The 72,089-nt window shown below is 34.7% G+C and overlaps 4 protein-coding genes across 7 annotated transcripts; 2 read left to right on the top strand and 2 right to left on the bottom strand.

Annotated features, from left to right (window-relative positions):
- Positions 1 to 6,630: 6,630 nt before the first annotated feature.
- LOC141691797 (uncharacterized) lies at positions 6,631 to 8,731 on the bottom strand. The gene is made up of 2 exons (XM_074496552.1): positions 8,677 to 8,731; positions 6,631 to 7,949 (listed from the first exon to the last, which is right to left on the bottom strand). Exons 1-2 carry the CDS (start codon positions 8,729 to 8,731, stop codon positions 6,631 to 6,633), a joined length of 1,374 nt encoding a protein of 457 aa, XP_074352653.1.
- A 1,333-nt stretch (positions 8,732 to 10,064) lies between these two features.
- On the top strand, positions 10,065 to 14,330 carry LOC141689789 (myosin-binding protein 7). 2 transcript variants are annotated; one of them, XM_074494178.1, is made up of 4 exons: positions 10,065 to 10,256; positions 10,352 to 11,922; positions 12,956 to 13,002; positions 13,669 to 14,330. In XM_074494178.1, exons 2-4 carry the CDS (start codon positions 10,510 to 10,512, stop codon positions 13,769 to 13,771), a joined length of 1,563 nt encoding a protein of 520 aa, XP_074350279.1. In that variant the 5' UTR covers positions 10,065 to 10,256; positions 10,352 to 10,509; the 3' UTR covers positions 13,772 to 14,330. The 2 variants fall into 2 exon arrangements, with proteins under 2 accessions (XP_074350279.1, XP_074350280.1); XM_074494179.1 differs by having other exon boundaries at positions 10,468 to 11,922.
- Positions 14,331 to 15,767: 1,437 nt separating this feature from the next.
- On the top strand, positions 15,768 to 23,286 carry LOC141692583 (uncharacterized). 2 transcript variants are annotated; one of them, XM_074497474.1, is made up of 8 exons: positions 15,768 to 16,039; positions 16,120 to 16,320; positions 16,409 to 16,502; positions 16,869 to 16,939; positions 19,712 to 19,777; positions 19,894 to 19,994; positions 21,119 to 21,224; positions 22,938 to 23,286. In XM_074497474.1, exons 1-8 carry the CDS (start codon positions 15,922 to 15,924, stop codon positions 23,030 to 23,032), a joined length of 852 nt encoding a protein of 283 aa, XP_074353575.1. In that variant the 5' UTR covers positions 15,768 to 15,921; the 3' UTR covers positions 23,033 to 23,286. The 2 variants fall into 2 exon arrangements, with proteins under 2 accessions (XP_074353575.1, XP_074353574.1); XM_074497473.1 differs by having other exon boundaries at positions 15,770 to 16,039; positions 16,406 to 16,502.
- A 4,076-nt stretch (positions 23,287 to 27,362) lies between these two features.
- LOC141693908 (ubiquitin C-terminal hydrolase 13-like) lies at positions 27,363 to 46,030 on the bottom strand. 2 transcript variants are annotated; one of them, XM_074499096.1, is made up of 32 exons: positions 45,879 to 46,030; positions 45,459 to 45,543; positions 45,173 to 45,320; positions 44,917 to 45,074; positions 42,939 to 43,204; positions 42,639 to 42,857; positions 42,454 to 42,562; positions 42,220 to 42,335; positions 41,946 to 42,044; positions 41,031 to 41,140; positions 40,825 to 40,899; positions 39,536 to 39,614; positions 39,231 to 39,377; positions 39,083 to 39,163; positions 38,865 to 38,984; positions 36,740 to 36,862; positions 35,368 to 35,442; positions 35,188 to 35,270; positions 34,230 to 34,338; positions 33,928 to 33,996; positions 33,733 to 33,843; positions 31,175 to 31,230; positions 30,886 to 31,063; positions 30,503 to 30,604; positions 30,349 to 30,420; positions 30,022 to 30,087; positions 29,142 to 29,207; positions 28,864 to 28,950; positions 28,623 to 28,739; positions 28,394 to 28,468; positions 28,216 to 28,299; positions 27,363 to 27,872 (listed from the first exon to the last, which is right to left on the bottom strand). In XM_074499096.1, the coding sequence occupies exons 1-32, from the start codon at positions 45,906 to 45,908 to the stop codon at positions 27,831 to 27,833; spliced, it is 3,357 nt and encodes a 1,118-aa protein (XP_074355197.1). In that variant the 5' UTR covers positions 45,909 to 46,030; the 3' UTR covers positions 27,363 to 27,830. The 2 variants fall into 2 exon arrangements, with proteins under 2 accessions (XP_074355197.1, XP_074355196.1); XM_074499095.1 differs by having other exon boundaries at positions 35,188 to 35,276.
- Between the last annotated feature and the right edge of the window lie 26,059 nt (positions 46,031 to 72,089).

Consider the following 72,089-nt stretch of genomic DNA (forward strand, 5'->3'; position numbering starts at 1 on the left):
TGAATTTTGTTTCACATTTTTTATTCCGCATTTATTCGATTATTCGGTACTGTTTGTATTCAACCCCCTTCTACAAACACATTGGGACATAACAATTGGTATCAGAGCCTTCTGATTAACGAACAAATCAAGATCCTAGACTTTTGTGATTTTTCAACTCCTTGAATTTTTACTCATTCAAAAATTCATAATGACTTCACAAAAAGTTGGAACCGTTAAAATTCCACAATTTGATAAAGAGAATTATATTATGTGGAAGAAGAAGATGCTCTTATTTTTACAAGTGGCAAATCCCAAATATTCAAACTTGTTAAAGAAGGGGATAAGAACTCCGATGGTTATTGAACCGGAGGTGATAGTAGATGATGTTGTGATCACCAAAGCCAGAACCTATCCTAAAGATCCTGAGGATTTTTCTCCTGCTGAAAAAGATGAAGCCTCCTTGGATGCCAGCCTTCAATTAATATTAATTGATTCCCTTGATCCCTTGATGAATAGACATGTGATGAACTGTAAAAATTCCAAACATATGTGGGAAACTATTGAGGTGATCAATGAAGGCACAGAGGAAGTTAGGGAGAACAAGTTGGAGATCCTAACCTCTGAGTATGAATATTTTAAATCAAATCCAGGAGAAGGAATTACTGAAGTGTTTGAGAGGTACAATGCGTTGATCAACAACCTGAACATAAATGGGAAATATTATTCAATCAGGGAAGTCAACAAAAAGTTTCTTTTAACACTGCCAACTCATCTTGAACATAGAATCACTGCCATTAGAGAAGCTAGAGATCTGAGTGAGATTTCTTTGGATAGACTTTATGGTGTGTTGAAAACCTATGAGTTGGAGCAGATTCAGTAAAAGGAAGTCTACGGGAAGGATAGAATGGTCAGCACATCTACTGCACTTATAGCTGAAGGTCAACAATAACAGCAATCTCAACAATTGGAGAGAATGGTACAGTGTTCCAAGGCTGAGGAAAATATGTTAGTAGCAGAATATGATCCTCCTACTACAAATCAATCAAGTGATGATTTTTATTCCTTGGAAGAGCTGGAGCAATTGGAAGACGAGTCAATGGCCCAAATTGTCAAGAGATTCTCCCATGTCAGATTCAAGAGGAATCCCAAGCTTAAGTACAAGTCCAACTATAACAAATTCCAGAAAGGTGGATCTTCATCCTCTAACACCAGCAGTGGTGGATACAAAACAGGGATGGTTGATCGGAGCACCATTAGATGCTATAACTGCTATGAGTTGGGACACTTTGCCACAGAATGTAGGAAGCCAAAGCAAGTAAGAAAGAACTCTGAAAGGGCTTATCTGGCAAAGGGAAGAAGCTGGGATGATACTGACAGTGAAGATGAAGATGAAGGAAATCTTGCTCTTATGGCTATTGATGGAAAAGCTTCATCGTCAAGAATAGAGGTAAAACTTTCTGATGCTGAAATGGTTTATCATCTAAGAGGTAACTTAGATTGTGCACGTCGTGATAATGAACTGTTAAGTTTACAGATCACAGGCCTTGAGAAAGAGGTCAATGAATTAAGACTTGTGCACATTAATCAAGATAAATTAAAAGAACAAGTATCTTTTCAAGAGAATAGAGTTGACTGTTATAGAAAACTCGAAACTATTCTCAAAGACAAGATCACCGGTCTTGAGACTAAGGTTAGAGCCTACTTCAATTCTTGTTCGAAGGTTAAAGAGTTCTACAGTAAGCAATCTGTTAATCAAACATCTGGAATAGGTTATGATTACAATGTTGCTATTGGAGAATTAGGCATAAACTCCCCTCCTCGTGTCTGTGCTAAAGGGAGGGAAGTACCACATGTGCTTAAGGGTGTTGATGAACCCCTCTATAAACCATCAATTGCTGAACCATTTGATGCGACCTCTTCTGTTATTCAAGAAGAAATACGTGCTGAAGATCTTGCTAATGAGAAGGTTGTTTCCAAGTCGAGTGTGTCGAAAGTTCCAGTCAAAGTTGTGAAAGCAACTGAGACTAACTCAGACACACATGAGTTGGATAACAAAAATGTCATGTCTACCATGCATAAATTGTCTGCTATTAATATCTCTCATAAAGCATGTGGTGTTTCTAATTGTATGTCTTGTGCTTTTAATATGATGTATGCTTATTTTAATGGTAAGCATGTTTCCAATGATAAGACTACTCCTCGTCAGCATGTGAATAACAAGAAGCATGATAGGTCTAAGACTGCTAGTCCTTCTAAGGCTAGAAAGGAGACATTTGTGTCTAAGCTTAAACAGAAATTTGTTAAAGCTGTTTATAAGGTCAAATGTTCAGTCATTGAGAAAGTTGAGACCATTAAAGTTAAAAATGTTGTTTTTCCTGACAAAGGACAATTCTACAAGTATGTCGGGCCCAACCAAGTTTGGGTTCCGAAGAAGGTCTAATCCATTTGTAGTGCAGGGCATTAAACAGGTATAACCGGTAGTGTGGATTCTTGACAGTGGATCATCAAGACATATGACCGGAGATAGAGCCCTGCTATCAAATGTGGTTGAGAAAGCTGGCCCTATGGTTACCTTTGGAGATAACAACAAAGGTGTATCCGAGGGATATGGTTGTTTGCAAGCTGGATATGTTATCAGTGAAATTTTGTATATTGTGCTAGGTTATTATCATGAAGCAATACCTAACAATAGCACCAGTGACGAGACTTGAGAATATTACGACATATCAGGCACCTGATGCACATTACACTTGGAATTGGACTCTAGTAAGATGTGTACAAGTGTACTCCTGGTTGGTGAGTCAAAAGAGGAAGTCAATGCACCTCAGTTCATGGACTTTGCAGTTGCAGATCTATTGGATTATGCAATCTCTTCTTCATAATCTCACTTCAGGTTGGTATGAACTAGTGTACTACTCAAGCAATCATCAAGGACATGGTATGGCACTCTAACTGAAGTTATTGTTTAATATGAACTATTAGAGTCGTCATATTTTTAACTCTCTTATCACTAGGCACAATCATATTGTTTTATATGTGCAGTGGTATATTGATAATGCTATCATTGAACTCAAACTTCTTTCTACATTAGTGATTTCTTATTTCATGTAAAATCTTTTGAAATCACTATTGTAAATCATTTTCTCTCTATATTTCCATATGTTCTGTGATACAGTTTCAGTCTCCAATAACTTTCTTTCATTGACAGTCATGAGGTTGAAAACCCACAACATCTATCCCAGACTGTAAAGACAAACACAGAAACAGAACTAACCAACACTCTCTTACCACTAAATGTAGTATGAATGAGTGTGAGGGAGATAGTGCCTTAGTGCACCACATAAGGAAGGTTCTGTAGTCAATCCAGTAGCTCTGTCTCCTACATAGATGAGTAGTATTTAAACCGAGACAACTGCTAACCCCCATACATCTTCTCAAAAAGATGTAATGGTTGAAAAGGCACAAAAACAATTACTAGATTCATTCTCTCAACAGGGTGCGTCTATTGAAATTTGCCTGTCGGCAAGGGTATCCGATGTAGTGTCACCACTTCAAACATAAACAATTCTTGATGCACAAAGAAAGGTTACACACACAAAGGATGAGTTGACGGAAACAAGAGTTTCGACCATTTTAAGGTCAGATTCGATTGTTCAAGGTTCGTTAATGGACCAATTGCCTTTATAGGTGTTAGGAGAGGATATTGATCCATAAGCCATATGTCAGTGGTCAGTGTCTACCTCCCCAGGCTTAAATCCCCTGGATGCATCTGCAGATAGTGGATCTGACTTAGGTGCAGATCGACAACTTGTTGATAATGATTCAGATATTACCTGATGAGTCACAAGGAAATGTCTTCACAGGCATTAGAAGGGAACTTTGATCTTTATGCTAAATTCTTTGGATCATTGTTTACCTTCCCAGAATTCAAATCTGGAACCCTAAAAGGGAAACTAGCAACTTGTAGATTATGACTCAGATTCATCTGACGAGTTTAACAAGGATGGGGATTTGCGAACTCCCATTGCACCACCTATGACCTCCTTAAGGATGGCTAAGGTGATTTTCCTTGCAGGTACAGCTAGATTATGGAGCTATGAGAGAAGAGTGATACACTTGTGAGAATGAGTATAAACACGAGTGGAGAGAAGAGTGAAACACATGTGAGGTACACTAAACAGAATCACACACCCACAGTGAGGAAGAAAGAGAAACTACTTGTTATTTCTTTTCCAACCAAGTGAAATATGAGAACTTCTTCAGACGACAGCATACATTCCTTCACTAAGGGGGAGATAAAAGCTTAAGTAATAGTTTGGAGGATTCCTCAACTAAGGGGGAGAAATAGCAGGGAGTAAGAAAAAGATCCTACATGTACACTACACCACACCATTGTTGTTTGTAACTACGGATCCTATTGTACGGGAGAGGTGGTAAACACAAGGTGATTTTCCAAGTAAGGGAAGAAGCTGTTAGGGGAGTACCATTGGTTTTTATCTGCGGATCCTATTGTACGGGAGAGGTGGTAAACGAAGGTGATCTTCTTTAATCAGTTGATTCTCATAGGGGGAGAAGCAAGAGAGATATGTGCTTCTCAACAGGAAATGTGGTTGTACAAAAAGAAGATGAAACTACTTGAAGATATGTTCAGTCTAGAGGAACATCTACTTGGAATATGGAAAATGTTAAATCTAGTCCAGAACTTCTCTAATATTTACTTTGCATTTCTTTTTATATCTTTTTTCTTATTTGTTAGTTGAGTTATCCTCTAGGTATTTGTGTGTTATTGTCTAACAAACAAATAGGGGGAGATTGTAAGTCATATGTCATAGCCTATTTGTATATTCGAGGATTCAACTCAACTCAAATAAGAATGTAATAAGTAAATAGTGGATCTACCATCAAAGAGATCTCGCAAAGTAATATCTGTCAAATGATTCAGAGACAAGGTTCATCTACAGACTTGAGGAATTAATTCACTGGAAGAAGTTCAAGAAATTGATCATGCCTCAGTGATATAAATCAAGATTGTGGATTTAATCAAGTGACAGAGATCTCGTCAGAGTATCAATTAATTACAAGGATTTAATCTGAAGAAAATCAAAGTATCAAAGTCAAGACATGAAGAAACGTCACGGAAGTTAGTCACTCATGAACCAGACAGTACATCGAGTGTCAACATTGAAGTGGTGGAATTGTTTCATAATTTCAGTGATTTTCAGAAGATATTCAGAAGATTGGTTGCTGCTCAGGATTAGTATTAATTCTCTATTAATTAATTAAGTCATATAATTTAATTAAGAAAATAAATTATATCTGCAAAGATTAATTTATTGATTAATTGAATTAATTGATTAATTAATTCAGAATTAATATTAAGGACTTTCAGGATTTTAATTGGTTTAAAATCTATTTAAATTCAAACAAGATAAACTGATTGTATTAGTATGACAATCGGTATGACAATAAATAGTCATACCGAAAGTCATGCTAATTCATTTAATTGTCTTGTTAGAATTATTATTAGATTAAAAATCTGTTATTAATTCAGCAAGACAATCTGATTGTACTAATATGACAATCGGTATGACAATCAATAGTCATACCAAATGTCATGCCAGTACAGTTGATTGTCCTACCGAAAGTCTTGCTGAGCTAAAAGGAATTGTCATGCCAGTTCTTTTGTGTTCGGCTGTTTTGTTTTAAAAAGAAGCAGAAGATCAATTCAACAAACAAAAAAACAGAAAAGAAGTCAAGAACATACAGAGAGAAAAAGCAGCCAAATATTTCATCTTATCTGCTAATTCAAGATCACAATTTCTAGTTTGTAATGTTAAATCCAATCAACTAGAAATCATTCTCTTGTTCTTGTGTAACAATCTAGCGGATCAAAATCCCTAGAACTTAATCTCAAATTGCATTTATCATTTGAATCTTTTTATTACAAAAATAGAAAAAGTTAATGTCGAATTTATTCTAGATTTGTGATAATTAATTTGAGATTAATTCCTTGTAATCGATACAGTTGTTGTAACACCTTTCAAGTTTAATAATATTTTTATTTAACTTGAATTTTGTTTCACATTTTTTATTCCACATTTATTCAATTATTCGGTACTGTTTGTATTCAACCCCCCTTCTACAAACACATTGGGACCTAACAAACATACAAACTATTTTTTGAATCATTATGTCTTACATATTGTTATCTTTATTATTTTTACATGATAATGAAAAACTCATTCATAAAAACATGCCTAGGACAAAAAAAAATAACCTTCACATTTATAAACTACACCTTAGAAATAAAAATTCATAAACTTTACAATTTTTAAGAAATGGGTAACAAATTCAATTACAATTAGTTTCTCTTAAAAATATAAATATAATTTTACCCACCTTAATTATAAAAAACATATCAAATTATTTCAAAATTTATGATAAATATTCTTTTGAATCATTATGTCTTTCATATTGTTATCTTTGTTGTTTTGTACATGAGAATGAAAAAATCATCCTAAAACATGCCTAATTGACAAAAAAAATAATAATTTATATGAACAGTTTTAACAAATATAAAGTAGAAACAAATGAAAACTTAAAATTTAAAATTTGAAAGTTACATAAATAATCTTCTCATAACCACATCTAACTACCTAAATTCAACCAGCTAATTGCATTTGTCACAAGTTGGACATCACACTTCATCTGGCGAGAGAGTCTGCCTTGTCTCTCCAAAATACTCTTTTTCATATGGGGTATCTTATACTTGTTGGAGCCTTGTACTCTTAGAATTTCCATCATACACCTTTGCAGGGTACAAAAAATTTTGTTTAATGTTCTAGGAGGGTAAGCCTGAAATGATCTTTCAACAGGCGTGATAAGCTCATCAATGGTTTTTGGACACTCCTTATAGCGTAGTGATTGAATGGCATTGAAAAAGCCAAGGTCTAATATATTTAGATCAGGAGAGTTTGATGGCTGGCACATTAAACGAATATCAAATCCAAATCTTGAGACAACTTCACAAAATTCTCTATCAGTAGGATCAAGATGTGTTCTTGCATTATCTTGTTGAATGTACACAGTGATATTATTTCCATCTGGCCATTTTGCTCGAATATCCGGTAAAACTTTCTCGATCAAGTATGATCTTATTACGTCCCTTCCGATTGAAGTTATTACTTTTGTTTCAAGAGTTCCTGCCACTCGATTGACACTGCTCCTTTTAGCTGGCTCTTTTGTAACAAAAGGATATATGCCAATCTTACCGGAAAAAATTTCATTTCCTCCTGCGTCATATCGTGGCCTTGCTACTGCAGCAAAAAACATCACTTTTACAACAAAATTTTTACTTTTACATGTGCGATGAGGCTCCTCTTCATCTACAACAAGATAATAATTTTCAGATTTCTTGGTCAAATAAAACCACTTCTCATCAATATGAATGATATTCTCCATATTCACAAATTGAGGATTATTTGGAAAACTATTTTTATCCAACATTGATAAACAAAATTCAACTCGACTTCTCTTGTTTTTATCGGTCAAAAATGGCTTGATAGAATTAGAATGTCTTCTTATTTTTCCACCACGTTTGAGGCACCTAAACAATGTTAATTTTGCAACCTTGATCGCATAGGCCGTAGAACGAAGAGTTGTCCGTTTAGACAGAGGAATACTTTTAAGTTGTTGAAGATCTATTTGTACTCTTTTGCGACCACAATTTTTTGTTTTAAGATGCGAAACATTAACCACTCCATTGGAAGTCTCCTTTGCCCTTTTCCAGATACGTTGAACCGTACGCATGGTAACTGAAAATTCATTTGCAACGGCCTTTGTTGTACCCCATTTTAACTTTCCATTTACACTTTTCTTTAATAAGGCAATGTATATGGCACGACGGTCATCAATGGATAAATTTTTTGTTTTTGATCTGACCATTGTGCCTGACTCATTTTCATCACCTGCAAAAGTACATATACATATATATTTATTTACAAAGAAAATGATTTTTAAAATAACAAATAAAATCTAATAATTACAATAATATTTAATTTTAATTTCTCTACTTTAACACCAACAATACATTTTAAATATCTATAAAATTTAAAAATTATATGAACTTGACACATTAAATCAATGGACTTTGCCAACTAAAATTTATAAGTTTGAATTAAAGCAAAAATATTAACAACAATTAAATTCATAAACAATTTGATGAACTTAAGTTGTAAATTTTACCTTGTGTGTGAGGAGGAGAAGGATGCTCTGAAGGTGGAGGCTCATTCAAATCAAAACGAGGGGATTGGTTTAAATCAAAAATATATGATCTTGCATTTCTTGGAGTTAATTAAGTTGATTCATTTGTTCTTTCATGAGTATGAGATGTATACTCTTCTTGAAAAATATTATCTCCACCTACAATAGATTCAACAAAACATAAATATAAGAACACATAACCAGATATATTTATTTTAAAATACATATAAAATTAAAAATAAAGATCATACACATATATGTAAATATACAAAAATACATATTTGGAATCTAAAAAAGATTAAAAAAATATATCTATCTTGATTAAGATTAATACACTTAAGTTCATAACAATAAAGAAATCAATAAGATAAAATCAAGTGAAAAGTAACGTGAAAAAATATACGTATAAAAGAGAAAAGAAGGAAAATTTACCTTCTGGTATAGTTTCATCATAATCCACTGGTAAATTCAAATCAATGTTGATCATCTATACCATGAAAGTATTTTATATTGTCACTTGAAAATGTATACATCCTGTCTTGAACATATATAGAAGGGTAATTGGAGGGAGTTTTGAAATTAAAAATTTTAAGTTGAAGACTCAAATTTAGAATGAAATTTTTTGGAGGGAATCCAACATTCCCAGCATCTACGGAGGTTAAAAATAGTGAAGAGAAGTGTAGTAAATAGAGTCAGGTGAAAAAATAATGAAAGAAGAAAAAGTGGAAGAGTCAGGTGTTTAAAAGTTCTAAAAATATTTAATGTATGTAAATAAGAGTCATTATAGTTAACAATTTTAAAGATAAAATGAACGTGTTGGTTAATGATTCTTAATATATGTGTAAAATACAAAAACGACTCTTAAACTGGGACGGGGGAGAAAAAAATCTGATAACTCAACAAACAAACATTTTAATGCAAGTGGTATTAAAGAACACGGATTTGGGCCAAATGTATTTATTTGACAAAGAAAATGTTACATTACATGTCACCTACTAAACACATGAGTGGACAATTATTTATTTTGCTACTAATCAGATATATTTTTTTAATCTTTTTTAGATTCCAAATATGTATTTTTGTATATTTACACTTAAGTTCATAACAATAAAGAAATCAATAAGATAAAATCAAGTGAAAAGTAACGTGAAAAAATATACGTATAAAAGAGAAAAGAAGGAAAATTTACCTTCTGGTATAGTTTCATCATAATCCACTGGTAAATTCAAATCAATGTTGATCATCTATACCATGAAAGTATTTTATATTGTCACTTGAAAATGTATACATCCTGTCTTGAACATATATAGAAGGGTAATTGGAGGGAGTTTTGAAATTAAAAATTTTAAGTTGAAGACTCAAATTTAGAATGAAATTTTTTGGAGGAAATCCAACATTCCCAGCATCTACGGAGGTTAAAAATAGTGAAGAGAAGTGTAGTAAATAGAGTCAGGTGAAAAAATAATGAAAGAAGAAAAAGTGGAAGAGTCAGGTGTTTAAAAGTTCTAAAAATATTTAATGTATGTAAATAAGAGTCATTATAGTTAACAATTTTAAAGATAAAATGAACGTGTTGGTTAATGATTCTTAATATATGTGTAAAATACAAAAACGACTCTTAAACTGGGACGGGGGAGAAAAAAATCTGATAACTCAACAAACAAACATTTTAATGCAAGTGGTATTAAAGAACACGGATTTGGGCCAAATGTATTTATTTGACAAAGAAAATGTTACATTACATGTCACCTACTAAACACATGAGTGGACAATTATTTATTTTGCTACTAATCGTTCGCCCCCTCCCCCCTCCCCCTCCCCCTCCCCCTCCCCAAAACAAACAGCGCCTAAATCAACACCCCCCATTTTCTTGCAATCTTCTCCGACATTTTTTCCGATATCATTTTCAAACAAAATTGTATCTATACACAAATTCCAATTAAAACAAAACCAAAATTTAGGGTTTCGAATTCAATTATGAATATCTTTGATTTTCGAAAAGCTTTTTTCAGGTAATTCATTATTTACACATATGTATAATTTTGTTTGATATATTCATTGTTGAATATTTTTTGATTTTATTATTATTTTTTGTTATTATTCGTAGGCTTGTTTTTATCATTTGTTGATTAGTTGAGATTGTTGAAGCGGTTAGTTATATTAATTCAAGCGTGTACAGATTTGATAGAGGGGATTATACTGGTCTTAGTTTTTTTTTTTTAGGTTTTTCGATTGAGTTGATATTTTGTGGGTGTGAATTTGGTTATGGATTTGTCGATTGCGATTGCGTCTCCTTCGACCAGCAAGGTCCAGTGTTGTGATTGTGGGTGTGATTGTTCTACGATTACTCATCGGTCTGTTTCGGGGAATTGGCTTCGGACAGTGAAGCGCAAGTATGAGGAATTCGAGGTTGAGAAAGAGGTGTTTGAGATACCTGGTTTGGATATTGATATTTCTCAAGTTGCCAAAGTTGAACTAGGGAACGAATGTTTTATGCTTCGTGAGTTGGTTTCGAATCAGCAAGACTCGATTAATGATCTTTCCATAGAGTTGGAGAAGGAGAGGAACGCGTCGTCGTCTTCGGCTAATGAGGCCATGTCGATGATTTTGAGGTTACAGAGAGAGAAGGCGGAGGTTCAGATGGAACTTCGTCAGTTTAAGCGTTATGCGGAGGAGAAGATTGCACATGATGGAGAAGAGATCTCGGCGTTGGAGGACTTGTTGTATAGGAAAGATGAAGTTATTGAATCGCTTACGAGTGAGATACAAGCTTATAAGAATAGGTTGATGACTCTTGGTATTACAGAAGGTGAGATTGAGGGAGAAACAGGTGTTGCTGGTCGAGATAATAGTAATGGAAGTTGGGATGCCCAGTACGACATTCCCACTTATGATTACCCTCCTATTAAGTGCAATAGTAATGAGAATCAGGTCTCGTATGAAGTCAAAGATGATGTATCTGATGTGGATAAGCATGCATTTGGTGACACACCAGAGTCTCGTGATGAATTGAAGGATTTGGAATATCGGATAAATCAATTGGAACAAAATCCGACACAGAATCAGCCTGATGTGGAAGTTTTTGGTACAAAGAATGTGCTTGAAAAGGTTATAGTTGGTCATTCTCCTAGGCCGTATAAGCATGTGAGGAGATCCTCTAATGATAGTTCAAGTTCAATTCCTGCAATGGTTAAGGAAACAAGTTCAGATATTACCTATGATCTTGGCAGTGCTAAGAAGAAGGAATGTGTGCATGTACATGTAGAGGAATATCCTGATTTGAGAAATTTTGATATCGCATCTGAAGTTGAAGATGACATGAGTGATAGAATATATACTGTTGATTCTGTACAACAAGGTGTACCATATAATAGTGTCACAGACCAAAAAGTTTCTGTTGGAGTATCTGAAAATTATGTGAACAAGCAAAAGGAGCCACTATATGCTGGAGATCTGGGGGATCCAGATATCAAGAGGTTGTATACAAGACTTCAGGCACTCGAGGCTGACAGAGAATCCATGCGGCAGGCGCTGATATCTATGGGTACAGAGAAGGCACAGTTGGTATTATTGAAGGAGATTGCTCAACAACTCTGTCAAGATATGTCACCTGCAAGAACACTGCCTGTGAGAAAGACATCTGTTATTGGTAGCTTCTCTATTTTTTCATTATTCAAGGTAAATGTAATTAAGATCTACCATGTTATCATTTTTTAACGTTCTCATTGTCCTTTGCTGCTCCCTTTTGAAGTACGTCTATATATATTTAAATGTTATTTTGTTTCCGTTATTTTTATTGGTGATCTTTCATTAGGACAAGTGATGCTCCCCATAGTACTGTATATTTATTTTTAGAAATGAAATTACTTTATTGGTACTTCATATTCATACATGGGTAAAGGACACTCGTTTAAGGCCAAATATGCTCTTAATGAGAATTTTTATTTAACAATCATTTAGTTTGCATCATTTTCATCATTGTTATCACGAAGACGACTAGTCGACGAGAAGGTACTCAGGCGCCGAGAGTCTCAAAGCCCGACTTATCGTCGACTAGTTGACGTGAAGGTCGCCCAAAAGTCTCGTAACCCGACTTGGGGTCTTCATAACAATAATTGTGGTGTACCGTGCATATTTTGAACTTACTATTCTATTACTTTTGATTTAAATTATAAAACTAACATGTTCAATTATATTATATATTAAATCAAGTAATTATATGTATAATGAACATTTTGTCGACTTTTTACGACTAATCGGGCGACTTATCGACTAGTCTTCACGAAGGTACTCGGGCATCGAGGGTCGACTTGGCGCCGTGATAACCTTGATTTTCATGCTTAATGTTTAGTATTTATCGGCACAATCAATTACAAAATTTTAAATACTTTGACCAAGCCTCGACCCTCGACCTCTTGTTGTCAAGAGAAGAGGGGAATGTAAAATTGAGATGAATTTTTCTTTATAAAAATACATCATTTATTTTTGTTTGAAAATTAAAACATACTCCATCTTTTAGTGGTCATTGTCTTAGAGATGTACATATGGAATAGGATTAGGATATTTTTTAGACAACATTGTCCATCTTTTATATTTGACACATTTATTAATTATCTTTATGTTTCCATTACAAAGATCATTCTTAAACTTTCTTCATTGTTTTTTTTGTTAGTAATCTTTTCCCTTACTATTATTTCTCTTTTGTGTTCAGTGGATTGTGTCTTTTGTTTTCTGGAGAAAGAAAGCACGTCAACCTAGGTAAATGAATTATATTCTTAACTGTTTCCCTTTTTTCTGCTTGTTACTTCAATGACCTGTTTGTATGGTTTTTGCTTAAGGCATTCCAGATTGGAGTCAAAGAGGATATGGCGCATTAGGTTTTCCTTTTGGATTGGTTCTGCAGTTGCAACAATAATAAAATATTTCTTTAATATAGCGCTTTTAGATTTCTCATTTGACTCCCTCTAAAATAATCTTAGGGTTCAATATGAGATCGTTCGCATGCCATATACTCATTTGATTTTGGAAAATTTTGTTATGGAACGAAAAAACGAGGAAAATCATAAAGTGTCTTCCCAGATGTGGAAAATAAATATAAAATGATTTGTACATAACTATTCTAAATTTGAAAAAGGACATTAGAAATTGGGATAATTTTGTCATGGAAAGAAAAATCTAGGAAAATCACGGAAGTGTCTTTTGAGATCATGGAAGCAAATATGAAATGATTTATCCATAACAAACATTAATTTAATGACAGTAGTTTTGGAAGAGTGTGTAGTACAAATTATACTGGACCAGTGTAACTAAATTTCTCCCTCCCGTCTAACTTGGCAGAGCTACTTTGTGCACTTGTGCTAGATAGGTTCTGATCTGTTATTGTTCGATGTTATGCTATAGTAATATTGTTTGATTTCTTTTCAGGTATATGTTTGGGATGTCAGCAAAAAATATTGGACTACTAGCCCTATTAGACAAGGGACCCCGTGCAAAGCCGTGGAGATACATTTCAAGTACAAAAGTTTGATATTATGATTATGATGATTTTGCCGTCTTCAGGTTCAAGATTGTGTTACGGTTTTCATTAACAAGTTTAATACTGCGTATCACATTATGCAGTGTTCTTATATTTCATTTGTTGAGATTGAAGTGTTTACTGCTTGACCACCAAAGACATGGATACAATTTATTCCATAGGCTTATATTCTTCTGTCTTCATTTTATATCGAGTATTCTGGTCTTCAGAACTTAGTCTTGTATATTACTACACGAACGGTGAGGTGTAGTGGTGTACTGACCAGCCTCCGTTCATAGTCTTGTATAGTAGATTCAATTGATGGTTTGCCAGTTAGACAAGTTGCTCCTATTTTTCCAAGCAGTTTGATTTGTTGCAAGCAAGGGACCCAAACAGTGCTGCTGCTGCCGCTACTTCTTGCTAGATTTGAGCCTTGCTTGTGTTTGTATTGTCAAATTTCTAATATTGTGAATTGTGTTACTAGCTGACATTCAATTTGATTGATCAAATATTAAGAACTGGCTTGAAAATGTTAATTTTAGTTGTGTAAATGATTGTAGCTTTTATTGCTTGGAGTAATTCGACGAGAAGGATTGTTATAGTGTAGTATAAAAAGTGTTTTTTTTGCAACATTGGTCGCAAATGTTCAACTCTATATATTGTTGCCAACACTTTTTGCATGAAAGTTTCCCGCATAAATTTTTTACAGGTATCTAGTTTTTATGATTATACACATTACTGTATTAGCAAATAGGCCCCCAATACCTACTATGAGAAGCTTGATTAAAGTTCCACTTGGCTGCTTCAGTATTCATATTCTTGAAGCGACTCTGGCAATCATATCAGAAGAGCTAGAATGGAAATGATCAAATGGCTATACATTTTTTTTAAGTAGTACCATGCTCTTTTTTTATGTGATGGTCAAATCTGCATGCAATCCATCTATATGCCAGAAATCACATTATTCAGTTCTTTTTCTATGATTTTCAGTTAAGTTTTTGACACATCTTAAAATGGATTATAAAGTTAAGGAGAAGGATTATGAGTGATCAAATTATACACGACCAAAATTCGACACGATTCATAATATAAAATACGAAAATGATATGGTCAATCAAAATTGACCCGTTATTTGGATATTATTGTAAAGGAATTAATTCAATAATGAAAAATTATACAATATCTATAAATATAATCGAAATTAACATCCCGTACATAAAAAAATTAAAAAATATCAAAATAAATATAGGAGAGACTAAACAAAAATAAATATATTGGGAGATTATTAAAGAAAGACAAAAGTTTAATTAAGAAAAACAAATAAGAAAGAAATGATTGAGATTTTTACGGATAAAAATTGATGGAAGCCATTGATGAAAATCGATGGGTGCCCCTCATATAATTTTTAGGTGGCTACTTAATAAAGAGAGAAAATATGAAGATTTTTAAGGATAAGGATTTCTAAAGGTAAATAAACTCATATTAATTTGATCTGAAATTGACTTCGTTACCGATATGAAGACAATTTAAAATTGTCATCCATAAAAGGAACGATAATAATTTTAGTAAGGATCAGTTGATATCGCATAGATGCAATTCCAAATTCCGTTAGAATAATTACAACAATTTCAAAAAAAGTATATGAACCATCAATCATAAAAATTAATTGTATTTCTTTTGGTAAGAATGTATTACCCGCATATATACAATCCTAAATTTCACTTGAACAATTTCAAAAGAAGCGGTGTAATCAAATAACCTGAAACTGTGACAAAATATACGAATTTGTAAAAGTGAAAACGTTACGCGAGATGCTGAATCAAATTATGAACATAAAATAAGTAATTTATTTTTTATGAAAAAATTATTATATAACACAATTTGAAATTTTAAGCTCGTATTTCATTAAATGTTAAATAAAACTGCAGACAGTACATATTTGAAGTAGTAATAATTCAGTAATGAGTACAGGAGTCATCAGTATATATATAAAGGCGGTAGAGTCACTGTAGAGGCTTCGAGCAAATTAAGTTTAAAATAAAAGGCGGGATATTAATGAGAGAGTAGAGAAGAGAGAGAGCGAGAGAGAGCGAGAGAGGAAGGGAGAGGGGGAGAGAGAGAGAGAGAGAGAGAGAGAGAGAGAGAGAGAGAGAGAGAGAGAGATGACAATGGAGGAGTCGATATCAAAATTGGGGAAAACATTAGGAGGGTTCTGCAAGAACCTGGAAAACAGCTGCCACGCTCTCAAGCAATCCATCGACCGCCGTCCCATTCCTCTCGGTCACTTTCCTCCCCTTTTTTCTCTCCTACATTAATTACTCCCCAATTTTTAACTTTAATTTCATTTTCATCATTTACAGATTCAGCGTCAACAAACTTCGTGCGAGGCCTGAACACCAGAGTATCATCCACCTCTACCGACCTCAACTTGCTCCATTCTATGTCATTCAATACGGTGTCGTTCGAGGAGCTTCTCGGTCACTGCAACGAAGTTTATAAGAAGAATCACACTGATTTACTTCACCTCGAAGACCGCTTGCTCAACTTTGGTTACACTCCTGGTTAGCAGCCTCCCAATTCAATTCTTCTTTTTATTAAATTTTAAGCGATAATTAGTTACTTTATAATCATTTTTTTTAAATGTAGAAGGTGATATCGAAGAAGTGGATGAAGATAAAGATGACTGTTATTTAGAGATCTCGCCTCCACGATCTAGTCTCCAAGCAATTCAAGATGATAATCTGTATCCTCCTTTGCTTCATTTATTCCGGCTTGTTTGCCTAGTGTTATTATGTTGATGAGTTACAAATAATGGCAATCGAGTATTTTTTTTTAAGAGAATGATGTGCCTGACGTTGTCCTCCGGGTTGTGCCTGAGGTTATAAGATTTACTCATATAATAGTAGGGGTATTTTTGTAAATACAGGTGGTTGACTTAAAATTACAAAACTACCCATTTTAAATTGTACTCAAAATCATTATAATCTCAGGCTAGATCCGTGAGGACAAACTCATGTCCAGTTTTCACTTTTTTTAAAATGTTTTGTGTCAGTTTTTGATGGCTTATGTTTGTCATTTCTGCATTTTAGCTTTACTTGACTCTTTTTAGATTTGATGATTCAATGAGTTTACAGAATCTTGGACTTTCCGATGCTTGTCTTGCAACCATTGCATCTCAAGGTTAGTATAATTACTAATTCTACTCTTCAAGTCGAATGCTAAAGCCATGACTTTTGAGTTTCGATAAATTAAAACTTGTTAGCCCTTTATATGAATGTGCAACTTTGATGGGTGTTCTAGGTAGCCCTGTACAAAAATTTGGGTGCACTAAGTTAGGCAGTGTTCTAAGAAAATCTGGGTGGACTAGGCGAGGGCGATGGTGACTATACTGTTAAAATCTTTACTGTTGGTTAAGCTGAGACATACTTTTGAGAAACTTATCCTGACTAGTAAACAGAGTTGGACTTAAAACTTATGAGGATGATTACACATACACGTTTTCACCTAATTGTCGGGCAAAATGGGCTTTAAGTTACCTGATGCTTAGAAAAAGAATTTTTTAAATTCTAGTTATTTATCTTGTTTGATTTAAGATAAATCATTTTACTATATGTTTTTTGCCAAGTTATTTTTCTTTATGTTTTCACACTTGATGGCCAGTGCTTTCGAGATGATATCTCCACACTGCCCGGCACCGGCGCTTGTAAACGGCACCTTGTTAAAAAAAACTTTAAGTGAATTAGTGCTTCTAAGCTTGCAGGGTCCTCAGTCTTACTTGATATGTGGTATCTGGTATCAAACTTTAAAGAAGCCGGAATTCTCCGCGAAGGACAAACTTATTTAGACAAATAATTTAATTGATATCATATATACTATGATCAGAATAAATGCTGATAAAAACCGGAAGTCCTTTTACAATAGTACAAGATTGGGTTATGTGAACTGAAGAAAGCATGCTGATTAACAATTCAAAGCTTGTGACTGATAGAAATGGATTTAAGAAGTTCTTTCAAAGTCATTGTTCATGCTTGCAGTTGGTAGCATGAAAGAATCAGGGGCGGACGCACAGTATACATGGGGGTGGCCTTGGCCCCCACCAGATTTTTGCAAACTATTACTGAGTATATACTACTACTCCTATTTAACAGCTTTGTTTCATTTCTTTATTCACATCCTGATACTAACCTAACATGGCCGAATTGGTGATGTGCTCTATTTACCTATGTATATATGGCTATCGAGTAACTGTAATTAGTTAATATATTTTTACATGTTTCTTTCTTAAAAATTAATTATTATTTTTACATTATAAGTTATTTTATTAAATCTGAATCAAATACATAGTGCTATAATTAAATCTGAATTTTTGATATTTTATTATAAGATGAGATAAGTACATATTTTCTATTTTTGTCTATCTTTAAATGTCGATTTTTTATTTTTTTATCTTATCATATAATAAACAATGATATATATGTTTGTCTAGTGTGTGCTCATGTGCACATATTAGTCCCTTTTATTTTCATCAAATTTTGTTATTAGTTGCTTATTTTTATCAAATTTTGAGACTTATTGTTTTTTGTGGTATTCTTTGTGTATGCAGGGAGACCCATTATCATAATAAGAAGGAGCCGATAAAAAATTGACAACTTATTTTTTATTATATGTTATTGGACATATATTAGAAAATCCAATACTAATATTGTACTCGAGAAAAAAATTTGGCCCCCTCACATCGAAATCCTGCGTCCGCCCCTGGAAAGAATGCAAGATTTTTCAGAGCTGTACCACTACATGTATAGTATGTTAGGGTATTCAAATGATGAGGGTTAGCATGACTTATTGAGATCATAGATTAGGCTTAGGGAAATGTGGCTTTATAGAGGTACTGCAATCACAACTTTTCACTTGTTAATTGATTGCATACAGTTTCTAGCTATGGCCTATGCTAAGATATTCTGTTCACATAAGGATTAGCAGCATAGGTTCAATTAGTCAACTCCTACAATCAAGTCTGTTTCATCACTTACTTCATTTCTTCGTGTGCCCTAAATTCTAACAATCTGAAGATGACAGAGAATTTAGACAACACCTTACCATGAACCAAATATTGCAAGTAAGAGTCGTACAACAGTATATCTCTAAACAACACAAAAGGAAATAGGAGTTTAGATAAGCACCAGCATTTTCCTCTTTTTCTGAAGATTGTGACCTCTGTGATTTCTTTGAACCAACCAATTCTCCAGTGACGCCCATAATGATAGTTTTTGCCCTGTTCCAGAAAAACATTAAGAAATTTAGTACATGTTATCGGGTAATTACATATGTTTGATCTAGCATACGTATAATCTGATTTTAAAGGAGCTATGTTCGGGTAAATATTTATGTATTAATCTGTTTAGGAATGCGAGTTTGTCTTGATAAGTTTTTAATAGCCTGATGGGATTTACCAGTTGGTTTTATATAATATATTTAATACAATATATATATATCTATCAAAAAATTAAAAATAGATCCAGTCAGTAACGCTTTTTTTTTGTGTGTTGATAAGTTCAATAATGTCTTCTTGATCCTGCTTATGTAACCACCCAGTCCAAATGCTCTTTCTAAACCTTTTTCAGGTAGCAAATTAAGATAAATTAAGTGTTTAGCCCTAGTTCTATATGGTCAGCATAATGATGTGAGATGATAGTATTCCAGTGACAGTGTGACACAGTGATAATAAATTGGCGTGACTTCACTTGTAATTTATGAACTTATGCTGATATCAAGGAATATAGGCCGATTTAGTTAGCATCTCATAATTATTTCGAACGAAGTTTTATGATTATAAGTATCTGGACTGATGCATTCATCTGTAAGGGATGTGATATTTTCTTTTTGTGTGTGAAATTATTGTTTTGTGGGAGCTTGGCACATGCCAATTTAAACTTTTGAATATGTTGTATCCAGAAAATAATAGCGTTCAGATGGAAGAAGAATATCAAGCTAGCACAAAATTATTTGAATTGATTGAAGGTATAAAAATACTGGTGTGTGTTTCTTTAGTCCATCCATTCTGGTCATATCTAACTCCTTAATTATGATTCATTTTTGTCTTCTTCATTGTAATGTTTTACTTGGGGAAAATGAAGACGATTTGGAGTCATGCGAGGGTTCTAGATCCTTAATAACTGTATCCCACGACGAATATGCAAGCCTTCCATCATACATGAAAATCTTAGCTTCATGGGAGGTAAGCTTTTTTGCCTCTTGTCTGTTGTGACTTCTGAGTAAATATGCTTTTACTGACTTCACATGTCTATGATTTTTTCACTGTTTTAAGTAATGGATGATGTGGGAGGCACAAACGTTATCCACCATAAATTTTAGTGCCTAACCAAAGGTAGTGAGTTGAATATAAGAATCTTAGATAGGAATAATTAAGTGTACATGAAATCATCAGAGGTAGCAGCTGAGTAAAACTCCACCAGAAGCTCTATTAAGCCTCATTGAAAAAAAATATTATTACGTCAAGCTATATAGTACATATATCGCGAACATGTCAATGGTCCAAGCCTGCAGAAAGATCATTAAATGAATTATAGGTGACCAGGTGGCTTTTGAGCAGCACAAAAGTATTCATGCATTTCTCGTTGACCTGATGACATATTTTGATGATGAGATGACTATGTTACAAAATCTGTAGGTGAAAGTAGTAATTGTTTTTTCACAAAAAAAAGTAGTAATTGTTAAAAAGTGCTAAAATAGTAAGTGCAAAGTTTTATTTTAAATGCTCCATGTATAGGCATCAAATTAAGGCTCCGTTTGAGAGTGCTGTTGAAAATTGTTGTGCTGTGGGCTAACTGCCGATGAAAAAAGTGCTGTCACGAAAATTAAATAACCATTTGGTATTTTTTTTTAATTTACACATATTTTGAGATATAATATATAAAAATAATATTTTTAATAAGGTTTGATGGTGAAACTGATAGCTACTTCTTACCAAAGCTGAAAACAGCTTTTTCCAAAAGCACGGGATGACATTCTTTTGCTAATAACAGCTTTTAGACCAAAAATATTTTTCCACACAGCAGATTTTAGAATTTACCAAACACGTTTCTCACAGCTTTTCAGCAAAAAAACTGTTGTACCTGTCTGCAATAGCAATACCAAACGGGGCCTAAGTATCTAGCTTGAGATTGTTTTATCATCAAACCATGTCAGAGAGATTAAAAAATTTAAAACATAAAGTTAAGGAATCTTGCTCCCAAAAAGAGATACACGCAACACTTGATGACATTATTGTTATGCATTGTATTTATAAGGTTCTATCTTAATATGTGGAGTGATACAAGTTTAGCATGTCACGTATTGTAGGACATGGTTGCTGCTGTTGAGAAGCTGAATGCGAGCTTTGCTATGAAGGAGAAGTTGCAGGGAAGCTATTTCTTTGGCCAAGAGGAAATTGCATCATTGGGATTAGGTTTATATAAAAACTTTTCTACTTTTCTTTGGATAGTTTTTTTACTTAACATATTATTAACAAAAGATCATATTATTTGCTGTCATCCGTGTTGACGGAGGAATTTGGTATCAACAAAGTTTGAGGTTCGTCGCCAGAATCAAGATCTACAATGGTGGTTCTTCGCCTGAAAAGTGAGCGGAGTGTGGTGGTTGTGATAAATTGGGGGCTGAGATTGCTTAGGATTGGTGGTGGCTCCTTATGGCTCTCGCTTCCGACCCCTTACAATTTGATTACGTATCTCTATTTATAGGGAATCAAGCCCACGTAGTTCTTGGGGAACAAGAAATCTAATGGGCTTAGACTTCTTATTCCCAGGCCCGGTCCAGAATCCATCTTCCGCTAGCTTTAGGAATGTCCAACTATGAGGCCCAACCGCGAAGGCCCAAGGCTCAGAACTTCACGGATAATGCATCTCCCTACGCAAGGATAACATTCCGCTACAGCTATCTCCCTTGAATTACGAACGCAGGTATAGCCACGGTTCACCCCAAATTCCAGACGCGTCTCTGTCCCCTGAATGAGGATAACCCACCAGGTAGCAGGACAGGTGATCCCAAGCTCTTGGGTGCAAAGTGCAGGATGACTCCAAAGTTCTCCAACGAGGACACCCGTTGAATACAAGAACAGAATTCTCAAAGCACACACCAAAGTTAACCCCGCATCCCCAACGAGGACACCCGTTGAATACAGGAGGAGGACTTCAATCATCAGGCATACCCCTGGAGGCCTTCAAGCTTTTCACGGACATCCCCCTCCTTGACCGTCTCAAGGAGGGAATTCTTCAAAGAATACCTGCAACAAATATGTTAGTGAAAATAATCCTCCATTGCTCCTTCCACGCTTGTCTTGCTTTAAACTTACTCTTGATCATGCATTCTTCACACATAGGACGTGTCCTGAACGATTGGGCGCGTCCTGACGCTACGAACTCCACATATTGCTATATCTTTCAAGTATCTCTATTTGCTTTGTCTTGAATGAGAACAAGCTCAACCATCCCAAAGTGTGCATCTCCAGGAGGCAGGACGCGTCCTCCCCTTGTAAAATACACATATTCTCCTTGCATGGCAACCTTATTACCTGTACAGCTCATCCCATTATTTTTACTTATCAGGGCGCGTCCTGCGCCTTGGGCGCGTCCTCCTCCTTTCAATATCTTCCTCCTCATCTCTTTACATGACAACCCAAAATACAACCTACACAATCATGGACGCATCCTACATATACAGGGCGCGTATTCGCTTCATACAATGTAGACCAAAACCTAATTATTCATCTTCTTACCCCAATTCAATTCCAATTGACCCGTATTTGACCCGATATGATCCAATACCAAATTTTGGCTATAACAATCCGTTCACATTTTTTCTTTTTCTTATCAATAAATAGCCGGACTCCAAATTTAAAAGAATTGGATTTTGATCTGAAATTTTGAATCGATACCATGACACATTTCAGTGGTCACCATTACTTACATATGAACTGCTTAATGTGAATTTAACATATTACATCCTAAACCAATTAAATGGTTAAAGAATGAAGATGATGTAGAACTGTGGTAACAGAAGCATTTGGGTAGTATGCCTAATACAGATGTTATCTTTAAAAATGTAAAAGACTTGTTAAGACTTGTCATGCATATGAGTAAGAAATTAATTTTTGATGTTGCAGGGCCCAAAGGAAGATCATTCGTGCTGATGCTTGTGCGCATGAACAAATTAGTTGTTGAGAATATCGATGGTTCTGTATCCTACAGAGTATTGTAGACAAACATGATACTCGACTGTTGTGGGTGAAATTGAAAAAAATGTTACATCACATCATTCAAAAGAGACTGTGTGGCAACAGATCACTCGGTCATCTGAAATACTCTACCAAGTAAATCCCATTCGTATTTGGTTGGCTGAAATACTCTACCAAAATGTAAGTTTTTCCAGTATTCCACAACAGTGTCATCTGAACTCGTATGATTCAGAACATTTCGTGTTTTCACATCTGAAGCTGTAACCTTTAATTCTTATATTATGGGTTTACAAAGACACCAATATTAGGAAATATACTTAAGAAATTGTTATGTTAATTAAAATTTATATGTATACAGTATATATAAAGTATTTATAATATAGATTAAAATTTAAAGGGAGTTTTTGAAAAATATCCAAGTCTAAATTTTTTTTTTTGCAAAAATACTGTTATTTTTTTAAAAATTTTACAAAAATACTTTTTAATTTGTAAAAATACTATTTTTCAAAAACATATGCAAAAGTACTATTTTTCAAAAAAAATTGCAAAAATACGGTTTTTTGTCAACTGTAATCAACTGCATGCAATCTTTGACGAGTTTTTGCAACTATATGCAATCTCAAATCAACCAAAAAAACTTTATTTAACTAGTTGCACATCTGGTTGATTTTGATTTATTCTGTATTTTTACACAAAAAATTAAAAGATAGTAAAATTGCAAAAAAACTTAGAAAAGTTAGTATTTTTGGTAAATTCTCAAATTTAAATTGGTGCTTTTCGATTTTGATTAAGAACCAAAACTTAACTAATATTTGAAACGCAGCCAAACTAAAAATATTAATAGCACTTGGCAAAAAAAAAAAATATTAATAGCACAATTTTTATTTCAGCTTTAATTTCTATTTCTACTAATTAATAGATGACATTTTAAACATACATGTCCGTGTAGAATCCTTGAAACTGGATTTTAAGTTTTTAACTTCATTTTTAATCAGGGAGCCCGGAGCCCGGAGCCAGACCGCAGCCAACAGGGGAAGTGTGAATTCAATCGACACTGTCTTCTTTAATTGGAAAGTTGCACTTTAAAGTAAAAGGCATGCATACTTACAATTATAGAGTTTCTGCCTGAACTGTTTTGGCAAGAAAATAGTTTATTTTTTTTCGTAGGTAACCCCGCTGCCGCCACCTTTCGGGTGCGCACTGGGTAAATCCTACGGGCTCACGCAATAGCCTGCAAACCACGTGAAACAAAGTAAATCGCATTTAAGCGACATGCTCTGACTCAAGAGTCATAATCATAAATTCTCCTCCCGTGGGATTCGAACCAAGAGGACAATTTAATCTCTTTAACCAACTGAGCCAACCCTTGCGGGCAAATGAAAGGTCCAATATCAGTATTATTTGCTGGTTAGCTTTTTTAAATATTTTTTTTTTCAAAATAGCTAATTTTAAAAAAACTATATGAAGGAATTTTTTCAAATACATAATACAAAACGTTAATTAAAATATCTATTTATCAAATAATTTTATTCAATACAACTTATTAAATCAGTTAATCAAAAAGTTTATTTAGTCAGTTATTTCAAATAACTACAGCTAACAGTTAATTGCCAAACATGACTAAATTAAAATACTAAATTTCCTAATTTATTATTTTTATAGAAAACTGGGATTATGGTTGTTCACGAACCAAGTCGAACCGAGTTTTTTTTCTTCTGACAAACTGAGTCGAGCCGAGCCGAACTTTCTTATCGTACAAAAATTGTGTTCGTGTTCGAGCTCAAACTCGTTAAATAAAGAGCTGAACATGAGCTTGTTCGCGAACAAAAACCAGCCAAGTCGAGCCAAAAAAAAATCAGGTCAACCGCTTGTGAAAAAACATATCAAATAAAGTTATTTTTATTGAAACTTTAGTAATATCACTAAAACATACTCCCTCCGCCCCCTCAATTCTTTACATTGAGGGACGGGAGCTGAGCACGCACTTTAATGCTCTTATTAAATGTAATTGTATAAATATTTTTTTAATTTTTTTTTATTCTAAATAAAAATATGTTGTTCAAACTTTAATACAAAAAAATAAAATTTTAAAAATAAATTAAAAAATATATATTTTATAGTTACCTTAAAATGCGTATCAAACATGTGAAAAAAACTGTAAATCAATGAGGGGGACGAAGGTAGTATATATCTTGACATTTATACGGTTGGATTGCTAAAAAATATATTTAAAAAAATTGAAAGGACTAAACACTTATTACCGGTACTAGTTAAACTCATACTTGACTGTTAAAATAGCAGACCAGATAAAATTATTTTGATCTAAAACTTTGATTATATCACTAAAATATATATTTTATAACATCTATACAATTGGATCAATGTGAAATATTTTTAAATAAGTCGAGACACCAATACAAGACTAAACACTACTTCTTGGTACAAGTTAAACTAATGTTTGATTGTTAAAATAGCAAACCAAATAAAATTTTTTTATCTGAAATTTTGTTTATATCAATAAAATATATAATTTATGACATCCATACGGTTAGATTTTTAGAAAAATATTTTTAAAAAGTTCTAAACAACAATTCTAGACTAAACACGAGTTAGCGGGACTAGTCAAACTAATACTTGATTGTTAAAATGGCAAATCAGATAAAATTATTTTTGATCTGAAATTTTGCTCATGTTACTAAATTATATATTTTATGACATTCGTATGTTTAGATCAAAAATATTTTTAAAAAATTGAAATAACAATTTAGGACTAAACGTTAATTAGCGATACTAGTCAAACTATTCCTTGACAGTTAAATCTCCCATACATATTTCTTAGAAATATTTACTTGAATTTAAATTTACTCTTCAAATGAATTAAATTTAGCACTTATTTATATAAAAATATTTAAAATATATATTTTTCAGAGTTATAACGAGCGAGTTAAATTCCTGGTCTAGGATTTCACCTTTCCTTCAATTTAGATGCCCTGTAAATTAGGATGTCACCTGCTATACAATCCCAGTCTGGGATGAATGAGGACCGCCACAAAATCGGGCGCCAAAGATTTGTTAGCCAATTTTTAATTTGTAATTCAATTTATCGAATATGTTGTTGATGGGGATGCTTTTATAGTTTAATAAGGTCTCACACATTCTCAAAAAAAAAAAACAAGGTCTCACTTTTAGCTCATAAATATGTAACTTAAATTATATGAGCAATATCAACCTGGGATGTACCCAATAAAAATATCTAATTGACTATTCTAGTTTGGATCGCGGGTGCATTTTTTTTGTTAAAACTTCTTTTCCTCATACTATCCATAGATACTAAATAAAGTTAAGTACTCATTCTGGATTCTGTAAAACACAAAATACAAAATTTTAAACTTTGTAATATATATTACATAATTTTCAGTTTATCATATCAACTACTCCCTCCGTCCCATTGTTTAACTTTTTACACATGTTAAGCGATCGACTATTAATTTACGTCTAATTTATAAGATCAAATATAGTCATGAATGATTTTGTTGGATTCGTATTTATGAATACTTTAATACACAGAAAACGTGTTTAGGGACGGATGAAATATCGTACATGATCGATGTTATCTAAGGCTTGCCTTCTGTAATAGAAAAAATACGAGTTACGGCTTTATATCCTAATATATTAATGAGTTCAGAGGTTACTTGGAATTGTTCTTGCATGAATTTTTTCTCGCCCCCCTAAGTTTTTCAACATTTTAAATAGCCTAACCTATTAATAACAGATAGCCCGGAATATCATAGACCTGAAGAAATTCCAACCACGTGCATTTCCAGAATATAAAAAACAAATACGCAACACTGTCACGGTGATGTACTCGTCCTACTAGGTCATTCAGAATAACAAGTAGCAACAGATTTATTAATCTTCAGACCATGAGAAAGCACATTCAATTTACCAAGGCCCTGTCACAAGGATTAAGTTTTCATCACTATGGGGTACAAATATTTAATCCCATAAAATATCAAGTATCATAATTCAGACAGAACTTAGTGCCCCAAAAAATAGCCCTATAATTCTCTAAATATGTGATGCCTCTAATCATGCATACAATCACTAAACATGTCTCAGACCAGGTGATTTTGGAGTACCAGGTAGCTTTGGTTTGGTTTTAGGCCACATTTGGTTTATAGCATTGAAGTCCTACTTGAGCAAATCCAACCGTAAATCTACATAAACATCAACTGAGATACAATCTACATAAACATCAACCCAGATAGGACCATGAAATCAACAAGCCTGTCTTTGAAAGGTATTCCACAAGGAGAAATCTATAAGATGAGATGTATAACTTGTAGAGACATGTACAATAAACAAGGATTAAACTAAATTTTCTCTACAAATTCACCATATAGCTGCTCATGTACTGTCATCCAGTCACCTAAAAAGACAAAATATGAAGGATGACAATTTAGATGCCTTAGAACAAGCAACCAACTTTACCCCAGTTTACACCTTTCCTTCAATCAAAATTTTTTATGTACGGCTATACCAAAAAAAAATAATAAAAGACTAAAGTCAACTAACCGACCTACTTGTATAAAAAGATAAAAGCAATTTCCCCAACTGAATCTGAAAAATTGCTTTCACTTGCCTACAGAGCAATTAAAACACAAGAAACTAATTTGAAATACACAGATCACAACTAATGTTGAGTCTTCTTTCGGTCGTGAAATGATGTCTTCCTGTCCGTTCCCTCTTGTACATTCAGTTTGCAGCTCCAATTATATGTCAGTTGATCAAAATTGATTTTCTGGAGGCTCTGCCCAATATTTAGTTGTATATTTTGACAGGTTTAGAGTATGCAAGCCGGTTCTGCATAAAAGGGTGAAAAATTAACTACAAATATAATGAGGTAATAATCACAGCCAGGTAACAAGTAAGATTAAGAATGCAATAACAGACACTTTGCTCTATCAACTTTCTCCTTCTAGTTCCATTCACATATTAAAACAAGACCATCTATAGAAAAAGTTCTTCATCATCCGTGCAAGGCATAGGCTAGCAGTACACCGCTGCTCTCAGAAAATTGGCGGTAAAGGGTTCACTCATCACAGGAGAAATGCATGCGTGGAAATTTAATTTTTTTTAATTGACCTTTACCAAAAAAAAATAAAAATATTCATCATCATATTACATATAGGTACACAACTTATACCTGGTTTGCTGTGAGAGCCCTTTGACTAGTATCAGTGTGTTCCAAACCAAGATATTGCTCCCAAGCACCATAAACATCCCTTCTCTACAAGGTCAAAATAAATATGAAATTCCAGTCAATATAGAAAATTTTACTCCTCATGTATATGTACAAGTATTAGCGACCACTTAATCGGCACCTGGAAACGGCTGGATATTACGTCAGAATCCATCAAATATTCCGGTCTCCCCATTGATACGGAAGCGAGGCGCCACTAAATACCCACAACAATTCCCAAAAAAAAGGGATCAACCGTGTTAGCTACTAGCACAGGTACAATGAAGATGCTAGAGAAAATCTAAAAATATGGTGCATCTTTTAATTGTTACTGATCTCCGTGGCTGACAATTCAAAGGAAGCAGATATACCTTGGAAAATTCTTCATCCGAAACCCGCAACTTCCTTTGAATGCGTGTCTTTATTTCCGCCAAAGTTTCATCTACATGGATGACCAAGAAAAAGGGCTCCCCAAAATTTTGTATTCTCTGTTATATAAAACGTTGTTACATTACATACACATCTCTATCTGGTACATCATCAAAGTTCACACAAATAATATTATTCCAAACGTGACAAAAGTATAATCTCCACATAGGTGTGTAACCTTACCAATTGATTCTGTCCAGTCTCTGTGGTAAAGTGATACACATGAATCAAGCGGTCATTTGGACCAAGGTTCTTCTCTTCTTCAGGAATCTAAATACAAAAAACAAGTATGTTATAAAGAACTGCTCCCAACTCTGCTTACCATGATCTAAAGCTGTAAGCACATATTCTCTTCTCAAAAGTCGCTCCATCTAATCTCAGTTGTTTACTTGTTATACAGATCAGGCTAATAAACACGAAGTTAACTTAGGCATGTAAAATAAAATTAAAGTAGAACTTGCCTCCTCCGCACGCAGTGTCCAGTACTGGTCATTTATACTGTCAATTTTCTCATCTAGAGGAAATATCTGATGACAAGGGATTAAAGAAAAAATACTCAGAGATACTGGCAACAGAAAGACAAACGGAGTAATTGTAAAGAGATATGAAACTAGAAGATGATAATTGTAAATCAATTAAGTAATTACTATTGGCTGGGGTCGAGGTTAATGTATTCAAACAATAAAGTTCCTAGTGATCTTAATAGAAGCCCAAGCAGCTCCCAAATTTCCACATTGTATACTGCACGTGTCTACGTCAATATGACATACATCATCTCAATTCTTTTAAAAACATAACCATGCACTGCAATCGAAATTTATCCACCATATTTGACTTCTTTATTTCAAGCTGAATACTGAAACCTTCCAGAATGCTAACAAACATGAACATGGATCTAGATATTAATACAAAACAATACAGTGACCCAGCATTTTCCAAGAAACTGTACCAGGATTTTGTAAACATGTTTAATTTTGTACGAACAAAAGGTCCAACAGGCTCCCGATTTTCAGTAAACTACAGACATCTCGTCAATATGACATATAGCCATATAGAATATAGGAATGTATAGGTTATTTTAAGAAATTTCCCTGAAATTTAAATTAACCACTCTAACTTGACTTCGCTGAGTCAAGCTGAAAACTTAGACCTCCTACAAAAGATCTGTATCTAAATAAATATATAAAAATTATATTCTGTCCCACAAGTCCCATGTTTATTTAAAAAGAATATTTACGTTGTCTTATATTCCACCATGTCCATATCCATATTCATCCTCGAAGAATTAAGCAGAAACTAAATACGAAACTCAATACGAAAATGCATTTCCAATATTTTTACCTTGTAAATCCTGTGACACAACACTTCAAGCAATCTGAGTTCGGCAGTAGGGCGAGACAGTTCAACCTGTAACATGAGGCAAACATCAAGTCTCTGTGTAAATTGTTCATGTTCGCATGCTTGAAATTTATATCCTGAACAAGAGCCACTACTCTAACATTCAAAAAACTGCTATGCAAGGCAAACAAAAATCAAGAGAAACAATATTACGTCACAGATGCGTTATAAAGAGTTTGATAAACTAAAAAGGGAATGATTAATAAATACAATAAACTAATCAGATATAGTTTAGATGGTTTTTTTTATGTTTGAGCTGTCCAGAAGTACCTTTGTCTTGATTTCATCAAGAACATGGCTTACAGTGCTTTGCTTAGGCAGTCGAATGTTATGGACAACCACCTGAAGACAATTAATACAGATTATGACAATCACAGATATTTTAAAGTGCACAGAAAGAGGTAAATTTTAGTCTAGCGTGCACCTCTTCCTCGGGAGCACGAAGGAAAGCAACTTTCAGAGTCTTCAGACACTGCAATTCTGGCAAAGGAATATCCAGCACTTCATAATACATAATATCAGAGATCTGCAGGAAGATAAAAAGAGTTGACTTTCCTGCAATTGTTTTGCAAAAAAAAACCCCCTCTACCTTGTAATTTTTAGTATTTATCCTCTTTACAGACAAACTATACTTCTTCATAAAATAATGAATATATACGGATTCTAGGGACCAGGAAAGCACAATTCAGCCAGCATGTTACTATTAACCTCTTCTAAAGCAAACTATACATCTTGATACAATAATGAATGTCTAAGAAGTGAATGTATAAGAAGTTCAACCGGTAAAGCCCAATTCAGACATATGACCTGATTACGGTCAGCCAGCATGTCCAATAAACGTTCTGCTCCTCTATATTTGATAGAATGGGGCTTAGGTTGCTGAGAGTTGCAGTTGTGTGGAGTAAGCCTGATTTTTGAAGAATCGTCAAGTCCGAGTTTCAAGGCCAAGCTATCAACTACATCGTCATAGGTATTCATCCTGGACCTTAAAAAATGAAAAGTAACCATTTAAAGACATGTTAAAAGAACAGATGATTGCCTAGAAGTTGAAGAATGCATATTATGTTAAAGGGATCACATAAACTTAAGCACTCACAATTCTAGACAGAAATCATCATCCTTGGACCTCTCGAGTGATCTAAAATGAACAATCTGCAAACAAGTAAAAAAAATCTGCGATGAGATTCGAACAAAATAAACCAATGGAATGTTTGAATACTAGAACTTCATTTCAGGTGATGAATTTGGTTCGAGTAGGGGTGTAATAGAGCCAAGCCGAGTCGAACACTGTCAGGCTCGGCTCGAACTCGATTAAAAAAGTTCGGGCTCGAGCTCGAACTCGACCGAGCCATTAATTTCAAGCTCGAAGCTCGGTGGAAAGATCGAATTAATTTCACTAAATATTAACAGAAACTCGAAATACGGTTCGGCTCGAGTTTCGATTTGATAAAAATATGTAATATATAAAAAATATTAAATACTTATATAAAAATATATTTATAATAAAAAGTGTTAAAAATAAGAGGCTCGATAAGGCTCGCGAAACTTACGAGCCGAGTAATTTGAAGCTCGAGCTCGGCTCAATTAAAAATTCTCGATTATTTTCAAGCTGAATTCAATTTTTTTACGACCCGAACTCGAGTAACTCACAAACAATTTATCTCGTTTACACCCCTAGGTTCAAGTAACATGTTTGGATTTTTAACAAAGAAAAGAAAAGAAAGAACAGCCTGAGTTCGAGAATTTGAAACGATAGTTCAATCCCTGTCATTTGAAATCCATCTTTTATCGAAGGTAATTGAGATGCTTCTACATGACACTCCTTGCATAAAATAATATATACCACATGAAAATAATAATTAACTTCTATGATTTATCATCAATTGTAATAAATGTCATTTAGCCTCGACAAAAAATATGTATGATCAATAGAAAGTAGAAATAAACTGGTTACTAGCTATTTCTCTATAAAGATCTAACTAGCCCACAAGCATACCAACCGACTAGAATGTTTCTTGAGCTAAAGGTTGAAAAGAGAGAAGCAGTGCAGTGCACTTACAAATATCAAGATATATATTACTGATACACACACACATATATATAAATCACACTTAAGGGTTTAATATTATAAGTACAAAATTTAGAGGTTTGACTTGGTACAGGTGACCTTAAACATGTGAATAACAATGACCACGTATAACTTGAAGATCTATGTACAATTTTTGAATTATAAATACACAAAAAAAAAACGGTCAGCTGGGGAAAACTTAACCAAGGAGGTCACAAATTTATGAGAATCTAATGCAATATGCTTCCAAACACTTATTGAGAATGTAGTGCTAGTTTTTTTGCTAAGCTGTTATCTACATGGTAAGGAAATATATTAAAATAATGATCGCAAATGATGACCCGGATAGGCCCTTGAGATCTCAGTCATAGTTGTTAAGACGTCACCTAGGCAGGAGGGCGGTTAAAAAGGAAAAGTCATCCCGACCGCCTTGTTTTTAATAGTTAGGCAAATTAGGCTGCGCCTAGGCGGGTTAGGCTGCGCCTAGGCGAAACCTAGGCATACATTTAGGCGAGTTAGGCCTTCAACTATATGTTATATATGTTGATTTGACTTTGCCTATTTTCATCTTTAAGTGGTTAAATTCATAAAGTTGTACAACTGAGCATTGAACTATCATACTTGCAACGAAAGTTAATAAAATCTTTTTGTCTCAAATCAAATAAACTAATCTTTACATTAATGTAATTATTATTAAAACCAATAAAAATGGATGTACATAATATCTATAATATGTATATGCCTATATATAGTGGAAGGCCTAATTCGCCTAATGGAAACCTAGGCGGGTGCCTAGTATGTATATGCCTATATATAGTGGAAGGCCTAATTCGCCTAATGGAAACCTAGGCGGGTGCCTTCCGCCTAGGCATCCCAGTGGTTCGCTTCCGTCTTTAAGCCTTGACAAGTATCATCTCACTAAGAATATAGGTAAGTTACTTTTTCAGCAGACTGTAATTTGCATACAAATGTTTGTTTCATCGACTATTAATAAAGATACTCTTGCTGGAGAGGCATGGAATTGATGATACAAGGAAGCATAAATTGGACAATAACCAGGAGCCATGATCTTCATCAAAAAAGCAGCAACAATATAAAGCAGACATCGCTAACCAAATATGTTCTCCGAACAGATGACTGTATGTAGCAGCTTCTGGACACGAATGCCAGATCATAACAACAAAATGAATCATAAAAAATTCAGAAAATAACATATCATTTAACTTGTGCATGAGCCCCTACACACACACACATATATATAACAAACATAATTAAGTTAAAAGGGCGCTGGTCCACATCCATCAACTGTAGGCAAACCATGATAGGAAGAACCCTAAAAATTATGTGCGGATAAAGTGACATGGCCCCCTGTATCCACATCAATTACCCGTGTTAAACCTAACCGCGGAAATTTTCCGCGGACAGATGGTTATAGCCATTGCTGGTCAGGGACCAGGACCCAAGTTAAAAATATACTGAAAGAAATCCAAAGGTATTCAGACCACAACCTATACTAAACAAATTAGGGACTCATATACTAAACAAAATAGGGACTCATGCTAAATAAAACTATAAGAAAATGGTACCTGGCGGTTCTTCACATATTCCAAAAATAAAGGAACTTCAGGATATCTATATTCCTCAATATTATGAGGCTGAAGGTGTTTCTGGAAGCAAATTATATCCCCATTCTCAATCTACAAAAGGACAGAGAATTTGCTCAATATCCAGAGTTGTATACCATGCTGCCAAAATACAATTTGAAATAACACGATATGTACCTGACTTGATTGAAATGAGGCTCCCATGTCAAGGGGTTCACACATGACGAAAGGCTCGAATTTCACTTCCTGCAAATTTAATAATTAAAGTTTTCAAGTATATAATATTTAACGTTACACACGACATTTACTGGCCTCACAAAAATTATGGAAGGGTACTTGGAGAACAAAAATAAAAGAAATTGTAACTTAAAATATTGACATGTATGAAATCTTGTGATTATAAGTTACATCGTCACTACCATGAGGGAACAGTGAAACATGCTACAAGGTTCCTATTGATAAATGAAGAACAAACTAACCTCATAGAGATCAATTTCTTCATCAGGATCAAAACCAGCCAGTTCATTCATGTTTCTTATGAAATCGGTAGGCGTTCCAGTACAATTCACAAGAAGGTTACCAACATATCTGAAGAGTGGAAGCAGAAAATAATGTTAGCACTAAGAGAATTAATTTTTTAAACCTCTGTAGTTATTGTCCGCCTAATATACCTCACTGTCATTTAAACTTTGATACTAACACCAGCAATTCAATGTATTAACACCAGCAATTCAATATATGGTAAGTAAACTGATCCAAACAAAATCCTCTTCAATAAACCACTACCAAGTTTTTACTCGTGTTCCAAAATATTATTTATCAAGCAGTAACACATCTGACACAGTGAGGAGCCATTTCCGTCTTCATTCCGCATAAAAAGATTTCCGTCAAACTTTTACGTACATATACACAAACAGACGGCTGGATATATAATAAACACAAATGTATATTCATCAAGCCTTTGAATTTGTCCAGAAGACAAAATAATATGCCTTCTTTGCAGGATATAGAGTCCATTCTGATATCCTTTTAATAAAAATAATAAAGAAACTGAATATCAGATTGAAGTGCAAAATAGGAACATATATAGGCATGGTTTCCGGCAAGCAAATTCGACACAGGTCTTTCAAATAATGTTTCATCAAAAAAGTCATCCTAAGTGGACAAGTCATGTAAGAGGAACTGTATCACTAATAAACTTACACAAAACTCTCAACAAAGTTACAATATCCATAATTCTTAAAAAGCGAAAATTGGAAAAATACTAGAGGTCCTAAATCCTATCGGGTATCCCAAACCGGGTAGTATACTACTCGGTCTATAACTTGGGTTGTAAAGAGAACCAAGTTGAGGACAATGCCATTTAAGAAGTATCACCTACAGAAAAATATGCTTACATTTTAGTTTGAATGATTTATTAGAAGGATCTTTGATTACCTGAGCTCTTCTCTCTTAGGATCGTAAAGCTTGAAGAAAATAAGTAAATCCTCCTTCACCCTGCCAGGTGATGATATAGGGCACTGTTCCTGCAAAAAATTGGCAAGTAAAAAAAATAACCTGGATTCTACAGAAAAAGTATACAAGTACTATCAGCCCTCATTAAGTAAGAAAATATACCGGCCCTGGTACAACTTCCAAGAACAACTTCAGCTCTGCGTTGTTACCCTTATTAGCCTCCTTCAACTGCCCGACCTGCATTTGCACAAGTCATTATTTATTATAGCCTAGGCTTCCATCTCTCATGTGCATTACTTGCACTTAAATTGTTAAGAGTTTGAGCTTCTAGGATTCCAGAAGAGACATATATGACCAAAAACCTGAGTTCACATCAGATTAAGTATTATCACAGTCATATTCATCCACGTGTAATCATCTCAGAAAATAAAAATCCAAACTTAAAAAAGAGTATGCATGGCATTATAGTCATTCTCTCAACCTATACAAAGATTTGAGAAGAATGTAATCTTCAGACCTACTCACTGCTCCGAGTAAAGGATTAGAACGTAATGAACAGAGACAGATGGGTTAGGAATGTAGATATTTTTATAAACAACACAGTGACCTCCGAGCTTCACCTACATGGTCTTATTTACATATTTCTTCTTGGTTTGCCAACTTTAAGTGCACTACCAAGTAAAATCAACATATTTCATCTACAGTGGAACCTCGAAAAATTAATAATCGATAAAATACTAACCCTGATAAGCTACTAGTTTTCTCTTCAACCCACTTAAAATAGAGAGAATTTAAAACTAACCTCGATAGGTCAACAAAATTATTATTGTTACAGAACGGGTATTTAATAACTTATGAAGTTATGATTGCACTTGGTTACATTTATTTCTCTATGCAGATAGTGCCTTCATCAAACTGTATGTATACATAACACATGATACCACTCAGGCCACATACATGAGTGTGTATCCGCTAGTACGCATGTTCTCTTGCGAAGCGCACCATTGTGTTAACAACTCACATAGAAATAAAGAAATATATAGTCCCTACATGCTACAATTTATACGAGCGTGTATCCGCTAGTACGCATGTTCTCTTGCGAAGCGCACCATTGTGTTAACAACACACATAGAAATAAAGAAATATATAGTCCCTACATGCTACTACCTCCGTCCCTCCCAATTGTTATCGTTTCTGGGAGAGTGTTCGGCACGCATTTTAAGATGAATAAAAAATATAGTTTTATAACTTTTTTTAAAAAATTTCTTTTTCTGAATAAAAATAGAATGTTTAAACTTTTATTCAGAAAAATAAAATTTTAAAAAAAAGTTATAAAACTATACTTTTTATTCATCTTAAAATGCGTGCCGGACACTCTCCCAGAAACGATAATAATTGGGAGGGACGGAGGGAGTACAATTTATACTTGCCAATAGTGTACAAATCAACAAGAGTTTTTGTTTGTAAATCCATGTAACCTGACTATCATGATATCAAAACAAGGTGATAAAGCAAACTAACTCTAGTAGCTTACCATCTGTGCTTCCTCTCGCGGTGTCAAACACTTATTTGGACGGTATGTATGATTTTGCCGCTTTGCCCAAATCCAGTACCGCTGTAATTGAACTGGTATACCAAATTCTTTGGCAACCTCCTCCTGCAAAAGAACAAAAGTTCAGTATTCCTACTATGTGAATTGCTTGGCCTATTTGTTAAGCACACAGCACAGACAGAAATAGAGGGCCCGGATCTGCAAACATTCAGAAGGAGAAACAGTTACAGTGGCATGTCAGATGTCACTCACGAGAAACCTAAAGATGATGTTAGACTTGCCGAAGTATACAGCTATTGTTTTCAGACATTTGAAATTGAAATTTGCAATAATTGTGTTCATTCAATATGCAGTATCCATTAATTGAATTTGCTAAAGCCAAATGTTAAAAAAAAAATCTTACTTGTTATATATATATATATATATATAAACTTGCCGAAGTATACAGCTATTGTTTTCAGCCATTGGAAGTTGAAGTTTGCAATAAGTGTGTTCATTCAAGATGCAGTATCCATTAATTGAATTGGCTAAAGCCTAAATTTACAATTTTTTTTAATCTTACTTGGTTATATATATATAACATATATATATAATATAAATATATATATATATATGAATGATCTAGGAACAGTTGAGCTCAGTAACTGATATGGCAACGATGAAGGACAATGTAGAAGCTAATAGACCGACTGCAACTATAAAACTAAAAGCAACATTTGTACAGGCTTACAGATGAAAAGTAGAATTAGATCAGTATATCAAACGCTTCATGATGGCAGATGAAGATAATAATAAACTTATTTCCATTCCTAAAACTGTTTTGGCATTTTAGGTGTAACGAGGATTGGTAATTTAATCTATACGTGGGCTAGGTATTTAAATCCATAGTTACATTAATTTGTTAGGTCTTTATTCTCTGTGTATTAATGCAATCCCCACGTAGTGAAGGTAAGACTTTTTTTTACTGAATTAAGTAATTGAGTAATCCTCGCTCTGTAGTCTGTATGAGTTCTTGAATATTTGCTTTTTAAGATTGTTGCACACAGACCAATATCCATTGTTATCACGAAGACGACTAGTCAGCGACTAGTCGACGCGAAGGTACTTAGGCGCCGAGAGTCTCGAAGCCCGACTTATCGTCGACTAGTTGATGTGAAGGTCGCCCAAGAGTCTCGTAACCCGACTTCGGGTCTTCATAACAATAATTGTGGTGTACCGTGCATATTTCGAACTTACTATTCTATTATTTTTAATTTAAATTATAAAAATAACATGTTCAATTATATTATATATTAAATCAAGTAATTATATTTATAATGAACATTTTGTCGACTTTCTACGACTAGTCGGGCGACTTATCGACTAGTCTTGACGAAGGTACTCGGGCGTCGAGGGTCGACTTGGCGCCGTGATAACCTTGCCAATATCTCATTTATTAGCACAGATATTCATACCATTAGTTATCTATTTTACAAGATTACCCCTACTAGTCAAACATACCAACCAAATTGATTACATACGTCATTAATAATCTAGGGATACACGTGGAATTTTAGAATTAATTGCACTTTAAAAATGAGAGAAAAACAATATTTTATAACAAGAATAAAAGACTAGAAAGAAGATAGGGAGTATCTTCCTTTTGTAGGTTGATAACTTGATATCCACTTTTTCCGTTCTGCTGTAGAGAAACCCTAGTTTAGTGCGTCTTGTGCAGTTAATTGAAGTTCTTATCTTGGGATGGTGGATTTTATGCAGTTGGTTCAGCCAACTTATTTTTCTTTTCATTGTTTTCCTCTTGTAAAATTATTCTGCAAGACTGTATCACTCCACTACTGTTGTGAACCAATAAAATTATTACTAATGTAACGGATTCTTATTTAAGTGTATCCCCAAACAACGAAAGTGGAAAAGGTATCATGGATGAGGCTGTGTTCAGTGTTCAACTGAAAGGAAAACAATAGGCTCTTTACTTCAAATTTCCAGAATACAGATGTTAAGTCGATCTACAACTAAATTAATAGAGTGCTTATCCAATAACTACTCATCGCAAGTATTCTCTAAGATTTGCAACAGTTACAGATACCACAAGAATAGCAAAGTGTACCTTGAATTTCATAAAAGGAATCTGTTTCTGAATACGAAAATGACGAACTTTTTCATGATCAACAAGATCAAAATAAATTTCCTTCCCAATCTGCTGCAACAGGTCATCATCACGAGCAACCTAAAAGCTCCAGTTAAATGACTCAGTAATTAGCCATACAAAAAACCTATACACAGGTATGCAGAGAGAGGGCAAGCAAGAACTGAGATTATCATCACCTTTACAATTGTATAAAGGTGTGCTTCTGCTTTATATCTTCTTTTATACTCCTTCTCTTCTTGTTCTTTCTTTAACTTTATCTGGGAAAAAAATGTATTTTTTGTAAAACTGAAGCTACAAAACTAAATTCACATTTCACAAGATTACCCTGAGGTGTTCTGCAATCTCTTCCTCATCCACGTCACATATTATTTTCTCCTTGTCACTCTCACGTATATAAACAAGCATGTAAGCATTTGAGTTTTTTGTAAATTTGAAGGGCGCATTGTTAAAGCCAGGACTAGTCTGGGTAAACTGTCCACAAAGACGAAGTAGAGAAACATTAGTCACAATGACAATGAAAATTAGGTAAATCGGAAAGCAAACAAGGGAGAGTATATTGAGTGAAATCACGGCAGACAACCAGGTACGGTAGTATGAACTCAAAAATACACACATATATGCTATGTTACCTCTTCATCACCGCCATATTGCTCTTCCAAGGCACTCTCCAAAGTCTCTTTTGTAACCCTTTCATCATCAAATTTAAACCTAGAACAATTTACAACAAGAAGATTTATGCCAGACCAGAGCCTGGATATTTTTTCCCTAAAATCACCGCAAACACATACACTCAGGTGCAAACTTAGTCACAGACGACCCTACACTTCCTATCCGAAATTCGTTGGACCAGGAGAGCATATCAGCAGAGTGCAACAATACATTAAAAGGAATAACAATCAAGACATTTTAACGAAATTGCAGAAAACTCGGCTTCTGCAGCCCAATTATATTCATCCCGTATTTTATATTGATTGCTGTAAAACTGGATTAAGTCGAAAAAATACTTGCGACCAACCTACCTTTTGGATCACTTCGTCATACTGAAAACAAATTAATCATGCATTCCACTACACTACGTAGAATAGCCTATAAGAACACAATAAGATAGATTTAATTGTCACAAGCCTGTTTGTTTAACCTTATAAGTTGATGGAAAAACTTATAAGCCTGTATAAATTTAATTGGGTTATTTATCAAATAATAACTTTTGACTAGCAACAGACTTGCAAGACTTCTAAAAGTTGGAAATAGTTGCTTTATTCCAGTAACTTGCTTTATTTTCGAAACTTGACCGAGGGAAATATATATTAGATCAATTAGAAGTGATTACTTATTTTTTTCCTTAAAATTTTTGAAATCCTGAAAGTTCTACGTGTTTAGCTAACTGTCCAAACAGGTAACTAATAACAAAAACATTAACTGTATTTATAAGTCACGATATATCTCTGAAGTAACAAATCTTAAGGCAAGCAAAATATTTTTCATGGTAAGCCCGGCAGCTCTATGTGCCTCCTTCCTTCTTTATAAATTAACTTACAAGTAAATTTTAGTTACAAGGTGAAACTTGGACAAAAAATTATCTTCTACTAATTTAATCATAAGTTACTTATAAGGTGTTTAAACATTTAATTGCTTTAAGTTCATACTTTGGTTTGACTTGATCAATACTACCCTCGGCACATGCAACAATAATTGCTTTTCTATAACTTATTTATTTTTTTAATAGCTAAAGCTATCCATTATCATATGGACTATCCAAGCAGATAAGTAACAACTTCAAAATAAAAAAAAAACTAAAATTGCTTATACATTATAAAAATGATTTCTAAGCAAAAAAACGGACCATTATTTATTACATATAAAGTAATGAAGTTGGAAAGCAAAAAATTAGAGGAAAAAAATAGTATTAACAGCATACCATTGTTCAGAAAGGGTTGGCCTGATATATGCATAATAATGTCCACCATGCAGCCCACCGCTATGAACCAAAACACTGTAATAAATGGGCACGGAAACAAGCGTCAGTAAACATGGGAGAATGGAAAATGAAAAAAAAAAATTATACCCGTGTATCACTTACAAAATAATGTAACCTCGGAAATAAAAGGATAACATTCTTTGTACCTGTGGAGAGTGTAAAGGTTTCGAACACTCCTATCTGCATCAGGTGATAGATATTTTCCATCCTCCCTATCAAGGTCAAGCTCCAAAGGAAATTCATATCGGTCATTTATCTGAATAAGATCAACCACAAATTAGGAGACATAATGAAAACCAAACCTACAAAGTAAGCAAGATTTAAACTGAGTGCTAATGGACTTGCTTAAAGTGTGAAGATAATGTTAAGTACATCAATTTAATTCAGTATAATATTCAGAATTTTGTCATCTTCCGAAAATATATGTGACATATTAAGATGTGGCCTTTTAACTATGATCTTAATTCACTTTTCCTAGATTATTCAAGTACAAATTTCTTGTTTGCTTAATATGGGAAAACATTTTCTATGGAATTTAAGTTTAATATGGAAATTGTAATTACTAGGAAATTGGAAAATTTATCTGGTTAGTATATAGGTATTAACTTCCCATATGAAGTGTAAGTTATCATGGAGGGGTTTGGTAAGCAACTTCCCACAATGTATAGGTATTTCAACTTCCATGGTACTTCCACTTACCTTATAAATGTTAAACAAACAACTTTATAAAATCCACTTCCTAGATATTTAGATGTGCAACCAAATGACCTCTAGACACTAATGTTAATAACACTTCTTTCAAGAATTGAAGGTATATTATCACAATCAGGATTGATGTCAACCATCCTCTATATCTTAAAATTCTGGAGTTTTTGGTCTTAATGCTAGTCCCAAGTCCTAACATTCAAGGATCAAATGCAAATTAAAATTTCCCAGAATACAAAATATATACCATCATCAATGATATACTTAACCATTGTGTACTCATTTTTTTTTGTAATCAATACAACTAGATCGACACAAATTAATACTAGAGAAATAAATTAAGTAACATAATTTACCTTAACCATAATGTCTCGCGTAAAATCATATTCAAACCGCTTTAGTTGAAGTTGAAGAACAGGAGGGAAGTTGCTGAATAAGACACCTCTCTTAGCATCCTGCAGTTACATATCCATCATTAATCATTCCCGTAATGCATTTTTTAATTAGTGACTCTTTCAAAAACATTTCAGCCTACAAATTAACTATACAAACAACCAAATTGTTGTCATATTGAAATGAAATAATTCCATCTAGTGATGCATAATTACAGTTCTAATTGCAGTCCCTAACCTGTAAACCATGATTTTCAGCATGATACTTGTTATCACCACCAAGATGTTCAACCTCCACATATTTATCAAATGAAGCATAAACATCCCGACAACCTTTGACATCAAGTTGGATATCTGACAGACAAGGACATTCCCATATTACGTTGTGGAGAACAATCTAGAGAAAAATAAAAAAAATCTGACAGTATTTTCCATGGATGATCGGGTCAATTTTTTATATCTACTATAATACCATGAAATGATTCCTTTCTGACTGATTTGAAGTCCACGTTAACACACTCAATATAATTCACATGATGTCCTTCAAATAGTTTCTGTATCGTCCCTTCCACAGCCGTTCCCTAAGGCAGCATGTTAACAGTCAAAAATTTTGGAACAAAATTATTATCACCAATGATTTGGAAGTGTAAAAGATACCTTCATCTTTTGTTCGAGCTTTTCACTCAAGACTCTGTTAAGTTCTTGCACATCATGCTGCATTAAAGAATCGCATGTCTCCCAGCCAAAAGATTTGGTTAATTCCTTGGTTGCAACACTGGTATCATGATACTGGAGCTTGAAAAACAAAGTCTGCAGAGCTAGCGGAATGCTTGCTGATGGTATTTCGTTTTCAGTTGTTGGCATATGATACACGGCCTGCAACAAAAAGTAATAACTTAAACAAGCTTCTGAATATGGTTAACTTATAAACTTGAAACTCAGAGAACGCGTACAAACCTTCCTGAAGTATGGTATATGATACAAAAATTGAAGAAGAGAATTCATGTAACAAGTCGCTCCTTGGTTTTTTAGCCCAACATAACCAGTCATCTTCTTAGAGTCATAACCCCGATAGTCAATGACTTTACGCACAGCAACATCAGCTTCAATGAAACATGTATCTCGCACAAGAAAACCTTTATTGGGGTCATACAGCTCACTGAGTGGCATAAAAGACGTAAAACCCCAATCGCTTTCCCTTGCATGAAATGTATGTTCAGCTTCTACAAAATGGTAAAATTCCCTTGTCACGCGTTGTAGAGAAATTGCTAAGATCAAAACAACTCTAACATACAATTGCTATGTAACTGGTATTGTTTGGTATTTTACATAATTTTCGAAGTATCACAGTAAGGGGGAGTTAAATTTGTGTCTGTAATCTTTAGGGGGGGCAGGGTTTGTACTACAAGTAAATGGAAAAATTACATGCATAAAAAAGAAAAAAAACACCTAGCAGAATCAAGAGCAGAATCAAGCTGACAACGGACCCACCGCACAAATTGTCGCTAGGTGTCATGCTAGTCATGCAATTAGCGACTATTTGTGCGGTGGGTCCGTCGTCAGCTTGATTCTGCTACGTGTCATGCTTTTTCTTTTTTCTACATGTAATTTTTCCATTTCACAATATGGGTGTATGTATGTATGTATGTATGTATGTGTGTGCGTGTGCGCGCGCGCGCGTGTTACGAAGAACAGCATTAATTGAACATAGGTTGCACTTGAATGCATCATAGGAGAGACATTTAAAAGTAGATGCTTGGGCAAAGCTACCGACTCCTAGCAAATTATAATATTACATTTCCCAATAATTATTATTATAATATATATATATATATATATTATTGCTACGTGGATTATATTCTCTACAGACACAATTAATGATAAAATGAACATATTATAACTTAAGCTATACAGTTTTCACTTATACATCATAGCACATACAACACAGGGCCTTCTGACCAAACCCGAGTTGCGAGACAATTGCCAAAGTCAGTCTAGATTTCCAACAAGATGACGAGTTCCCAATTACTCCCTCCATCCCGGTTTTATTGTCCAGTGTTCCCTTTTCTCTTGTCCCAAAAAAGATGTCCACTTCTATACTTATGGCAAATCAACTGATAATAAAAGGTAAATAAAAAACGAATATTGTTGTACCACTTTTATATTATGACAATTAACAATATATTTGATTTGATTGACTAAAATGTGGATTTTGATCAATAGGACAAGAAAAATGGGATGGAGAGGGTAACATATTTCTTGATACCTATGGGCGAAACAGATATGAATTTAAAATCAAGGACTCAATCTCATTCGGTGCAATCAATATAGGAAAATTTCTACATTCCCAGCTAAAAAGGGACTCTAATCCGTCCAATAAAACTATTGAACCTGTATGATCATCACAGGACAGAAGTTTCTATTAAATTAGGGTCACTGTTCTTCGCAGCAACAAAGATGAGGTTTTTAATACTGTATAGTTTGTTACAAGGACATGACATATAATTGGTACTGTCACTCAGTGCCCAAGTCCATCTAAACATGGCAGACTTCAAGCTATTGGCGACAGGTATATAAATATACTGTATAATTACTGCTTTTGTAAGTTAACCATTGCATCAAACACTTGCTCTCACAGATTCAGTAAATGTTGTCTCAGTATTAATAGAATGTGGCCAGGTCTATCAAATCTAGCAAACTTTTGCAAACTAAACAAAATTTGCAAATAAATTGGAATGATGGCAAACTGTTGAATCTATTACTACGGCAATAAGAAATTTTCTCTAGATATACCAGCGAATGCTATCTTGTTTCATCATATTGTGAAATAGAGATGCAAAGTTTTTAATAAAGCAGGTATTATGTAAAGTTTATATGAAGGGTACAAATAAATAACTTGGATAAGCAAGAACGTGATATTTAACATGGCAGGTACCTTTCTTCACACTGTGTTTTGGATCAATATGATTAATAACTGACATTCTAAACTGGGCGCGACTGGTCCATCCATAAGGCAAAGATAATGCATCTGCCACATCTAAATACATTGACAAGAAGTCTACATTGTTTCCATTTGGAAAAATTAGCACACGCCTGTACCATCAGACACCATAGTCATAACTCATAAGACACATTGTAAAAAGCATAAAACGTAAGCAAAACATTAAGTCAGGTAAACAAATTTCAAATACCATTTAAAACCACCGCACACAAAATTATTAGAATAAACTTTGTCGCTCAGTCTAGAAAAGTTTCTAATCGGCCACGAGAATCTAAATGCATGTGGTCCATCGTCAATCTCTTGATTCTCCACTGTTCTTGTTCCATTTGTCTGCACTACTGCTCATTTAACACCCAAAAATAAATCAAATTCATATTACAAAAAAGTTCAACATTACATCAATTTTCCAAAATTCACATCAACAAAAATTCAATTAAAACCGAAACGAAATGAAACCAAGTGAAACAAAACAGAACCTTCCATCGGAAGAGGACCTTCCAGAGGCTGAGGAATAGGATCAACATGTTCCGGCACAAGCATCTCCTCATCATCATCATTTTGCTGTCAACAAACAACACCAAAATCAAACAAAACACAATCAATCAACTCTATAATTCAATAAGCCCTAACCCTAGATAAAAATCTCAATCCCAAACCGATCAATTAAATTCCTCAAATTCAATTCATAAACCTCTACACTAAACCATAAACCCTAGATGATCACAAACTAAAACAACATCAACAACACAACATATCAAAATCACATAAACACGTAAACTAACAATCGCTAAACATATATACACACAAACAACACATATAGATACACACAGTAAAACATACACAGTAAAACACACAGTTAGTGAAATTAAGTGTGTGTATTTGAATAGAAGACGTACGTTCATCTGTTGAGGATTGATTATAGTCATAATTATAGCTAAAGCGTCGTCGTTTCGATCAATTGGTCCCAAGAAATTCACTTGACGAGGTGTGAAAATATATGTAAGTATATGTGTGTGAATGAGTGAGGGAGAGAGCACACTTTATAGTGTTGTGGCCACTTAAAAGTTTGCATAAAGGGTATAAATGGAATTAGGTTTAAAGACTTGGGTCGTTTTGGAATAAGAAATAAAGGGTTATTTTTGTTTACGGACCGGTGAGGAAATGTTTGGAGAATGACGAATTACTAATTGACACGTGTGAAAATAGGATTAAGCTGGAGTACGTGGAGCGTGTGTGAAGTAGGTGAGTGAAGCACAGCTGTGACTGTAGTGGAACAACAAGTTCTTCCGCGTTACTCTTCGCGCTTAAGGCATATCAATTGTCTTTCACCTTTTTGTTGGTAAAAAATATAGAATAATATAAAGAAATTTTTATTAAAAAATAGTTAAAAACTAGTCTAATTCCATAACATAAGGGTTAATGCCCTGTATAGCATATTTTTATATCCAAAATAACCTTCGACAGTAGAGGTGTTTCGTATGCGCATATTCCAGGTGCGTTGTTTGTTCACGCATTTTCACGTGTTGGCTATTTTTAAAAAAATCATAAATTCTTCTTAGTTGTATGCGTATCGTCTGGTTGCATGTTTCTTCGGCCACATGCCCGTCTCTTCTGAATGCGTGGTTGCTTTATAAATTACTCCTATCTCATAACAATGTGAGTGTATTAATCATCTTCCTCTCTGGACTCACCAACACCTTCATCGTCTTTTTCCCTCAAACTCATCGCCTCTACTATTCACTTAATATGCTTTATTAAATTATCTGAGGTGAAATTTAGATTTTGCAGTAGGAGATAAAATTCGAGATATTGTCGCCCATTTGCTTTTGTTTGGCGTGAATCAACTGGGTGCAACTGAAATGTCTCTGATATGCTCTTCTCTTTTTGAGAGAGTCGAGAACACGAAAAGAGCACTTCACCCCGCCTATTGATGATATGAACACTGGTAGTGCTAATTTATGATATAATGGACTTTTTCTTTATAATAGTACCAATATTAAATTTAATTTTTTTCTAAAATCTGCTGGTCTTTAACAAGATTTGAAAAAAATGTTTTTCAGAAACATGTATATTCAATTAGAAATTAAAAGGTCTGTTAAAATCTAGGAGTATTTGAATTTAAAAAAAATTATTAAAATTTGTTGGTATTTAAAACTCCATGATTTTTTTACATTTGAATATACGGTACATTTTGATAAATTTGATATTTCTGAAATGTTAGCAAGATTCATAAGATTTTGAATGATTTGTCAAAAATTCTATTTAAATTAGCAAGACTTTATATATTTTTCCAATAACTCTTCTAAAATCAGCATAAAATTAAAATTAATAACAATCATTAAAAATCTATAAAATTTTATCAATTTTCTCAAATTCATGCCGAATACACCCCTGAACGTTTATGTTTATATGATGCACACGTGTTATACTCTACATTCTACAAAGCAAGACTATTTTTAATATTTATTCTTTTATTTCTTTATAGTTTTTTAGAAATTTTAAACATTTCAGTAATTTTAAAAATAAAATTAAACCTTTTCTTCATTTATATAATAATTTCGATTCAAATCTTAATTTTTGTATAATACTATACAGCTTTTAGTGTTATTAAATATATTTTCTTACATATATTTTTGATTTATTGTATAATTTTAAATACAAGACAACGAAGGAAAATAGCTTTACATGGGATATATATTTGAACGTAGAAAGATCGCAAGTTGAGTTAAACTTGTAACTCACTTTTATTTAACACTAGCATAATAACTTTTACGATGCATGGGGTGTTTTCTAACAATATATCGGAATTCGTCGTATAAAGTTTTAGATTCCTACCCATGCTAATCCTTACAGCAAAAAGACTATTATGTTTTAAAAGATTAACAGATAAAATATAATTCCTATTAATTTAATTAAAAATGTACAAAAAAATAGCATTGCAAATAGATTATGTTCAATAAATATTTAGATTCTAAATTAATGATTTATTGTGCTACAATTTTTTAAAGGCTTCATGATTCTGGTGATAACAAATATTTTGTTTGTACGTGATCTATAAGTCAAATAAGTTGTTGTTTGTTACAATATTTGTAGTTCATATATGAGTGTAAAGTGATGAAATGGAAGATGTCTCAGCCCAATCACAAGTTTCAACGTATTATTATAATGTTATTAAATTATTTGTAACAGTGTTTAGTTAACAGCTATATGCATATCTACTATTTATACATGTGATATATACTTTAGAATATGTTATTGTATGTGATAGGTGGTATTATAGTACATATTATTTATATTATAGAGATTAATGTGGCGTTATTTTAATCATTGTCATCTTTTTGTGAATGATTTCTGTTAGGAATATATTGTGAATTTGATCATAAGTTGAACAAAACACCTTAGTAGATTTAACTTAGTGTATTTGTAACTCTCGACGGATGTTCTAATATAGTCCCGACGGATAAACTTTATAGTCCCGACGGAAGACAATTTAACATCCATCGAGAGTGTAGCTTATGTAACAGTAAGTATTGTAACACATTTTTGCAAACAATAATGTTTTAGTTGAGTAGATACTGTAGGATTCTTTGAGTCATGTTGACTACTAGATTGATATGCATAATAGGTTGGCTAATTGTAAATATAAGATGTCTTGTAATTCTGCATAAGTGAAATAGAATCAAGTGACAGAAAGACTCCCGATAGATGATCTACAAAGGCTCCCGACAGATAATCAACAAGGCTCCCGACGGATGATCAACACAGTCCCGGCGGATGATAATATTCAAAATAGCAGTTGACCGTGACAACACAGTCATATGCGTTGGGTGTTTGCAAGTGGAATGTGGCGCCCTAATTGCAGGATTTAGAGAACGAAGAAGCATTACCATTTCCATGCAATTATGAAGATATTCAAAGATGTTGGATGGAGTAATGTAGCAACATGAAGTTAGACTAGATTCAGTTTGTTTTATTTTCTTGTCTTACTATCATGTAACTTGGTGATATATAAACCAAGTGTAGCATGTTGAACAATTTGATTGAGAATTTTTTTTTTCCAGAGAGATAGAAAATGTTGTATCTGTTAAGAATCTCTTTGTAATTCTGTAAGTTCTCTTGTAAGCAGCTGTGTGCTATTCAAGCATCACAGAGTTCTCAACTTTTATATCTCTAGTGGATAAGTTCAAGTTCACCAGAAAGTTTTAAAACTTTGTATTTTATTACTTTGTGTTTTGATTTCTATTTTATTCTCATTCCGCACTTCTTGCAAAATCAAACACAATTATATATTAAGTAAGAACATTCTTAAAGTCAGAAAAAGTAGCCAGAATTACATTCAACCCCCCCCCCTTCTGTAATTCTTGTTGCATTGTTTGAAATTATCAATTGGTATTAGAGTAAGCTCTTGAAATACAAAGAGTGTAAAGATCATCACAATCAGCAAGATGATTAGAAAAGATGTTGGAGTGAAAATTCCATTTCTGGACAAAGACAACTATCACCACTGGAAGGTGAAGATGCACCTACATCTTTTTTCTTAAAATAAAGCCTATGTGAACTGCATTGAGAGAGATCCTCATGTTTCTATGAGAGCTGTTACAGGAAATGAGTCATCAGTTCCAAAGCCCAGACATGAATGGTCTGATTCATACATTGAACAAGTCAGAAAAGATAAAAAGACCATGAATATATAGTTTAATGGTGTTGGTGGTGACATGTTTGACAACATTATAAACTGCAAAACAACAAAAGAGGTTTGTGACACAATTCAAATTATCTGTGATGGTACTGAGCAAGTAAGAGAGAACAAAATGTAGCTCTTGATTCAGCAATATGAGCATTTTCATTGTGAAGAAGGTGAGTAACTCACTGACATATTTAGTAGATTTCAAAAACTACTGAATGCTCTCAAGTTGCATGGAAGGGTCTATCAAATAAAAGACTCAAATCTTAAATTCCTTAGATCTCTACTAAAGGAATGAAAGCCCGTGACAGTCTCTTTAAGAAACTCTCAAGATTACAAGGAATTCTGTTAGATATATTTGATAATGTCATGGCTAATATGATTTATGTTTAGTTTCCAGATCTTACTTAACAGGATAAATCAGTACTTAACTGGGAATCAGTATTTATATTGGAAGTCAGGACTTAAGGATATCAGTACTTATATTATCAGGAGATAATCATCAGAAGTTGGATATCAGAACTTAAGTGCTGAAGGACGATTAGATAAGGAAAGTAGCTGATTAAAGGAAAGAAGATCGAGATAAACATAAGAAGAGATATGCATGAAGAAGGAGTTCCGTGAAGAATGGAAGACTTGGAAGAAAAGATATCTGATTGATATATTTTAGGAAGCAGAATTATATTCCATATCAATTAGCGATTATCTTGTAACTGTGTAGTATATAAACACAGACGTAGGGTTTACACTATAAGTGTTATGATATTCGAGAAGATTATTTATTGTAACCCTAGCAGCTCTCGTGATATTTGTTCATCACTGAGAGGTAACAGTTCCATACTGTAACAGAGTTTATCGTTTCAATAAAGTTTGTTTTCTGTTACTTAAGATATTAAAGTTCGATTTGATTGTATTATACACTGTATTCACCCCCTCTACAGTGTGTGTGACCTAACAAGTGGTATCAGAGCCTATCTGATAACACACATACAGTTAAAGATCCAAACACAATCATGTCTGACACAGAAACTCCAACTAAGCCTACCAAAACTGAAGAACCTCCAAAGACACAAATTCAAAGTCGGTATGAAACCATCAGAGTTCCCATACTGAGACCATCTGAATATGCCATATGGAAGGTGAGGATGACCATGTTTCTGGAAGCTACAGATCCAGAATATCTTGATAGAATCAAGGAAGGGCCTCACAAACCAACCAAGCTCAAAGGAAAAGAGTGATTATACTGCTGAAGATATCGCATCAATTGCTAAGGATGCTAAGGTACGACACTTACTGCATAGTGCCATTGATAATGTAATGTCAAACAGGGTAATTAACTGCAAGACTGCTAAAGAGATATGGGATGCTCTGGAAACAAGGTGTCAGGGAACTGATACGATTAAAAAGAACAGGAAGACAATACTCACTCAAGAGTATGAACACTTTGATTCAAAGGCTAATGAATCATTGACTGATTTATATGATAGATTTGTCAAACTCTTGAATGATCTGTCACTGGTTAATAAGGAGTATGATCTTGAAGATTCAAACCTTAAATTCCTGTTAGCTCTTCCTGAATGTTGGGATTTGAAGGCAACAACAATAAGAGACAATTACAATCTTGATGAAACAACTCTTGATGAAATTTATGGAATGCTCAAGACTCATGAACTTGAGATGGAACAAAGAAGCAAGAGAAAAGGAGGAAAGTCAAGAACAATTGCTCTTAAGGCTGAAGAAGAATCCCCCAAGGCAGCTACCTCAAGGAAAGACAAGGGTAAAGCTCTTTTCACAAAGTCTGATACTGAGTCATCAAGTTCTGAAAGTGATGATGACTCAGATTCTGAAAGCTTGCCTGAGACTGATGCTGATGAGGAGATGATGAAGCTGTGTGCTCTTATGGTGAAAGGGATCACAAAGATTGCATACAGGAAGTTCAGGAAGGGAAAGAAGTTTTCCAGGAAAGGCATAAGTTCTGATAAGAAGAATTTCAGAAGATCTGAAGGAAGAGGAGGAAAGTCTGATAGAGGAGATTATACCAATGTCAAATGCTATAACTGTGGTGAGAAAGACCACATATCTCCTGATTGCAAGAAGGTAAAGGGTGACAAAGGCAAGGCTCTTGTCACAAAGCAGAAAAGCTGGACAGACACCTCAGACTCTGAAAGTGAGGAGAACTATGCATTGATGGCAAATGCTGATAAAGAAAGTGATGAGAGCAGTTCTGAAACTGCTGAAACAAAGGTACCTCAGACTACTTATGCTTTTCATACTGATGATATTAATGAGTTGAGAAGATATCTTAAAACCATGTTTGTTAGTTATAGAGATCAAACTTTAACATATGAAAGATTAACTTCTGAAAATCTTGCTTTTAAGAAAAGAAATGATTTTTTAGGAAAAGAGTTAGTTATGTTTCATCAAACTCAGAAGGATAGAGATGATGCTCTTTATGTTAGGGATGAAGTGCTAAAAATGAATGAATCTCTAAAAACTGAGTTAGAAAAGGAAAGAGAGATAATCAGGACTTGGACTAACTCTGGAAGAACAACTCAAAATTTGCTAAGTAGTGAAAATTGGAAAGAGGGCTTAGGTTATGGAGAGAATAAGAATGATAAAGGAACTGTAGAAATTAAGCCTGTTGTTAAGCAAAAGCCAAAGTTAAAACCTGTTAAGTTTGTAACTGAAAAGTCTGATAATGATAAATCAGAAGTTAGAGAGGGATTAACTTCTGACAAACTAAAACAGGAAAAGACAGCTGAAGTAAACATAGGCTTAATGACTAAGAAGCAGCTTAAACATAAGCTAAAAGATGTTAAGAATGCAAACAAGGTAAAATCACCTAGGAAAAATAGGAATGGAAATGAAGGTGTGAATAAAAGCAATGATTATAAACCTGTTCCTGATGCTCCTAGGAAAACATGTCATAACTGTGGAAGTTCTAACCATCTGGCTTCTTTTTGCAGGAAGAATAAGAACATTAACTCCTTACCTTCAAAATCAGGAGTTAAGAGTCAGTCTGTTAGATATAAACCACAAAATCCTTGTTTTCATTGTGGTAGTTTATGGCATTCCATTTATACTTGTAAGAAATATCATAGTTTGTACTATGATTATTATCAATTAAAACCTTCTTTGAAGAAAGTTTCCATTGTTCCTTCTAGTATAAATTCTGATTCAAAGTCTGATAGTGTAAGTTCTGATAAGAAAAATGTTAACATAAACTCTGATGCTAAATCCGCTGCAAATGTTAACAAACTTAATAAGGCCAAAGGATCCAAGCAAGTCTGGGTCCTTAAAACTAATAATTAGTGGTCTTTGTGATTGCAGGGCAACAGGAAAAATATTCTAGTTCTGGACAGTGGATGTTCAGGACATAAGGAAAATAGTGGTCTTGAAGATTTTATTGACAATGATCAGCTGAGATTTGAAAATGAAGACTCAAATTCTGATACTGAAAATCCTGACAGTCTAAGTCCTGATACTGTAAACTCTGATGGATTAAACTCTGATGTTATTGAAACTGTGGTGACTACGCCAAAGGAAGATGCACCTATGCAGGGGGAGCATACTCAAGATCTTACCACATCTCAAGAAACATCAGAACATACATTTGGCTCTTCAAGTTCTGATTCGTCAAGTTCTGATAAGCCAAGTTCTGATAGTGATGAAAATCTAAATTTTGAAGAATCGAAATCAGAGAGCATAATTTCAGGGGGAGCATCAGAAAATGAAAATGAAGACAGCATGGATTATGGGGGAGCATCCAGTTCTAGAGAAAACCTTCCATCTGCAAGGAAGTGGACTAAATCACATACACCTGATTTGATAATTGGAAATCCTGATACAGGTGTCAGAACTAGAACAGGTACTTCAAACGAATGTCTTTATAATTCTTTTCTTACTCAGACTGAGCCAAAGAAAGTGGAAGAAGCTCTTCAAGATGCTGATTGGGTGCAAGCAATGCAGGAAGAGTTAAATGAATTTGAAAGAAATAAAGTCTGGACCCTAGTGCCAAGACCAAAGAATAGATCTGTTGTTGGTACAAAGTGGGTATTCAGAAACAAAACTGACAGTGATGGCATAATTACAAGGAATAAGGCAAGGCTGGTTGCAAAAGGATATTCTCAACAGGAGGGAATTGATTATGATGAGACATTTGCACCAGTTGCCAGGTTAGAAGCCATAAGGATATTTTTGGCTTATACTGCTCACAAAAAGTTTACTGTCTTTCAAATGGATGTGAAAAGTGATTTTCTCAATGGAGAATTGGAGGAGGAAGTATATGTTGAACAACCTCCAGGCTTTGTAGACTCCAAACATCCAGATTATGTCTACAGGCTTGATAAAGCACTTTATGGACTTAAGCAAGCTCCTAGAGCATGGTATGAGACTTTAGCTCAGTTTCTTCTGGAAAGTGGATTCAATAGAGGAACAATAGACAAAACACTGTTCTACCTCAACCATGGAAAAGACTTACTTCTGGTCCAGATTTATGTTGATGATATCATTTTTGGGTCTACAAATGACAGACTTTGTAATAAGTTTGCCAAACTGATGCAGTCAAGGTATCAGATGAGTATGATGGGGGAACTTAGCTATTTTCTAGGCCTTCAAGTCAAGCAGAATGAAGAAGGCACTTTTATTTATCAAACTAAGTACACCAGAAACTTGCTGAAGAAATTTGGAATGCAAGATTGTTCAAGTGCATCCACTCCCATGGCCACTGCAACAAAACTGGATAAGGATACTGGTAAATCAGTAGATATTACTAATTACAGAGGTATGATTGGCTCTCTACTCTATCTAACTGCTAGTAGACCTGATATCATGTATGCTACCTGTCTCTGTGCAAGATTTCAAGCAGATCCAAGAGAACCTCACTTAACAGTTGTGAAAAGAATTTTTAAGTATCTTAAAGGAACAGCTGATCTGGGATTGTGGTATCCTAGAGAATTAGATTTTAAACTAATAGGTTACTCAGATGCAGATTTTGTAGATTGCAAAATTGACAGGAAAAGTACAAGTGGAAGCTGCCAATTTCTTGGAGGCAGATTGGTTTCTTGGTTCAGCAAGAAACAAAAGTCAATTTCCACATCAACTGCAGAAGCAGAGTATATTGTTGCAGGAAGTTGTTGTGCACGGATTCTTTGGATGAAGAATCAGTTACTGGATTATGGGTTAACATATTTCAAAATCCCTATTTACTGTGATAATCAAAGTGCTATTGCTATGACAGGTAATCCAGTTCAACACTCTATGACAGAGCACATCAGCATCAGGTACCACTTTATAAGGGAACATGTGGATGAAGGTACAGTGGAATTGCACTTTGTTCCAACAGATCAACAACTAGCAGATATCTTCACAAAACCATTGTGTGAAGCCACTTTTACAAGATTGGTAAATGAACTTGGAATGGTTTCAGGTTCTTTCTCTAAATCTGCTTAGTCTTGCTCTGTTATATCAGACTTTATGATCAGTATTTACAGAATTTAATCTCTTTGTGTATTCTGTGCTTAATTGACAAATGTGTTTAAGTACTGACTGTTGTCTGATATATGTTTCTAAACTCTGATAAGTGATATGTCTGTTTAAATAACTATTCAATCCTATGAGGATAACTGTGCTAGATGCTGACCTAGTAGTCTTCAATAAACAAATGATCCCATGTAAGAAGTAATTATTTCTGTGGAAATCTATTAACACAAGCAAAATTCTGATAATTGAGCTTAGTTGAGTTTACTTTGTTTATCTTATTACTAAGTCACAAATTAGAATAATGCTACTCATCTGTTAAGTTCTGATACTAGTAAATCTGCTGAATGCACTAAGTGCTGATAAACCTTACTTATCAAAAGAAAAAGCAAAAGGATCAAAGAATAAAATCAGGTACTCCTTTGAGATCTAGAGTAAAAATGTGGAAGGGACGACCCAAGTGCATTGCTGGTATTAAGTAAATATGCATTAGAAAAGCAAAATATTTTCTTGGTGACTTTTCACACTCTATGATTACTGGAGAAATACTCAGATAATAGCATAAATTCTGATAAGCAGTCGTGACTCACTTACACTGAGAAGCCACTGTGAAGTGGAATTTAAAAAGATGCATAAAATTAGCACAAAATAGTTGAGGTGGACTCAAGCATGAACTTATTCAACAGTAGGTTTCAGAATAATGACAGCTCTTTAGCAAAGTTTTAGTTATGCCTTATTTCTAAGATGTACTGAAGTGAATTAGACTTTACTCTTTGTCTAACATTTAGCTTACTGCACACACTAATCACTCCATATGAATGATGAAAATTACTGTGGTGGTCTATGTTGTTTTAGATAAACAGTCATTGTGTCACTTTGCACAAATTCTGAGGACAAGTTCTGATTGCATGTTCTGATGATTAAGTTCTGAAGAATATAACTCAGAACTTGTATGAGGACTTACTAAGATAGGCATTCCTTTTTCGAGTTAAGAAATTATGTTCTGATGACTGTTAAGTTCTGATATAAGTCTAAGTTTTGATTCTACAGTCTAATTCTTTACTTGACTTATCTGTGGATAAAATTTGATAACAGTCTCGGTTCAAACTAGAATATGTTGAAGTGGAAGAGTAATAGTCACTATGGTTAGGGTTAATGGTATTCGTACTTGAACAATCAACTTTTACTTGCTTCTTGTGCGCATTAAACCATGTTTTCTCTTTCTAATGAATGTTTTTCTTTTTCCAAGTCTGGGGAGATGAGATAGAATTAATTCTACCTGTCAACATTAAATTCCTTTGCGTCTCCTGGCATTCTCTTGCCTATATAAGCAACCACTTCTCATCAGCCTTCCCATCAAATCTTTTCTCCCAACCTCACCTTACCTTCATACTTTTTCTTTCAAAAACACCATGGTCAGATACAACATGTTTTTGAACTACGAAACCTTCAATATGGAGCTAAGTTGTGCTGATTGGCAGCAGGAATGGCACGTCACTGCCATTCCTGATGAGATATGGGCCTCTGTCCCACAGGAGGTACTCACCCACCTCCTGTTCTTCTATATGGACTACCATCGCCATCTGGAGCGATTGGAGGAGGAAAGGCTGGAAGCTCTCCGCCAGCAAGAGCGAATCATTCGACTCGCCATTCTGTTTGTCGAGAGTAGGAAGAAGAAATGATTTATTTTCTTCTCCCTGTTTTTCTTCATCATCAGCCTTGCCCTGCTTCTTGAGCTAGGACAAAGGCTGTTGACGTTTGGTTTAGCAGCTTAGGGAAATCTTGTACTAGTACTGATGTAATTTCAATTTCATGAATGTATTCACTTGATATATTAATGAAATTTGTTTTCGTTTCAAGATTTTGTTTCTAAGTTCTTTTGTAATGTATTGATAAATCCTGATACATAGTCATATTCTGATGACCATATAAATTCTGTTTTAATTTAAGTTCTGATTTTCCTTTATCAGTACTTACTCATCTGATTTATCTTGGTCATTTTCACTTGATTTATTTTCAGCATATTAATGATGCAGTGAAAAATAATTAAATAAGTGGGAACAATTTCAATTTTGAATTAAAACTGTTTCACCTTGATTAATGGAATATCTGGGTAAGTGGAACGGTTTTTCCTTGAAAAAGGCAAGTGGGCAAGTAATGATTACTGTTTTCTCGCGCCCAGTAACTATCCATTATTACTGCATGTCTGACAGGTGTCCAACGATAACATTTTTTTTAGAATATAAGTACGACAGAGAGAGGATTTTTTAATCTTTTATTTCCTTTCATACTTTTTCTCTCTACCTGCTTTTACTCTCTCTCTCTTCTTCTCACGTTGGTTTTTCATACAGACATTTTATCAAACACCTAACAGGCACACTTAAATCTCAATTTTTCACATGGCACCTAAGGATTTAATCATTGATGGAGCTAAGTTTGTTCCAAACAACTATGCTGCAATTCTTGATCATGCTGAAGCTCCATCTGAATTGCATTTTGTGCAAGATCTTCTTGCACACAGTGAGATTGGGTATGCATTGACCCAGCCTTCAGTCTTTTCAAGCCAACAAGTTCTGACATTTTGGCGAACTGGGCACTTTGATGATGGTGGTAGACATGGCACTCCTAGTATTGTTTTCGAAGTGGGTGATTCTTCATATGCAGTCACTCCTGGTACAATACGCAAGGCTCTACATCTCCCAGAAGGATGTACCTTTTCAATTCCAGAGGAATCAGCTCTTCAGGAGTTAATGGCCAATTTGGGGTATGAACAGAGTTTGGCAAAACTTGGGCAGTTGAAACGGGCTCATATCAGAAGAGAATGGAGCTTCTTCTTCGACTGCATCACTAAAGCTTTTGGGAACAAATGTTCGAATTTTGATGCTATCCCAATTTTGAGTCAGCACATCGGGTATGTTATTATAAACCAAACTCATTTTGATTTTGCAACTGGTATAATTGGTTTTATTGGGGATAAGATGACAGAGGATAGGAATTTTGTTTACTTTGCTATATTCTGTCAACTTATATATACTTTTTATACCGATGAACCTCAATTAGTCAGTTCCTCAACTCCACCTTTTAAGGTTGCAAAACGCTACTTTAATGACCTGATAAATGCTGACACTAAGAAATCAGTGGTTAGACCTTTACAGATTCCTCAGTCTGTAAAACAGATCTTAGTAAATGCTGATCCTGATACTTATAGATCTGTGTATTCTGATGTCCAACCAACAACACACACCCAAACACCACAACAACTATCAGCACCTACCACTCATTCTACTCAACCAACCCTCAGGCAATATATCAAATCCTATCTCTCCACTTCACAGGCTGTTCAACCCTCATCCTCAGCACCTATTGTGAAGCCTTCCTCTTCCAAACCTAAGAGAACAAAGACTGTTCCTCAAACACCTCAAAAGAGAAGGAGGATTGCTTTGAGAGATGAATCTGATACTGAGGAACAGGTTCCTTCTTCAGAACCTGTTGTTAAAGAAGCTGAGAAAGTGACTTCTCCGAAGGATTCTGGAATTGGGGGATCTAGGCTTCTCAAGAGGCTTAGAAGAATGACTGTTCCTGAAACTCCCAAGGAATCTAAATCTACAAAGAGATACAAGAAATAGAGGGCAAATAGGCCAGTTTCAGATGATGAAGAGGAAGCAGCTAAGGAAGGGGATCAAGAATCTCTGATCTCACAAGAAAAGGAATTTGCTAAAGTCACTTCTTCTCCATCAACTCCATCTCAGGAAGTTGTTTCTGAAAAGGTCAACACACCATCTGTATCTCCTGTTGATCCAGGCACAAGTGCTGATATTGATGTTCAAAACTTGGTTGTGCCTGAAGTAATTCTCTTATAAGCTCCAACAGCAACTAATCCTTCAACAACACGTGTTACTGATGCTGTTCAAACTCCAGAGTTATCTACAACACCTTCTCTGCATCTAGATGCTGATGATCAGACTTTAGGTGAGCATCAGGATATGGCTGTTGATCAGAACTTAGAACCAGATCAGAAATTAGAGGATGCTGAAGCCTCAATTGCTACTCATACTGTTATTTTATCAGAGGATACTGATTCTGTAAGTTCTGATGCTGCAAATGCTGGAGATACGGGTGATGCTGCTCCAACTGCAGATGCTGATGAAGCAGGTCCTTCAGGACATGCTCCTCAACAAACTACTCTTAAGTCTGAACTTGTTAAGAAGTTTGTTACCAGAGAAGCACCAGTGCCTTGGAGTGAAACTCCTGCCAGACAGGAGTGGACTAAGGAATGGAATTCAGTTTCCTGTGTTCCAAATGAAAAGCATCTTGCTGAGCACTTGACTAAAGCTGATGAAATGTTAAATTCTGATGATTTCAAAATCCAGCTTAGAGTCACTGCATTGAGTACTAAATATCTACAAGGTCTTCATTCAACTACTCATGCAGAGCTACACAATATTCAGGAAGAATTTATCAAACAGGAACAAGTTCAAAAGATTGATAAGAAAAAGTTCTTTCAACCTACCTTTGACATGATTGCTTATATTGAGAAGACTCAAGATACTCAACAAGCTCAGATTGATGATATTCTAAAAAATCAAGCTTCTCAGCAATCACAACTTAATGAAATCCAAGCCTCAGTGGAATTGCTTGTCTCTCTTCTACTACCTGCTGATGCCAAAAAGGGGGAGAAAGTAATTAAGTCCAAATGCAAGACTGACAAGACACTGAAAGGGAAGGATGATGAAAAGGATGATCTAGGAAACTCTGGAACGGGTAGAGGTCATAGTCAAGGTAGAGGTTTCACATCAAGAAAAGCTGAAATCTCAAGTCACAGGACAAGTTCTGATACTGGGAAAAGAATAAGTTCTGCTACTGGTAAAAGGATAAGTTCTGATGAACTTTTAGATCTTGATGAGGAAATGTCAAGACAATTATTTCTTCAGGAAAATCCAGGAATGGACTTGGAGAGTTTAATGGAAGAAGAAGCCAGACTTAAATCAGAGAAAATCACATCTAAATCTGAAGCTTCTGGTAAAAAGCCACTTCCAAAACTCAAAGGCATTGTGATCAAAGAAAGGACACATACTGAAGCAACATTGGCTAAATCACAACCGCAGATAGATCCAAGATCCAAGGGTAAAGAAAAGGTTGGTGAACCTATCAAGGTTTATGTGCCTCCTGAGGATGAAGAAATTACTGATGAAAAGGATGATCTTGCTCTGACTTCAAGAAAAGTTCTTAAAATAACCTCTGACATGGCTTAAGTTGTTCAGAGTCAAGAAACTGTAAGTTCTGATATTCAGAAGAAGCAAGTAACCTCTGACATAGCTCAAGTTAACTTGATATCAGAAGATAGACCAAAGACACTCCTACCAGGATTCACTAAAGCAAAACAGACTCAACCTTTGAAGACTACTACAAGTGGTTTTGAAGCTAGAGTAGTTACTGGAAAGGAAGCAAGAGATACAACTGGATTGGGAAGTGCTGATGAAAGAAGAATACATAACACTACCAATGATCCAACTTCCTTGAGTGAACCAGGTATTGGAGCAACTCCTGAGAGATTGAATCAACTGGAATCTGTACAAATGGTTTATCATACCTACTTGAAAGAATACATCTTGTTGTATTTCATGACAGATGGTAGGGTTTATCATATAAGGAAAAATGCCATTCCATTGAAGTATTTTGAAGAATTGGAGCATGTACTATTCTTACTTCAAGTGGATGACAGATTGACAGGAACTGCTGCAAATTATTTGAAGGATCAGATTCAGAGACAGAAAAGGCTTTATTCTGTTAAGTCTGACTAGCACATATGTTCCAAAGTACAGAGATCACAAGGGTGATATAGTTGAAATGAAGCCCAATTCTGCTCAAATTATAACTACCTTTCTAGGGTACAGGGCTGTGGAATTCAATCTTGAGTCTGATAAAGCTTATTTGATCAGACTGGATCAGGATATAAGAAAAGCAAAGATTAATGATCTCAGGGCTGTAATCTTTCAAATTGGTGAAGATACTGCAGAGCTTAAAGATGCCAAAAGGAGAATGATTGATGAACTTAGATATGCTGAGAGATGTTTGTTGAAGAACTATCTCAGAACAACTCCTAACATCAGAGAGATCAGAAGATGAAGCCAAGTCAAAGATCTACAACTGCTTAAATTCTGATATTTGTACAGACTGAAGTTGTTATCAGAAGTTAAATATTGGTAAAGCTTTAAGGACTGTAAGTTGTAGTTATCTAGTCTAATTCTCATGCATTTATACTTAATGTTTTTGACATCATCAAATATCTGTTAAACTTGTATATTACGCTAATTTACAAGTTGGGGGAGATTGTTAGATATATTTGATAATGTCATGGCTAATATGATTTATGTTTAGTTTTCAGATCTTACTTAACAGGACAAATCAGTACTTAACTGGGAATCAGTACTTATACTGGAAGTCAGGACTTAAGGATATCAGTACTTATATTATCAGGAGATAATCATCAGAAGTTGGATATCAGAACTTAAGTGCTGAATGACGATTAGATAAGGAAAGTAGTTGATTAAAGGAAAGAAGATCGAGATAAACATAAGTAGTTGATTAAGACTTCATGGAAAATGAATGACTACAGTAGGTCAGTGGTGGACCATAGTAAGGCAGCAATGGTTCTGCGAGTAATGAGCTGATTACAACCGTGAGAGTTGTATTGGAATGGGTGTTGAGATTGAGTACCACTAATCGGGTCGTGGTAGTGTATAAGTTATCATTGATAGACTAATTAAGTAGGGTATCTACCTAGTGAATTATTATTCTTTCTTATCAATAGAGAGTCGTATTATTATACGAGGAAGGTTGCGGTGCAAGCATAGAATTCTAGTAACGGTGATATATAGAATGAGATCCCAGATTCGATTTTCGATGTCGAGGGAGTTTCAAAGGTGATTGTGTATAAGCTCGAGGAAGAGCATGGGTCCATAGAATGATGGACGGAATAGAAATATTTAGGCATGGGAAATACGATGCTATAATGCTTGATGCTGATATAAATACGTATATGTTTTGTTCTCCTATGACAAACCTCTATAGTTCAGAGGTAGATTCCAAGCCAGATATTTTATGGCAATATTTTTTTTTTACATATATATACAATTCTCTTCAGTTCGCTCTTTTCTCTTCTTTTCATTTCATGTAAGCTGAGAAGAACAACCCTTCTAGAAGGGGAGGTATTGCCGAATGACTATCTATCTTTGTGATAGAAGCCTAGTAGGATACCACATGTTGTTTAATTGCTTGTCAAGTACTAAAGGCTGGCCACCTTCTGTACTAACTATGCGATATAACAAGTGTTCATGATCATAGTGATCTCTCAACAAATTCCTTTACTTCTATTTGATTGATCAAATTTTGGAAAATAGAAACAACTGAAAAAGGAGTAATAAAGTGGTGGTAGTATGCGGAATGGGAACACATTCGTGATACTAAGGTTGACGTGGTTATTAAAAGGTTATAGAACGCTAGCGAGCAAAAGTATAACTAGTATAATATTAGGAACGGAAGGTAGTAGCGACTACGAACTGGGAAAAAGGATGGGTAGTGAGAAGCAAAAGCTCTAATGCTAAAAGCTATAATGAGAGTCTGTGCAATAGACTTGAAAGAAATTGGAATGATCACTTAACACGGGTTGAGTTTTCTTACGACAATAGATCATATGTCAGTATCGAGGTGTCACCTTATGAGATCCTTGAGGGAAGATAATATCGATCTCCCTTATGTTAGGATGAAGTTGTAGAGCGCAAGATGCTCAGACCAGTAGTGGTCCAAAGGACCAAGGATATAATAGATCTAATCAGAGGACGGCTGGTAGTAGCCCAAGATAGGAACACAAAGTATGTTGATTTGACACGAAAGGACAAGGAATAGGAAGTGGGGGACTTAGTGTTGTTATAGGTATTCCCTTGGAAAGGAAGGATGAGGTTCGGAAAGAAAGGGAAGCTAAGTCCACGAATTGTTGGACCCTTGGATATATTAAGACATATTGGGAAGATAGCATATGAGCTAGCCCTACCCCCGAATATGTAGCAAGTTCATAATGTGTTCCACGTATCAATGTTAAGAAAATGTAATTCGGATGCCAGATAAATAGGGGCATAGGAGCGCATAGACATGCAACCAGACGTAACCTATATGGAGCAACCAGGAAGGGTATAGATTAAGAAGGAACGAGTGCTTAAGAGAAGGGTTATCAAACTAGTAAGAGTTTGATGGTAGAACCACAATGTGGGAAAATTTACTTGAGAGTTAGAAAGTGCAATACTAAGAAAGTATCCCTATTCATTTCTATCTGATTCCGGGACGGAATCCTTTTAAGGAGGGGAGACTGTAATAACCCCAATTTTTGGAAATTTTTGAAACCCTTATGAATAGTGTTTTTGCTGAATGAGAAAACTTTTCATGCCACACTATGTAGGGGTTCTGATATGGATATTCTGAGATATTATTAGTACTCTATGTGGTATATAAGTGTATGTAAAGATCGTCAGAATCCAATTCCGAACACTTTGATTTTTCCCGGAAATTCACAAGATACGGAGAGAATTGAGTATAAGGTAACAGTATAAAAAGGATTTAAATTAAAGGATTATAGGAGAGGATCATAAAAGGAATATAATATATTGAGAAAGGTTAAGGGAACCTAAGTAATAAGATCCCGGGTATGATCCCTCAAACGATAAACGAGAACGAAAGTTAAGCGAACTGTATAACAGATCAGCGGTCATTAGTCAAACGATTAGGAAGTTAATCAAAGGGATTAGTGGGAATGATATCATCCAACCAATAGAAAGAGGACAAGGAAGGGAGGATGACATCATGAGGATGACACAAGCATGACAAGGGAAGGAAGAAGGTGTGGTTGAATGAGAACCACACAAATTCAAGGGCAAGAAGGTAATTGACTAAAGCAAATACAAAAACCTAGCAACCAAGCAAAACAAATCACAAAACACCAAATCCTCCATTTCTTCATGAAGCTCTCGGCTTCTTTCTTAAGAAATGGGAAGTCCAAGCTCCTCCACTTACTATTTAGCAAGGTAATTATCTAAGCTTCCCCATGGATAGTTACATACTTCCTATAAGTTTAAGCTTCTAATTCCAAGCCAATCTTTTTCTATAAATCATGAAAGAAGATGGTGAATAGTGTTTTCAAGAACTAAAATTTGTGTTATTGAAGTTTTGTTTAGATTAAGCTTGGATAAGGGCTTTAAAGGTGATTCCAAGCCATTCTCTTGATTCTCCACTCTCCAAGGAAGGTATAAACTACAAACCCTAGCTTTAGTTTTGAGTAATTAGGATTGAATGTGTTTGATATAGCATATGTAAAGCATGATGCTTGATTGGTTGAAGTTTGGTTGAGTTTGTAGAGATTAGTTGGTTTTGTTGCATTGTTGGAGTTGTAAATCTTGGTAATTAGTTAAAGAACCTAAGTAAAGCTTTTAGTTCATGTGAGGAATAAGTATAAATGGTTAATGTGGATTTGTTGGGGCTGTTATGATGTGGTTTGGAGGAATATTGGTTGTATGATTGAATTGGGGTTGATTTGTGGTTGGTATTGAATGGTTTAAAATTTGGGAAATCGCGTAAACATAGCCGTCGTAACGTCCGATTTTCTGTAGACTGTTTTTGTGCATAACATTAGGACCCGAGAACCCCCTGCTAGATTATGACCACTGCCATGTTTAGATAGCTCATGTGACGAGCTTCGTTTTGATATGTAGTTCATTCGATTCCGATGCACGGTTTAGGAGAAACGACCGTTTCAAGTAACGGCATTTCGCGAACGAAACTTTTCCCCTCGCCTTACTTTGAAACATAGGTTAAAGACCGAAAAGGGTTAATTAATGTATGAAACATTTATGGTAAGTGTGTTAGGCAGTTGGTAAGATACTCGCGAAGGAATCGCCTTAAAACTCATAAAGGATTAAATTATTAAAAATGGTGGAGTCGAGGGTACCCGGGTGACTTAAGCAAATCAGTAAGCGCAAAACAAGCGTTAGAGTCTAAGTTAGTTAAAGTATAGATTTACAAGTGACTTTGGTTTAATTCCAACTTACTTGTTGCTTATAGGTTACCAGACTCGTCCCGAGCCATTCGTAACCCCCAGTCGCTCAGACAAGTTTTCTACCCGTTATACTGTTGTTGTGATGTATATATGTATATGCATTATCTTGCGATAGATGCATGATGTTTATATTAGCAAATGTTGCAATATATTGAAGCATGCTGCTATGGTATATATATGCATGCCTGTTTCATATTCTTTCCATATATAATTGTTGATTCAGTTGATAATACCTATGCTAGAGGATAGCGGTAACTTGCATATACCCTTAGTATAGGGACCCAAAGGTGAAAATATTTTCTAAAACCGGGAGTCGAGGATCCCGAGTAGATTTTGTATATATGGATATGGATATATATATATATATATATTTATATATATATGGTTATAGTTTTCCAAACTATTAATCGAATAAGATTTATTCGATAACTTTAACTTTATTTATTTATCTGAATATTATTTGAATATTCATTCGAGGGCTTATGACTCTTTTACATTATTTATTGAATATTATTTGAATATTCATTCGAGGGCTTATGACTCTTTTATATTATTATTGAATATTATTTGAATATTCATTCGAGGGCTTATGACTCTTTTATATATTATTATTGAATATTATTTGAATATTCATTCGAGGGCTTATGACTCAGTTTATATTATTTAATGAATATTATTTGAATATTCATTTGAGGATCTATGACTCCGATTATTTGCTGAAATATATTCTTTATTTTATTAAAGAATAAGGTGTTAATAATCAAACTTATTTTCGATTATTCAAATAAAGATAATACTTTCATATAAGTATATCTTTGGTTATTTAATACTCGTTTCAAGTATAAGTTTTAATACTTCTACTTCAATTATTTTTATAAAGATTATTCTTTATGGGACTATTATTTAAATAATAATAATCAGTCATTTTCTAAATATTCTGGGGACTGATTTACTTCATTAAATCAGCTTTACTCCAAACACTCTTTAAAGTGTTTTCGAGTCTTCAAAATGATTTTTAAAAGTTAGAGCGGATCCCAAAACTCATTTTTATATTTAAGATCTCCCTTTTAAGGGGATTTAAATACTCGCTCAAAACCTGGGGAATCCGGCTCTGTGGTGTATTTTATATTCGCAACGAGGTTGCAGTTTTGGTAAATGAATTGATTACTTGCCCAACGTTCGGGAAGTAAGCCCATCTAATTGAGTCGGCATAAGCGACAGGCCGGGGTACGGTCTATTATTGTGTAAGTGGCTGGGTGGCAGTCCATCAACGCGTGAGGGGCCGGGTAACGGTCTAGCGCGAGGTCCTAATGCGGCCAGGGTGATGACCGGTGAGGAATTCATCCATCTACAGTAGAAAAGGTTACTTATTGGTATCTTTGCCTGATCAGCAAGATATCTGGTTTATGCCAAAATTCTTTTCCTTTCCAAAATTCATTGGATGTTTCAAACTCTGTTCATACTTAACATAACAGAGGTTCCAGGAAATGTTTTAGAGATATATATATGTGGATATATATATATATCGGGACTAAATAAAGTATCTCATAACTTTTTCATTCAACAATATTTCAAAGATTGAATCTATTCAAGTCTCAACTTGTGGTCTCATCTATGGGATGTTTTTCTTAAAACTAATTATAACTTGAACGGTGGTAGTTCAAGTAGTATTTGGGAAAGATATAAGTATATTGGGGTATCTTGTAACTTCATCGTTGAAACTTATATCTAGTTAATGATTGTCTTATGAATGACAAAGATTTTCGGAAAAACGTTGAGACAAGGTTAGATATATGAGATCACCTTGCAACGATTTTTTTTTATATATACAGTTATAAACTGGAACTTTGTGTGTATTATGCTTGGAAGAGGACTTCCAATATTTTGAAAAGTATATATATGTATATATATATATACTGAATATTTTGCGACTTCATCGCATTAAGATATCAAACTTGGTTCATTTCTTTTGACCAAGACTTTCATGAGTACTATGAGAAGGCTCATATACTAGTAAGTATATACTAGTAATTATCTTACACACGATAAAAGATTCTAGTAAGTATCCATTTCGATACTTATATTATTGTTATCACTATATATTATCTTGCGAGCTGTAAGGCTCACTCTTGCTTTATTTCTTCATCTCACAACAACAGTTAGGAAAGATGGCCAGACTCCAGCAGACCCAGCGCAAGCGCGTGGGAAGCGTCCCGCGTCTTCCCGATGATGTTGTGGCTGCTATAGCTGCAGAGGTAGATCTATTGGTAGATCAGGCATTCTACTTTTGAGAATCAATTATGTATAATTATAACTTGTGGCAGATAATGGCAATTAACTGTAAATTTATCAAGTAATCATTTCGGGTTGTAATAACTTTTAAATTGTGGATTCAAAGACTTGTACTTATTTGAATTTCATCTCTGAGACTATAACGGGTTGTGGTGTATGTTAGTGTGGGGTCACAGCATAAGGTTGTTTATTATTAATTAAGTGAAGTGATATTGTGGAAAGAAAGACCGTGACGACCCGGATCCCCGACCCCGGATCTGGGGGTGTTACAGAAATGGTATCAGAGCTAAGCGTTATAAACCTCAGAGATGATGGGACGTTAAGATAATAAGTTAACTAAGATAATAAGAACTCTTGCCAAGTTCATAGTCGGACTACCTAACGTAGTACTGACAATTAAAACCCTTATGGGAACCCTTATAAATGTAACGATAGAAGCGTAGTTCGTTATCGTAGATGGTAGCGGGACTCCGAACCCTGAGGTTGAGGAGCAACAGCGCGATGATGTTTATTACTAATTGGAGATCGGATTGTAGATCCGATAGAGTGTCCTAATGCAGGACCGGATGATGTTGATATTGAGAATATAGCGGTTGAGGATGTTGTCCTAGAAGGGATAGTTGCTGAGAAGGATCCCATGGAGGATCCTGACAAGAATGAATAAAGGACCACTGATGAATTGATGACCATGGTTAGGTCGACTACCAGAGGTAGGATTGGTCGGTCACTACCGGAGGTTCGTTCAAGTTGTAAGATAGTAGCCCCTTTAACGCGGCTTACTCGTAAGACTGAGAAGTTCGAATGGACAGAGAAATGCGAGAACAGCTTTCAAGAACTGAAGCAGAGGTTGGTGATGGCCCCTATGCTAGCGTTGCCAGATGGAAAAGGAGATTTTGTGAAGTGTAGTGACGCTTCGCACAAGGGCTTAGGGTGCGTGCTTATGCAGCACGGTAAGGTAATCGCGTACATGTCAAGACAATTAAGGTAATATGAAATTCGATATCCCCGCTCATGAGCTTAGGCTCGTGGCAATAGTTTTACTCTAAAGATTGGAGGCACTACTTGTATGGAGAGAAGTGCGAGAATTACCTAAGCCATAAGTGCTCTAGTACATTTTCACGTAGAAAGAGCTCAACATATGCCAGAGGAGGCAGTTAGAGCTAATCAAGAATAATGATTGGGAGATTCTTTATCATTCGGGGAAAGCCAATATGGTGGCTGATGCCCTTAGTAAAAAGGAGAGACTCAAGATGATAATGTCTTTTGGAGAGTTTATAAGAGATTTTGAGAAAATGGAAATAGAAGTGAAGGTAACCGGAGCCGGTACCGAAAAGCTGTTTGAGATTGCAATACAGCCCGAATTATTGGAAAAGATCATATTGTGCCAGAAAAAGTTATGAATGAAGGCAGAGAGCCAACAATTAGATAAAAGATTAATATCGAGAAAGATGATAAGGGAATAATGAGGTATTCCTATAGAATTTGGGTTCCGAAAGTTCAAGAGCGTAAGGATGAGAACTTAGATGAGAGCCATAGTTTGAGGAATAAGATTTAGAGCAAACCCTGAACGTGATGGTCAGGGAGGTCGCCATCAAGATAGAAGGAACCCATGACATAATGGAGTGGAAAATGAGGATTTTAAATTAAAAGATGACCCCAATTATGGGGAGTAGGATGAAACATTTCATACTAAGGAAACAGAAAGTCGAGTAAGGAAAGGAGACCCGAGATGGTACTCCTATACGACAATTTATGGACCAGTCTAGACAGAACTTAGACTATTATCCCCAACCACCACCCTGAGGAAACAATGTGGTGTGAAATTCTTTCATAACCTTTAAATCGCTAAGCTCTCAGAGTTCCAAGGAACAGGCTGACCTAGCCGAGGCAAGAGCCTGGCTAAAGGAAATATAGGAATCATTTGAGATTCAAAATGATTGATGAACCACAAAAGACTGTTTTTGTCACTTACCCTCCTAAGAGAAGGGCCACCACTGGTGAAAGACCAAGAAAGGCACGGAGCCAGAGGTTAGAATAAACTGATTAAAGTTCAGTCAATTGTTTTCGGGAAAGTAATTCCCAAGGTTATGGAGAGAGTGTAAAAGCTTTAGAGCCAGAACAAAGGCAAACGAGTATGATGAATTGTGAATCTAAGTTGTAAAAGTTATCAAGATTCATTCTGAGGACACGAATCCAGAATGACGGGATGTTTGAAATCAATGCTTAAGTTGTGTTGGTTCAAGAAATAATGATAAGAGAAAGGAAAATAAAAAGAAACTGAAGTGGAAAGGAATATAAAGGCAATAGAGTTTGAGGAATGATAAGGGAGTTGGGTATGAGGAAACCCTAAAGACTCATAGCAATAGAAATAGAAAAGTATGTAATCGTCAGGATGATGATGATCCACCATGAGTTAAAATTGATGGTTGAAGGCATAAGAGATACATATATTGTACCCCCCTTTAAGTTGGGAGGATTCGAGGAAACCTTGAGATAGTTTGAAGGATGCTATTATGAAGTTAGGTATAGACTATCGAGGTGGGAATGATGAATAAGATAATCTATCAAGGATATATGAATTGATTTATCCATGGAAGGATGCATGTACCTTTTTAAAGGTGGAATTAAGAATAGAACATCGGTAACTTAAAATGAATCCTAGGGGAATGCATAAAAGTTGGCATTTCACCCTTAATAGGGACAGTATGAGTTTTGACAGGATGAATTGGAAAGGATTAAGGTAATAATAACCTTTAAGAATCAGTGGAGAATTTTTTTCAGAAGTATATAAACAATGGTTCTAATAGTAGTAAATGGTATTTTGATATGCCCTGTATCTAAGGAATACAGGAGGAACGATTCAAGGATAACCCTAGAGGTTTTACAAGGAGAAAGGAAATATTCAAAATTCTCAAGAATAGAAATGTTGATAAAGGAAAAATGACGTAATTATAATGATGCCAAGTGGGGCACGTGTTGAACCACGAGAAAGTATGAATCGAACCAGTAAAGGTCGAAATTGTTCAGGGCAATTAGGGCCCAGGATAAAAGATGTTCTAAGTATGATTAAGAGTCAGTCATGACAGTGATTAACCTCTAAAGACTGAGGCAATAACTTATGGAAAAATGGTGATATTTTTTTTTACTACTCATCAGATTTTAAGGAATACATCTTCACAAAAGCAGTGATTGAAATAAGGTAGAAAATTTATTTGGAGGTGGTTAAAATGACATTGACTATAAAGAAATTTTACTATCAGGAAAGGCCAAAGAGGTGGCCGACACTTTAAAGGTAAGTGGATAATTATAGGCGCGTGTGCCAAAAGAATACAGTGATGATGGTTAAAAATGTGAAGGTTGAATTATGGTTTGGAAGATTGACATTCCTTCTGATGACTGTGCAATACCCAACCGTAATAGTAGTTGGTAAAGGTTTAATCTATCTTAGAAGGTCCTATCTTGAGATAAGCCAGGACCATGTTTCAAAAAGGACTAGATGAACCCTTGAGTTAATTCTTCTATTTAGGGCGTATGATTAAGAATGGTATTAACCTGCTATCGTTGCTTTGATTGAAACTCTTCTGCACTTTTATCTGCTTCATGTCATGTATGTATGTCAGAATCAGGAGTGTACTCCATGAATCATGAATGGTGATTATGTTACCTCCTTAGAAGGATTTGATACGAGATGTATGGACTCCGTATGGTTAGCTATTAAGACTTCATGGAAAATGAATGACTACAGTAGGTCAGTGGTGGACCATAGTAAGGCATCAATGGTTCTGCGAGTAATGAGCTGATTACAACCGTGAGAGTTGTATTGGAATGGGTGTTGAGATTGAGTACCACTAATCGGGTCGTGGTAGTGTATAAGTTATCATTGATAGACTAATTAAGTAGAGTATCTACCTAGTGAATTATTATTCTTTCTTATCAATAGAGAGTCGTATTATTATACGAGGAAGGTTGCGGTGCAAGCATAGAATTCTAGTAACGGTGATATATAGAATGAGATCCCAGATTCGATTTTCGATGTCGAGGGAGTTTCAAAGGTGATTGTGTATAAGCTCGAGGAAGAGCATGGGTCCATAGAATGATGGACGGAATAGAAATATTTAGGCATGGGAAATACGATGCTATAATGCTTGATGCTGATATAAATACGTATATGTTTTGTTCTCCTATGACAAACCTCTATAGTTCAGAGGTAGATTCCAAGCCAGATATTTTATGGCAATATTTTTTTTTACATATATATACAATTCTCTTCAGTTCGCTCTTTTCTCTTCTTTTCATTTCATGTAAGCTGAGAAGAACAACCCTTCTAGAAGGGGAGGTATTGCCGAATGACTATCTATCTTTGTGATAGAAGCCTAGTAGGATACCACATGTTGTTTAATTGCTTGTCAAGTACTAAAGGCTGGCCACCTTCTGTACTAACTATGCGATATAACAAGTGTTCATGATCATAGTGATCTCTCAACAAATTCCTTTACTTCTATTTGATTGATCAAATTTTGGAAAATAGAAACAACTGAAAAAGGAGTAATA

The sequence above is a fragment of the Apium graveolens genome, chromosome 10, assembly GCF_009905375.1.
Source record: "Apium graveolens cultivar Ventura chromosome 10, ASM990537v1, whole genome shotgun sequence".
Classification (NCBI taxonomy): domain Eukaryota; kingdom Viridiplantae; phylum Streptophyta; class Magnoliopsida; order Apiales; family Apiaceae; genus Apium; species Apium graveolens.

Bases quoted from the DNA above. Each gene is read 5' to 3' on its own strand.
- LOC141691797 (XM_074496552.1), bottom strand. From the start codon at position 8,731: ATGATCAACATTGATTTGAATTTACCAGTGGATTATGATGAAACTATA. The intron at 7,950-8,676 runs GTAAATTTTCCT...GTACTTTTGCAG, and splicing joins TGATGAAACTATACCAGAAG to GTGATGAAAATGAGTCAGGC.
- LOC141689789 (XM_074494178.1), top strand. From the start codon at position 10,510: ATGGATTTGTCGATTGCGATTGCGTCTCCTTCGACCAGCAAGGTCCAG. The intron at 11,923-12,955 runs GTAAATGTAATT...TTTTGTGTTCAG, and splicing joins CTATTTTTTCATTATTCAAG to TGGATTGTGTCTTTTGTTTT. The intron at 13,003-13,668 runs GTAAATGAATTA...ATTTCTTTTCAG, and splicing joins AAGAAAGCACGTCAACCTAG to GTATATGTTTGGGATGTCAG.
- LOC141692583 (XM_074497473.1), top strand. From the start codon at position 15,922: ATGACAATGGAGGAGTCGATATCAAAATTGGGGAAAACATTAGGAGGG. The intron at 19,995-21,118 runs GTAAGCTTTTTT...CACGTATTGTAG, and splicing joins AAATCTTAGCTTCATGGGAG to GACATGGTTGCTGCTGTTGA. The intron at 21,225-22,937 runs GTTTATATAAAA...TTGATGTTGCAG, and splicing joins AATTGCATCATTGGGATTAG to GGCCCAAAGGAAGATCATTC.
- LOC141693908 (XM_074499095.1), bottom strand. From the start codon at position 45,908: ATGACTATAATCAATCCTCAACAGATGAAC. The intron at 42,858-42,938 runs GTTTGTACGCGT...TTTTTGTTGCAG, and splicing joins ATATACCATACTTCAGGAAG to GCCGTGTATCATATGCCAAC. The intron at 30,088-30,348 runs GTACTTCTGGAC...CTCATGTTACAG, and splicing joins TTGATGAAATCAAGACAAAG to GTTGAACTGTCTCGCCCTAC.